This window comes from Scyliorhinus canicula, chromosome 3 (assembly GCF_902713615.1).
Source record: "Scyliorhinus canicula chromosome 3, sScyCan1.1, whole genome shotgun sequence".
In the NCBI taxonomy this organism is placed as follows: Eukaryota; Metazoa; Chordata; class Chondrichthyes; order Carcharhiniformes; family Scyliorhinidae; genus Scyliorhinus; species Scyliorhinus canicula.
This window is the reverse complement of record NC_052148.1, coordinates 142,344,508-142,416,596: the sequence shown is the minus strand read 5'-3', so window position 1 is coordinate 142,416,596 and position 72,089 is coordinate 142,344,508.

Sequence of the window (72,089 nt, the reverse complement as noted above, 5' to 3'; positions counted from 1 at the left end):
CTCTCTCACTGTTCCAGGGCCCTCAAGGGGTACCTCGGATTTTTCTCCTACTACGCCCAGTGGGTCCCCCAGTATGCGGACAAAGCCCGCCCACTATTTAAGACTACACTCTTCCCACTGTCAGCCGAGGCCTGCCAGGCCTTCAACTGCATTAAGGAGGACATCGCTAAAGCCGCCATGCGGCGGTGGATGAATCTGTCCCATTTCAGGTGGAGAGCGACGCCTCAGAGTTTGCACTTGCGGCCACTCTGAACCAGGCAGGTAGGCCAGTAGCGTTCTTTTCCCAAACCCTCTCCGCTTCGGAACTTCGACACTCCTCAGTCGAAAAGGAAGCCCAAGCCATTGTGGAAGCCGTACGGCACTGAAGGCACTACCTCGCTGGTAGGAGGTTTACCCGGTTGCCTTTATGTTCGATAACTCGCAGCGGGGCAAAATTAAAAATGACAAAATCTTGAGGTGGAGGATCGAACTCTCCATCTATAATTATGATATCGTATACCGTCCGGGGAAGCTCAACGAGCCCCCAGATGCCCTGTCCCGCGGCATATGCGCCAGCGCGCAAGACGACCGATTACAGGCTATCCACAATGACCTCTGCCACCCAGGGGTCACCCGGCTCGCCCACTACATCAAGGCCCGCAATCTGTCTTTCTCCACCGAGGAGGGTAAAGCTGTCACCAGGAATTGCCCGATCTGCGCGGAGTGTAAACCACACTTCAATAGACCAGACAAGGCCCACCTGGTAAAGGCATCCCGGCCCTTTGAACGACTGAGTATTGATTTCAAAGGGCCCCTCCCCTCGGCTAACCGTAACATCTATTTTCTCAATATCATAGATGAATTCTCTCGCTTCCCGTTTGCCATTCCGTGCCCCGATATGACCTCCCATACAGTTATCAGAGCCTTGCATAGTGTCTTCACCTTGTTCGGTTTCCCCAGCTACGTCCACAGTGACAGGGGTTCGTCCTTCATGAGCGACGAGCTGTGTCAGTACCTGCTCGACAAGGGCATCACCTCGAGCAGGACTACCAGCTATAACCCCAGGGGGAACGGGCAGGTGGAGAGGGAGAACGCGACTGTCTGGAAGACCGTCCTACTGACCCTACGGTCCAGGACCCACTGGCAGGAGGTCCTCCCGACGCGCTCCATGCAATTCGGTTCCTCCTGTGTACGGCCACAAATCAGACTCCTAACGAGTGATTATTTGTTTTCCCTAGGGGCACTACCACGGGGGCCTCACTTCCATCCTGGTTGAGGACACCGGGCCCTGTCCTCCTTCGGAAGCACATCTGGACACATAAAACAGACCCGCTGGTAGAGAGGGTACTACCCCTGCATTCAAACCCCCACTACGCATTTATTGAGCACCTCGACGGCCGACAGGACACCGTTTCCATCCGGGACCTGGCACCTGCAGGATCTACCACTACTACTAACATTGCCGCCGAGGTACCCCTCACACTACACCCTACCTGAGCCCCCACGCCCTGCGCCCCCTTTCACCCGTCACACCGGTCAGGAATGAAGCTCTGGAAGAACCACCCCCGGAGTCCACCCTCGGATTCGCACCGAACATCTGTCCACAGCCATCTGAAGCGCTGCAACTCCGGTGCTCCGTCGGTCCCAACGCACCATTCGAGCACCGGACCGACTCGACTTATAGACCCGTCACCCCCGCCGAACTTGATATTTTTAACAGGGGGTGAATGTGGTGAATGTATAACATATAAATCCACACTGTATATCACTGTGTCCCTGTGGGCTCCATCTGTGAGCCGTTGTGCGGCTCTGCCCACAGGGGGAGATGAGGAGCATGAACAGGACTCCGTCCTTGGCTTCACCCACAACCGGAAGTATAAAGTGCTGTCATCTTGCGAGCCTGCCTTCAGTTCAGCTAGTCGCAGGCAGGCTCAGTTGTAAGTCGATTAAAGCCACAGTTTACTTCAACTCGTGTCTCTGAGTGAATTGATGGTCGCAACACAGGGTAACAGGTAACTCTATAAGATAAAGGAGTTGTCAAAAAGCAGCCCTTGAATACCATGTGGATAATAAATGGAGGAATGCCATGGAAATAAAAAGATTGATCAGAGGAGGAGGAACTAACAGCTTAACTTGGCCGCTCTGGTGAGATTGTTAAATTTTGTTTTGTGCTGCAAACAAGTCCTGCATTCAAGAAGTTGTCTCTCACCTCCACCTCTTTCCACAGAGTGCATGCCACATCTTTGACAAGTCTGCAGTTCCTGACCCAAACAGTCAATCCTTTCTGTTTCACTGGGTGACACCTATTAATTCTGATATTTAATATTCCTAATATATGAATTTCCTAGTATCAGTTACTGTTCTTTTTATCTTTACCACAGTTCTTGTTGTACCTTTTCCTTTAATTAGCAGTAGGTTTTATGTATTGCTGCTGCCCCAGGTCTCTGTCAATCTAGGCATTTACAGTGTGGGTCAGCTAGACATCATAATGAGCAGAAGTCTTACCCTCTCTCACCTCCAGGAGCACAATAAGGCTGTCAGAATTTCAGAATTTATTTTCAAAAAATTTCAAAGATGAGGTGGTACTGGGAAGCACTGCTGCCTCACAGTGCTGGGGACCCGGTTTCAATTCCAGCCTCGGGTGACTATCTGTGTCGAGTTTGCACTTTCTCCTCATGTCTGTGTTGGTTTCCTCCAGTTTCCTCCCACAGTCCAAAGATGTTCAGGTTAGGTGGATTAGCCATGCAAAATTGTCCCATTAGTGTCCAAAGATGTGCAGGTTGGGTGGGGTTGTGGAAATAGGACAGGGGTGTGGGCTGAGGTATGGTGCTCTTTTGGGGGTGGGTGCAAACTCAATGGCTTAATGGCCTCCGTCTTTACTGTAGAGTTTCTATGGATTCTATTATCATCCTTTAATGCCATGAATGGCAGGGTTTCATGAATCTATCTCAGGGAATAGAAGATCCAATAGAATTATTTTGTATCCAGTTATCAATTAATACAACCAACTAAAAACCATAAACTTTCACTTTAATTACAAGTCTTTCCAAATATTTTCTGAAAACACATTTATAATGATACCAATCAATAACCATCAGCAGCTACACTGTTGTATTCCCAAAGAGTTTTAATAAAAATGTGTTAGAGACGACCACAATGATTTGATTTTATTGTCTGTGTTCCTAATAAATTTGCTTCAATTGACATCTTTATTAAATGGTCCAATAATATCCTCACCATAAATGCCAATTTAATGGGCCATATAGTTTTCTTGAATCATGCATCAGGCAGTTTCTAATGATTAAAATTGTGGTGACACTATTTCGTCCTTTGACTATTGTGCCCAGTTATTTGTGAAAAAAGCACAACTTAGTCATATGCTGATTGCATACCAATGGATCTTCCACTGTTTTGCTCAGGGCAAATTAGATATTGTACTACTCATGAGAACATGAGCCTCAAATGATGTAGTGAAAAACAATGCGGATCAACTAAAACCAAGACATTGGATTGATGTTAGTAAACAGACCATCAGGTCAATCCACATTTAATTGTTTGGTGAGAGAATGGCGCAGGATGATGTCAATTATTGTTCTACAGTCAGCAAGTCAGAATCCAGAATGAGGTTTAAGGTTATTTTTACCACGCATTCCAAGGCTTGTGTTAAGAACATCTTTTCAGATTGTTTTTCTTTGTACGTAAGGGAGACAGAAATCTATTCCCTATCCAGCTCTATGCCTGGTAGGAATGCTGCAAACTAGGTTGCAGCATTTTCCGTAATTTTTCTTGAGATCTAGATTATGTCTGAAAGCCTGCCAACTTCAGGTTGTCCCACATCGGAGGCCTGGATTTCTTTATTCATTTACACATGACAGGTGTCTCCTTATTGCCAGTTCAGCTGAGCACCGAAACAGAAGGAGTCGTGCAAGTGAAGCCCACATATTAGTCCTCACTGTGGCAACTTTATTGAGAAGAGGACCTTACCACCTTCCCCCCAGAGTGAACAGCATCTGACAGGTTGAGCTCTTCAGATTGGTAGGGTGGCGGAAGTTGGGGGGGGTTTCATCAAAAAGCAAGAAACCATACGACCTTGCGAGCAAGGTGATTGGATTAGGAGTGAGCCAAAATTTTGATTTCCCGATGGTGGATTGAGATGCAGAGAAAGATTGGGGGGTGGGTGGGGGGGGGGGGGGGTTTGAGGAGGGAATCTGCTACTGCAATGATAAACATCTCCACATCATGTAATGATAAAGGCATGGCTGGGGGCTAGGTGAGGTCAGCAGCTGAACATTGGGCCACCTTGGTGGTTGCAGTGCAGGAAGAGTTTCAATGACGTAATCAGGTCAGGAAAGGTGAGTACATTTGCACAATCAGCCTCATTATTCGATACGTCAACACCAAACTCCAACTAATCAAACTTAGTCCATCACATCGTTCCTCACAAACATTTACCTGGAATGTCCACCTATTCTCTTACTATGCTCGTCCTACAATTCCCATCAATTTATCCATTGCTGACAATCATAGAACATAGAACAGTACAGCACAGAACAGGCCCTTCGGCCCTCAATGTTGTGCCGAGCCATGATCACCCTACTCAACCGACGTATCCACCCTATACCCGTAACCCAACAACCCCTCCCATTACCTTACTTTTATTAGGACACTACGGGCAATTTAACATGGCCAATCCACCTAACCCGCACATCTTTGGACTGTGGGAGGAAACCGGAGCACCCGGAGGAAACCCACACACACAGGGGGAGGACGTGCAGACTCCACACAGACAGTGACCCAGCCGGGAATCGAACCTGGGACCCTGGAGCTGTGAAGCATTTATGCTAACCACATATGCTAACCATGCTACCCTGCTGCCCCATGCTACCCTGCTGCCCCTGCTACCCTGCTGCCCCAGGTTCCTGATTCTTTAACAATTTCATACTTCTCCCTCATAACCAAATGCACGGCATTCATCAGGTAAACATGTGAATTGCAGCCACTCGTAGCTCTGTTTCTTTACACATTGTTGGAGAGCAGGAAGTACGAGGACAAGCAGTGGGTGAGGGTCGTGCCCCACAGACTTTTCTGTTGGCAGATGCAGAGTTGGAAGCGCTGAATATCAGTGGCATTCCATGCTTTACCAATGAAGATGGAGAGATTGGGACTTTCCCAGCCATCTAGTGACACAATTAATTGTTAGCAATCTATCTATTCAGTCCTATTGAGTTGATTACAGCAGTGAGTGAAATATCATTTGAAATATAAGGAACTGATTCATCCTAAAGAATTATCATCACAAGACTTGCGCTTAACACGATCCAGTGTACAACCTTTTAATGGGCCCAGTTTGGAAGTTAGTTAGGATTTCACCTGCTGAGTCACAGTTCACAAGTGAGCCGGGGCAGTGCGGTCAAGGATAATTTGCAGTGAGTCTGGAACAGTGGGCTCAGCCCTCTTCAGGCTCCTCTCAGCTGCAGCCAACAGGAAAACCTGCAGAGTGTTGACAGGCCATCCACGCACATTGTGCACAACAGCAAAGAGATCGGAATCCAGCTCCAGCATGAGTGGCTTGGTGCTGTAGTGCACCTGGCCAGGATGTCTTCTTCCATGGGAAGAGTGGAGTGGCCAAACCAGTGGAACAACAATTGTGGCGATCAGATCAATCCATGCTGGCCTTGACCATCCTCGTGCGGACTTTGGATGCCAAGCATTTTCTGAACCTGGGTCTTCGAGGATCGCACTGATCTGCACCAAGCTCTTCTCCAGGCTGGTAGGGATGATGATGCAACATGAGATGGATATTTACCCAGTGCCCCCACTTCTTACCTGTTGACCCTTCCCACCAGTCACTCAAAAACAGTTTCTTCCCCACTGTGACCAGACTCCGAAACGACCCTCTTATGGACTGACCTGATTCACACTACACCCCTGTATGCTTCACCCAATGCCGGTTTTATCTAGTTACATTGTGTACCTGGTGTTGCCCAATTATTTATTTTCTTTATTACCTTTTATTTTCAAGTACTTAATGATCTGTTGAGCTGCTTGCAGAAAAATACTCTTCACTGTACCTTGGTACACGTGACTATAAACAAATCCAATCCAATCCAGTGTGGGGCATACACAAGTTCCCTCAGCAAACCCTTTCCTCAGTGTAAGGTGGTGAAGCAGATGTGATCACTGACTGTTGATCGATATCGTTTGTCTGTCTTTTACTAAGCTCCTGGAATTACCATTCAACTTTCTCACATTTTGTTTCAATGCTGCATTTCGTGGTGGGGGAAGACTTCTGTTTGTGTGGTTATAATAATAATAATAATAAACTTTATTGTCACAAGTAGGCTTACATTAACACTGCAATGAAGTTACTGTGAAAAGCCCCTAGTCGCCACATTCCAGCGCTTGTTTGGGTACACTGAGCGAGAATTCAGAATGTGCAAATTACCTAACAGCACGTCTTTCGGGACTAGTGGGAGGAAACCGGAGCACTTGGAGGAAACCTACACAGACCACGGGGAGAACGTGCAGACACCGCTCAGACAGTGACCGGAGCTGGGAATCGAACTTGGGACCCTGGTGCTGTGAGGCAACGGTGCTACCACTGTGCTACCGTAAACTAAATGCTGGGTGACATATTGCTGCAATGCACACACTTAATGGCCCAAATAACAGAGGGTATTAAGGACACTCAGCAAACACTGAAGTTAAACATGGAAGTTGGTTAGTTAGAGCTGACTTCCAGAAGCACTGACATTTCTGGCCCCTCCCACCTGCACTTAACATAAGGGATTTTCAAATAGTGTTCATTATATATATATATATTTATATGTATGAAACATCTGGTTTGGTCGGTTAGCACCTGGGACAGTTGTCAGTGCCAAAACTATTTTGTGCTTGGGCAAAATTGGCATTGTAGTGCTCGGGGTGGATGGTAAATTGTGAACAAATGCAAATCAGTGGAATGTATTTTGATGCATTGGAATTCTACACTTGGAATACGGGCCCACACGTCTCCATGTTATACAACTGCAATTCATCTTCAATATGTTTACCCTGGCAAAGATACTGTCAATGATCAACGTATATCTAGTTGAGAGTTTAATTTCATTGGGATTTTCATATTTACACCACAATTGTGTACGCACTGTTTTTCTTTTGTATGTTTGAAGCATCTATTGGTAGTAGTATTTTTATTCCGAAAGTATTGATTGTTTCCAACAAGCAGTAATGTATTGGCAGGAAAACCTACCCGCCACATGTGATTGGCCTGGAACTTCCGGTCCACTGATTTAGGTTGCCTCCCGCTTGTCATGCTCCATTTCCATACGGTATTTTCGTGTTGCTGTCCTTCAATGACTGCTCCATATGTTTATTGCACTATCAATTACGACGAGACGAAAGTAGAGAGTAATCGAGGCTTTATCAAGCGGAGATGTGTAGCCTCCTGCAGCTGCTGCCGAAATGGCTACAGCTCGGAGAGCACACACATTTATACTCTGCCAGCAGGCAAGGATCTACCCCGTACCTGTAGTACAGGAGCCTTACTGTATTACCTCTCATACTTGATATATACAACAGTGGTGACTACCACATTCACCCCCTGTTAAAAGAAGAGTCCAGCGGGGGTGGTGGAAGACTATTTACATGCATAGGTTAACATTTTAGGGATAGTTCACAAATTCAGCCAATCGGGTGCGTTGATCCTCCGTTGTGAGCGCCGCAGTCCCGGTGGCGATGCAGGCATCGGCTCGGTCGCCGGAGACTGCAGGAGCGTGTCGGCCTCATCTTCATCCCCCGATTGGGACCAAGGGGAGGACGGATCGTCCTGGAGTGGGGGTTGTGGTGAGGTGCGCTGGGGGGAGGAAGAGTGGCGCCGGGGCAGAGGGGGGAGGGGGTGGGGACCCTGCTGGTGCCAGGTCCCTGAGGGAGACTGTGTCTTGGCGGCCGTCGGGGTACGCCACGTAGGCGTACTGCAGGTTTGCATGGAGTAGCTGTACCTCTCGACCAACGGGTCTGCTTTGTGGAGCAGTACATGCTTGCAGAGGAGAACGGGACCTGGAGCTGCTAGCCATGTTGGGAGCGAAACCCCGGAGGTGGACTTCCTGGGGAAGGCAAAGAGACGTTCATGGGGGGCTGCATTAGTCGCAATGCAAAGTCGCGATCGAATCGGGTGGAGGGCATCGGGGAGGACCTCCTGCCAGCGGGAGGCCAGGAGATTCTTGGACCTTAGGGACAGCTGGACGACCTTCCAGACCGTCCCATTCTCCAGCTACACCTGTCCGTTTCCCAGGAGGTTGGAGCTGGTCATCCTGCTCGAGGCAATGCCCTTGCTGAGCAGGTACTGACGCAGCTCATCGCTGATAAATGAGGATCCCCGGTCACTGTGGATGTAGGCGGAGAAATCGAACAGAGGGAAGATGGTGTTGAGGGCTTTGATGACGGTGGCACACGTCATATCAGGGCATGGGACGGCGAAGGAGAATCTGGAGTATTCGTCGACTACGTCAAGGAAGTATGTGTTTTGGTTGGTGGAGAGGAGGGGCCCTTTGAAATCAATGCTGAGGCGTTCAAAAGGACAAGAGGCCTTCACTAGATGCGCGCGGTCTGGCTGGTAGAAGTGTGGTTTGCATTTTGCGCAGACCGGGCAGTCTCTGGTGATAAACCTGACCTCCACAATGGAGTAGGGCAGATTGCGGGCCTTTATGAAGTGAAAGAACCGGGTGACCCCTGGGTGACAGAGAGCGTTGTTTAGGGTCCGGAGTCGTTCCACTTGGGCTCTGGTACATGTACCTCGGGATAGGGCATCGGGAGGCTCGTGGAGCTTACTGGGGCGATACAAAATCTTGTAATTGTAGGTGGAGAGCTCGATCCTCCACCTCAAGATTTTATCATTTTTGATCTTGCCCCACTGTGTGTTATTGAAAATGAAGGCAACCGACCGTTGGTCAGTGAGGAGAGTGAATCTCCTGCCGGCCAGGTAATGCCTCCAATGTTGCACAGCTTCTACGATGGCTTGGGCCTCCTTCTCGACGGAGGTGTGCTGAATTTCAGAGGCATGGAGGGTGCGTGAAAAGAATGCCACGGGCCTGCCAGCCTGGTTGAGGGTGGCGGCCAGAGCGACGTCCGATGCATCCCTCTCGACTGGGTAGGGGAGCGTCTCGTCGACCGCGTGCATCACGACCTTGGCGATGTCGGCCTTGATGCAGTTGAAGGTCTGGTGAGCATCGACTGTCAGGGTGAAAATGGTGGAGTGAATGAGTGGGCGGGCCTTGTCCACATAGTTAGGGACCCACTGGGCGTAATACGAGAAGAACCCGAGGCATCATTTCAGGGCCTTGGGGCAGTGGGGAGGGGTAGTTCCATGAGGGGGCGCATGTGATCGCAGTCGGGCCCTAGAACTCCGTTTTGCACCACATAGCCGAGGATGGCTAAGTGGTTGGTGCTGAACACGCACTTCTCCTTGTTGTAAGTTAGATTGAGGAGTTTGGCAGTGTGGAGGAATTTGGAAAGGTGAGCATCGTAGTCCTGCTGGTCGTGGCCACAGATGGTGACATTATCCAGGTATGGGAAGGTGGCCCGCAGTCCGTACCGGTCAACCATTCGGTCCATCTCCCTTTGGAAGACCGAGACCCCCATTATTGATGCCGAAGGGAACTCTAAGGAAGTGGTAAAGGCGGCCGTCCGCTTCAAACGCGGTGTACGGGCAGTCCGTCTTGCGAATGGGAAGCTGGTGGTAGGCAGATTTCAGGTCCACTGTCGAGAAGACACGGTACTGTGCAATCTGATTGACCACATCAGATATGCGTGGGAGGGGGTACATGTCGAGCTGCACGTACCGATTGATGGTCTGACTGTAGTCAATGACGATCCTGTTTTTCTCCCCAGTTTTCACAACTACCACTTGGGCTCTCCAGGGGCTGTTGCTGGTCTCGATGATGCCTTCCCGCAGCAGCCGCTCGACCTCAGACCTGATGAAGGTCCTGTCCTGGGCACTGTACCGTCTGCTCCTGGTGGCGACGGGTTTGCAATCCGGGGTGAGGTTCGCAAACAGAGAAGGTGGGTCGACCTTTAGGGTCGCGAGGCCGCACACAGTAAGGGGTGGTAGGGGCCTGCCAAATTTCAGAGTTAGACTTTGGAGGTTGCACTGGAAGTCCAGGCCGAGTAGCAAGGCAGCGCAGAGGTTGGGGAGGACGTAGAGCCGGAAGTCACTAAACACTATGCCCTGGATGGTGAGGGTGGCGGTGCAGTACCCCCGGATCCTCACGGAGTGGGATCCGGAGGCCAGGGAGATTCTCTGGTCAAAGGGGTGTACCGCGAGGGAGCAGCGCCTTGCCGTATCGGGAAGGATGAAGCTCTCTTTCCACCCGGAGTAAATAAGGCATGATGTCTTGTGCCCATCGACCTTTACCGTCGTCGACGCGGTTGTGAGGTTGTGCGGCCGTGACTGGTCGATCATGATGGAGGCGATCTGTAGCTGGTGTTGGAAAGAAAGCCCCTGGCTGGTCGGCGGAGGTTGCAGGCGATGAGTGGCCTGATGAGGTGCCCGACGAGCAGGGGTCCTGAGGCTGGGAAGATGGCGGCGCCCATGGGGCGAACGTGGCGGGCAGTGGTAAAGATGGCGGCGCCCATGGGCCGCACGAGGCCTGATGGGGGAAAATGGCAGCGCCCACAGGTCGCACGTGGGGGGTGCAGGAACAATGGGCCTGGTTACAGCGGCGATCAAGTGGGCCTGGCACACAGCAGTGAAATGTCCTTTCGTTCCACAGGTCTTGCAGAATGCGCTCCGCGCCTGGCTGCGCTGCTGTGTCTGTCCGCAGAAGCAGCACTTGGGTCCCCAGGGGTTGGCTGGCTGCCCCGCGGCGCAGGCTTGGGGTAGGCTGGGGGCGGTCGTTGGTGGGGTCCACGATGAGGTGTTCGCTGGTGGGGTCCACGATGTCCAGGAGGGGGGTGCCGTGCGGTTGGGGGCGTACGCCTATACATTACGGGAGGCGACCCTTAGTGAGATCGCGGGTTTCTTGGTCGCCACGAGGTCGAAGGTAGCCCCTTCTAAGAGGCGCTGGCGGATGTACGCCGGCCCTATGCCCATAACGGAAGAGGCTCTAATTAGGAGTTCGGAATGTTCAATGGCCGAAATGGCCTGCATATCGCAGTGCCTCGCCAGGGCATGCAGGGCATGCCAGAAATCTTCCACCGATTCACTGGGGAGTTGATGCCACGTGGACAGGAGGTGCCTGGCATAGAGCTTGTTGGTCTGCTGGGTGTAGTTCTCTTTCAGTGGCGCCATGGCCTCAGTGTAGGTAGGCGCATCCCGGATGAGGGGAAAGATATCGGAGCTCAGCCGCGTATACATGATCTGGAGCTTTTGTGCCTCTCAGGGTGGTTCTGTCGCAGATCCGATGTAGGCTTCAAAGCAAGCTAGCCAACGTGCGAAGGCCGACTTGGCGTTGTCTGCTTGAGGGTGCAGCTGCAGGCGATCAGGCTTGATGCAGAGGTCCATCGTTTTAAAATCACTGCTGAATAAATTGATGCACAATCAATTACGACGAGACGAGAGTAGAGTGTAAACGAGGCTTTATTAAGCAGAGATGTGTTGCCTCCTGCAGCTGCTGCCGAAATGGCTGCAACTCGAAGAGCACACACATTTATACTCCACCTACTGGGCGGAGCCAGCAGGCAGGGATCTACCTCCGTACCTGTAGTACAAGAGCCTTACCGTATTACCTCTCATATATTACGTGGTGACTCCCACAATGTTCTGCCCCATCCTTCTTTCCGGGTGAACAACCTTGTTCTGTGGGTGTGAAGTGCTCCTCATTTCAAACAACACTGCCTCCCCTGTACTTGACCATCCGCCAATCTGACAAGGACATTGCTCAGCGCTCATCCAAGTTCTTTCAATCGGGGAGGTTTATCATTTATTTTACAAGATGTTTGAGTCCCAGGTAATTTTCCTGCCACCGTGGTGGGAGTCTTGGGAATTAATTGTCAGTTTTTCTATCTGCTGACACGTCATGTTTTCTGGGTGTTTTCATGAGTCTCTTCAATCCCATGTATTGATTATTTTTTGTTTTAAGGTCCCGGAACCCAACACAGAACGGAACAACAGGAGCAATGGCTTTATCTGATAAATGTGGTCTGCAATGCCTATGGACAAATGATCCAGGTCTGGTTTATTTCAATTAATGAGTTTGTACTGAAAGTGTACCGAACAAAATGGGAGTTAAGAAGGGGCCTGTACCAGCAGTGTTGATTCTCGAGGTACTAGCCCCATGAAAGTAAGATTGGCCAGAGAAAAGCAGACCGGCTATTTTAAAACGCACTTACCACTTCACTGAGGTTTAAGATTTCAATGAAGCCCCTACTGTCTGCGACAAGACTATTTCGGAGTTCGCCAGCGACACTCAGTCGAAGTGACTGTGGCCATCATGTCGAGTCAGCACACTCGATCACTCCATTGGGCTGGAGCTCGTGGCAGCCTTTTCACAGAGGGTTCTGCTGGAGCAGCACAGTGTAGCTTGCATGTCATGGTAAATGGCACTCACTCCATCATTGTCGGAATCTCTGCTCCGAAACAATGCAATAAACCACAGATTGGCGCATTTCATATGGCAGCCTATTCAGGCACTGTGAAACAATTTATTACATTTGCCCCCATTTTAATTTTTAAAAGGTTTCTCAAACAGGGATCAGTGCAAATAACACCAGTATTCTACGAGGATTTTCCAGAATTACATTCTTATTTGCAATCTAAATGTGGGTTCATCAATGTCAAAAATTACACAGGGCGGGTCAGAAGTAAGCGTTTGCTTTTATCATAATTATGTCTTGCCTATTTACAGTGATAGGAAACGATATAATGTCATAGGATAGATGATTTAATAAGGTTTAATTTAAGCAGTTTTGACACATTTTTTAAAAAATCCAATAGAATTCACCATTCGGCATTTCTGAAGCAATAAATAATTTAAACACAATCATTTGGCTTGGAAGAATATGCAAATTCCTCACAGAAAACAAGGAATAAATAATGAATAGGTCGGTAAAAAGAAGGGATTTCCAAGTCAGCTAACACTGCCGAAAGAATTAGCGAATATATCAATAAATGTGAGTTCTTTATTCAATAGAGACGAATCTGAAGCTATTAAATTATATCCTGTCCACACAAATCTGGCCTCAATTTTGCGTCAGAATCAACCGTCTCCGCAGAAAGTGCCTTCGGTGAACAGCATTGACTACAGACACAGAGATGGGAAACTCCTGGCTGATAGAAGTGTAGCGATGGCAGCAAGCACCAACATATAAATAAAAAGCTGAGGGAATAATTTTATGATAATTTTTCCTTTGCCACTTTTCTTGTTACAGGGACATAATTAATGTTAGAGCAGCTCTGGGCCTTTGAGCGCTGCATTAACTAAAGCATAAACCAGTTAAATTTTTGACTTACAGAGAGTTACTCTGTTGGAATTTGACTATTAAATTAATTCCATCTGTATTCAGCAATCGTGGCACCCTTACAATTGCTTCTCTGTTTAGATGTCCATTATGCAGTATTTTAACACATAAATTCTTTGTAGAAAATTAAAGCAAATATAGTAACCAGATGTGTTAATGAGCTGAGCAAGTCACCAAAGTGACACAACAGGGTTTGCATGCAAATTAATTTAAAATGAAAAAAAAAAGTATCAGATGTTTAATTATAGCAGTTGCCTGGTTTGAGAGGTTCAAGTTATCGTTTCCAACAATTTCTGCTCATTAGTATATAGTCCTAATCTACCACTTAGGCCTTTATGTCCTTGCTCTAGAGACTTCCTTGAATATAAAACAGGTAATGTCACTCAGCTAATTTGAACCATAATATATATGGTGGCACTTTGAAACACAAAATAAGGATTTCTTAGGTAATTATTTCTTTGATATTAATTATTCAATCTGCACTGGTGGAGCTGGTGCAAAGCCAGCATTCATGGCTCAGTGATGCTACAATGATACCAGAAATCACTTCCTGTTGTGGGAAGATGCACGATCACCCCTGAGTAGGGTTGCCCGGCTTCCATGTTTACCCTGGAGTATCCAGGAATTAATAATTCGTCATCTCCTGGATTCTGTTACAAACAACTCAGGAGAAAAGTTACAGGAATATTGGAAATAAATGTTTGCTTCTTTCAATTCCTTTGAACACTTTGTTTGTCATTGAAATATGGGAGAGGGAGAGAAAAGGGCAGTTTGAATGGATGGATCAGCCTGAAATCATCAGATGAAACTTCCAGGAATACATCCGACCAGAGGTGGCAACACTAACTCTAATAGGTGGGTTTATTTTCCTCTCATTTTTACCAATGCTACAATGCAAACTTTTCAAATATATCTATTTCCAAAAATGTTTTTCGGACCCGAGTGCCCCTTTTTCATATTCTGATGAACACCAAAGCTAGCATGTAGTATTCCTTACATGTGCTTGGGGCCATATTCATTACGCTGTGCTTTCTACTAGTATGCTGGCAATCTGAAATGCCATCGCTACTGAAGCAGGGAGAAAGTGAACAGCCCATTTCGGATTTCCAGCATAGATAATATTTTGCTTTGGTAAGTAAACAACCTATATTAGTGAAATGCTGCTGATGCTGCAGTCATGGAAGTTATGAATCCTGGTTTCAACATAATTACATAAATGCACTTTTGCATTATATTCTTAATGTCACTTAAGTATGAAATACAATATTGCACTTAATGTATTTTCTGTGTCTCACCGATCAGAAGTGCATTATTGCAACCTCAATCCAAGCATTTTCATTTGCTTTATTACTGATCCTTTCTCAATCATAATGTCAGGGTTCAGGGTTTACACTGAAGATTCCACACTGTTCAGCTGCATAGTGAAGCAATCTAGCCTACAGCAGGACGTAGATAACATCCAGGCTTGGACTGACAAGGGGCAGGTAAATATTTGTAACACATAAGTGCCACGGGATGATTACCTCAAACATGGGAAACAACAACCATGTCCTTCAACTCCACCTGCCAATTCCTTCCAAGCAGCTGACCAGCAGGATTGGATTGAGGTCCAACATTTAAAATCTGCTGTGCCTCCGCATGGGATTGCTATTGCTCTCACGGTTTCTACGAGGAGTTAAAATTGGCCATGAATCTTTTAATTTCATTGCCTTGGAGCTGCCTATTCCCTTCCAACTCCAGATGCCAGTCTCTAATTAACTTCCATCCTCAGGAACCTGTCCTAGTCTGTTCCATGAGCCGTTCTCTCACTCTCACTTCCCCAAAGCCCTTCCTACTTTCTGATCCACACATATTGCAGACTGCTGATGAAATATCTCTGCTTCACTCCACCCTATCTGCAAATTCGCCAGTCACCTAGCTCATGATAGCTGCCAATGAGTCACATGCCTTTGCTTTACAAAAAGTAAATGGCACAGGTTGAAAAAAATCATTGAAAGAATATCTGTAAAAGGCATAAAGAAAATATGCAAGATATACAAGCGAGGAAGCAAAAACACAGAAGTGTGTAAAACTGAAAAAGAATAAGAAGATAGTGAAACACCGAATCAATGATAGAAGAATGTAAGAGTCTAAACACTGTGGGTGAGTCAAATAACCTGAAAAAAAAGTTGAGTGACAATTGCAGCTAGAGAAAGAGAGAAGCATATGGGGTTAGATTTTTGATCTCTATCATCTGGGCATTAAGCAATAATTAAGCAGGCCATAGTAAGAGAACCTGATAAGAGGGTAGCAATTGTGGTTACAGAAAATGTCATTTTTTCCACCAATTTCAATGGTAGAGAAATCAGATGGATTCAGTTACTATGATGCAAACCTCCTTTACAGATATTTCCTTCCTGCTGTTTGAAAGATAATGCAAATAACCAAAGGAAATATCTACAGCTCAGTTTGTTTATTTATAAAATATAGGAGCAGAATTAGGCCATTCAGCCCATCAAGTCTGCTCTGCCATTCTATCATGGCTGATATGTTCCTCATCTGTTACCTACAATATACAGACCAAGAGTTGGATTGCAAAATTAGCCAGAGCATCTCCTTCCTAGAACACATGACCTAGGAGTGGGAGTAGGCAATTTAGCCTTCCGAGCCTAATACCCTCAATGTGATCATGGCTTATCCCATCCTGGCCGAACTCCACTGTCCTGCCAATTCTCCATAACCCTTCAACCTATTACCAATTAGAAATCTGTTTAACTCCTTAAATTTGCTCACTGTCCCTGCATCCACCGTGCACTGGGTAGCGAATTCCACAAATTCACAACCCTTTGGGAGAAGTAGTTTCTCCTCAAATCTGTTTTAAATTTGCTACCTCTTATTCTAAGATTCTGACCTATCATTTTAGAATGCCCCACAAGGGGAAGCATCAGCTCCACGTCTACTTTATCCATACATTTTAGCATTTTGTATACCTCAATTTAATCTCCCCCCAATTTTCTAAACTCAAGAGATTATAAACCTAAACTGTTCAATCTCTCCTCATACAACAAATCCTTCATCTCTGGAATCCTCGAGTGAACTTCCTCTGAACTACCTCCAATGCCACTACATCTTTCCTCAAATAAGGGGACCGAAATAATGCATAATACTCCAGGTGTGGCCTTGTATAGTTGCAACAACAATTCCTTACTTTCATACTCAATTCCTTTTGCTATAAATGCCAACATTCCATTTACTTTCCTTATTATCTGCTGCATCTGCATGTTCATTTACTGTGAGTCATGCACGAGGACACCCAGATCCTTCTGCAATGGAGCAGTCCGAAGTCTCTCCCCATTTAGATAACAAGTTGCGTTTCCATTTTTTGACTAAAATGTATGACCTCACACTTATCCACATTAAACTCCATCACCACGCGTTGGCCCTCTCTCCTAACCTATCTATATCCACTTGAAATGTTCTTATTTCCTCATTGCAACTTACTGTCCCACCTATGTTTGTGTCAGCTGCAAATTTGGCTATAGAACATCCTATCGCTCTATCCAAATCGTTAATATAGATTGCAAATAGGGGTCCAAGGAGCCAAGCTTGTGGGACCCTGTTGGTTACATCTTGCCATCCAGAAAAAGACCCATTTATCCCAACTACCTGTCTCCTGTCTGTCAGCTAGTCTTCTATCCAAACAAGTAAGTTAACCCGAAGCACAAGTGATCTCACCTTATGAATTAGCCTTCTCTGCGGCATCTTATCAAGCGCCTTCCGGAAGTCCAGATATAGTACATCTACAGGATCCCCATGTTGCTTCGAAGAACTATAGCAAACATGATTTCCCTTCATAAAACCTCACGGGGCAGCACGGTAGCATTGTGGATAGCACAATCGCTTCACAGCTCCAGGGTTGCAGGTTCGATTCCGGTTTGGGTCACTGTCTGTGCGGAGTCTGCACATCCTCCCCGTGTCTGCGTGGGTTTCCTCCGGGTGCTCCGGTTTCCTCCTACAGTCCAAAGATGTGCAGGTTAGGTGAATTGGCCATGATAAATTGCCCTTAGTGTCCAAAATTGCCCTTAGTGTTGGGTGGGGTTACGGGGTTATGGGGTTACTGGGTTATGGGGATAGGGTGGAGTTGTTGACCTTGGGTAGGGTGCTCTTTCCAAGAGCCAGTGCAGACTCGATGGGCTGAATGGCCTCCTTCTGCTCTGTAAATTCTATGAAAATGATGCTGACTCTGTGGATAGCGTTTTGACTTTCCAGATGCCCAGATATTACATCCTCGATAATTGAGTCTAACAATTTCCAAACAACAGTTGTTAAACTAACTGGTCTGTTATTCCCCACATTCCGCCTCCCTCTCTTTTTGAATAAGTTAGCATTTTTTCAATCCACTGGAAATTTTCCTGTGCCCAGGGAATTTTGGAATATTATAACCAATAGATCTACTATCTCTACTGCCACTTGCTTTAAAGCTCTAAGATGTAGGCCACCAGACCCTAGGGACTTGTCTGCCATCAATCCCAAGAGTTCGTTGAGTACCGTTTCCCTATTAATGTTGATGTTCCAAGTTCCACCCTTTCTATTACCTCTGAATTGTCCATTCCTATAGGAATGGTACTAGTGCCCTTCATCGTGAAAACTGAGGCAAAGTATTGATTTGGCATCTTTGCCATTTCTGTGTTCCCCACTATTAACTCACTAGTTTCATCTTCCAAGGGGCCAACATTCACCTTAGCGGCTCACTTCACTTTTATTTACCTGGAGAAACTTTTACTATCTTTTTTGATATTCTGCGCTAGTTTTTTTCATAATTGAACGTAGCTCTTTTTATTAATTTTTCGCATCCCTTTGTTGATGTTTGAAAGTTTCCCAGCTTCCAGCCTGCCACTGGCCTTTGCAATATGATATACCTCAGTTTTCTTTTCTTTATAATGTCCTTGATCTCTTTGTTTAGCTATGGATGTTTTTTTTTTCCCCTCTTACCATCTTTCTTCCTCTCTGGTATATATTTTAGTTATGAGGAATTGAGTATCTCCTTAAACAACTGCCACTGCTAATCAGCTGTCCTACCTGTTAGCCTTCCTGCCCAGTCGACTCGGGCCAAATCTGTCCTCATGCCAATATCTGATTTCCTTTGTTTAATTCCAGAATACCAGTGTGGGACTCCACATTCTCGGCCCCAAACTGAATCTTGAATTCTATCACACTATGGTCACTACTCCTGAGTGGATCCTTAACTCTGAGGTCATTAACTAATCCCTCATTACAAAATACCAATCAACAGTAGCCTCATCCCTGGTTGGTCCCAACATACTGTTCCAGAAAACAATCTCTAATACATTCAATGATGTTTGTGAACAATGACTGGAGGTTAAATATGTGCATAATAGGGCAGCACGGTGGCGCAGTGGTAGCACTGCAGTCTCACGGCACTGAGGTCCCAGGTTCGATCCCGGCTCTGGGTCACTGTCCATGTGGAGTTTGCACATTCTCCCCGTGTTTGCGTGGGTTTCGCCCCCACAACCCAAAGATGTGCAAGGTAGGTGGATTGAACACGCTAAGTTGCCTCTTAATTGGAAAAAATTAATTGGGTACTCTGAATTTTTTTTAAATCTGCATATTGTATATACTTACATGTGTAGGCATATTGTTGAAATTTTGAACATTTGGCATGAATTTTAAGAAGTTAAGTACTTAAGTAATCTCAAAACATGAAATAAGTACATAATTTAAACACGGTTCTGTTAAGACTACCTCAATTGGCAATCCCATTAGGATTTGAAAAGTTAAGCAGTAAGTCAAATTATCTATAAAAAAGGTTAAATATAAAATAGCGCAAGGTAATTGCTTATCATCTTAATTAATTAGAAACTTACAACTCAATGGTAAATGTGCAAATGTAGCAAAAAATAAACTTTGAATCATGATCCAATAAGATAATCAGTTTCTTCTTCTGTATCAACTGAAATTCTGTACAATATAATGTTAGGTATTTAGAATGCTGAACTTATATTTCATGTAATATTCTTATATTTACTTTTATATTTGCTTTCATATACTTATATTTTATTTAAGCTTTCTTTCCAAAAATCAAGTATTTTTTAATGCTACAAAATAATTACAGTTCTAATCGTTAGCTGAATTTTGGATCCATTATTTCCTTCATTGCAAAAGAAACTTCAGAGGGAAATGGTGACATTTGTTTTAACAAAGGTAGTGCTGGAATAAAGAACAAAAATTCTGCAATTTTTAACCATTGTATTATGATCCCAGACCTAAACAGTGATTAAGATACTGTACCAAAACCCCAATGTTATATTTTATTTTTGCAAGATTGTGAGGAAAGGATACCTCACTACAGGAGTATTCACAAAGAGATACATATTTGGTATATTAAATTAAATGTTATTACTAATACAGTATTAAAAACTTTCACATCACACCCGAAATAGCTCACAATTATCTCTTAAACAATACTACTCAATGCTGTAAATACAACACCCTTAATTGCTCCCTTTATTCCCACTTAAACAACAAGAAAATAAACCATCTCAGCTCTCAATCCACCTTAAATACCAATGGCACAAGAGAATACTTGCTTTACAGAGTTATACTTTGGGAAAGGGATCTCTTGACACTGATTCACAGAACAATCTGACTCTGGTACAAAACTCAGATACAGAACAACATTTCTTACACATTCAGAAGATATCCACTATGACTTTGCTGCCAGTACTACCAACCAACTTATTTTGTAGCATTAAGAAAAGAACTATGGGCATTTATGTGCTCACCTCCTCTGATCATTTTGTTGCACTTATGGAGTTGCAGTTAAGAGCCTTTCACAAAACAATTTGGAAAAGATTAAAGCAGGGGTTGAATTTGAGTGGGGTTGGCATTAATGGAACCAAAATCATGAAGGTCACGGACAGCATGGTGGTGCAGTGAGTAGCACAGCTGCCTCACGGCACCGAGGTCCCAGGTTCGATCCTGGCTCTTGGTCACTGTCCATGTAGAGTTTGCACATTCTCCCCATGTTTGCGTGTGTTTCGCCCAAAGATGTGCAGAGGAGGTGGGTATTCTAAATTTTTTTTTTTTTAAATCATGAAGGTCATGGAAGATGTGTGACTGCCCAATTCAGCAGAAATATATCCATTATCATTTTACTTCAAGGTTTTGCATCTCCCTTGCACATGAGTAGTGAGCATGATTTTATGGCAAGATTTCATCTGGCTATTTGAAAGACAAATGTTTAGAGGAAACTTGGAAGAGTTAGGACCAATGGAAGGGAGATAGAAAAAAATAGAGGAAGTCTGGAAATGCAAAGTCTGTACCCTGATCCAATAAGATACCCCTCACCCCCCACCTCACCCCCTACGGCAACCGATTTGTGGTTCGCTCACTGGGATTGTAACAACTACAATTATCAATTTTTGTAGCTCTCTCAGGACCTTTCTGCATTGTAGATAAATATTACATTCGGGCGCATCAATGTTATAAACCTCCCACTGTTTACACTCTGCAGACTATTTTTCTCATCTACATATCTCCAACATTTGCCATTTCCATGTAGGATTCTCTTGGTTAATGGACAGAGAAGACTTTGCTGCACCTTGTTTGGGCTTTTCCTAACCTATGAAAAGCAGCTAGACAATAGGCCAATCTATGTATTGCAGCAGCATCATGATTCTTCTTGCCACCCTAGTTAGCAGGCTGGCACATGACAAAGGCAGAAGGATATTTACATCATGCCAGACTACCATTACAGCACAGAAGGAGGCCATTCGGACAATTGAACTCATGCTAAGTCATGTTATTAATTTATTACATTCTACTCATTTTTCAGGAACAGACTTTTTATAATAAGAGACAATCTCATGAGCGGTAGACATCTTGGGAAGAAAGCAGAGGATAGGAGGCATTCTCCAAGATGAATGTTCATGCAATCATCTGTCTCATTTATTGTACTGCACTCCTTTACTCACTGGCCCCCTTATTTGGTTGCTCGAGGTTAATCACCTCGGACTCAAGATATCCCTACAAGAGTTCCTCAGGGAAATGTCCAAAACCCAACCATCTTCAGCTGCCTCATACTCGACCTTTCCATGATCATGAGGTTAGAACTGAAATGTTTTATAGAATCATAGAATTTACAGTGCAGAAGGAGATATCATTTGTCACTGAAATGTTAGCAGGTATGTCGTGAATTTGCTACAACATTACATTGGTGGGCAAATTACTTTAAGCCAAAGTGGTTTTCAGCTGTGTAATTTTTCTTCTATAGTGCAGCAGACAGATTTCCACGTGCTTGGAAGCATATATAACAACGGCTTTTCCCATCATAGATTAAAAGCACAGTGCATGTTGCAGAAAAAAATATTCTTAAGTAAACTGTTTGAATCAAATTGGCAGCAGTTAGATGCAAAACATGATTTGAACGATATAACCAAATAAGAACTTAAACAATCTAAACATTGTCTGGTGGGTCAAGTTCATTATGGAGCCAAAATGTAATCCTTCGGCACTTTGGCCTAAATTTTCACATAGAGGCTTTGGTCTGAGTGAAAATGCTGGCAGAGAACAGAATCTAGATGTCTTCCCTCTCCGCACCACCCCATTCCCACCCAACACAGCCTCCGCCATTTTCACAGGGGATGGGCATTTTATAAAGAGGACAATTGTAGTTCACTGAGGCTGCCCATATAGGTCAGCAGCTACCTCCACCCAAGTGTGATTTTAGATTTCTACATCTAAAATGTGCAGATTAAACAGGCAGGTACAGGTCTGAACCTTATAGATTTGTTTGGATAGCCAAGAAACCTTTTGGAGAGTTAAGGCACCCTTTGGGACAAGTCAGATGCCCGAGGGGATTATTAAAAATAGACATGATTGTGCATAAAAATTGCACAACTTATTGAAACTGTTCTAGCTATCAAACAACTGTCAACCTGTGAAATCAATCTGATGCCATCAAACAATTTAACACTGCTGGGCTTTAAATATAAAATAATAATAATCTTTATTAGTGTCGCAAGTAGGCTTACATTAGCACTGCAATGAAGTTACTGTGAAAATCTCCTAGTTGCCACATTTTGGCACCATTTTGGGTACAGTGAGGGGAGAATTCAGAATGTCCAATTCACCTAACAAACACGTTTTTCGGGACTTGTGGGAGGAAACTGGAGCACTCGGAGGAAATACACACAGACATGGGGAGAACATGCAAAATCCAACCCCAGTCCCTGGCGCTGTGAAGCAGCAATGCTAACTACTGTGCTACTATGCCACCCCAAGTTTTGGAGTTTAAAAAAATCCGTGCCTACTAACATTAGCCTGAAAGGTATTATGTTAAATTTGTGCACTATAACTGATTTTGCAACCTAACATTATCACAGTGGGGTGCCTGTTAGGTGAGCCGTTTGATTTACAGCTCTAAGAGCCTATAGAATAAAAAGCTTTGTTTTCATAAGAGCTTAGTTGAAGGAATATCAATATATTGAATGCTTTAAAAAAATTATTGAGTGGTTTTTTTTATGTATTTATGCAAGAAATTGAACTTAATTTTATGTCAGCATGATTCTTAAGGTTTGCCCATGGTGGATACTTGGTCAGTTGACATGGAGTGGGTAAGGACAAATTGTGGTAGGTGGGAGTTCTGCGTTTGCATGAATTGCCAAGGGGACACATGGCTTTTAAGGAGCCAAGGATAAGTGTGCGCATGGATTTTCAGAAGGGTAATGAGGGGCTATGGAGTGTGGGTAGAGTGGGTAGAAGTTACACTGTTTAACCTTTCCACTGTGTACTCAGTGCTATAAAATCTTTGATAATGGATTCTAGAATTTCCCCCACTACTGCCATCAGGTTTCCTTGTATATAATTCCTTATTTTCTCCCTATCTCCTTTTTTAAATAGTAGAGTTGCATTCGCTACCCTCACATCTGTAGGATGTAAGGAACCTACATTTGCCTTCACTAATCATTTTCTCTTCACACACCTATAGAAACATTTACAGTCAATTTTGATGTTCCGTGCAAGCTTATTCTCTTACTCTATTTTTCCCACCTTGATCAATCCCTTGTTCCGTCCTTGCTGAATTTTAATCTGCTCCAAATTCTCAGACCTGTTGATTTTCTTGGCCAATTTGTATGTTTCTTCCTTGGATTGAATACTATCTCTAATGTCCCTTGGAAGTCATGGATTGGCCACCTTTCCTGTTTTACTTTTGTACCAGGCAGGAATAAACAATTGTTCTAGTTCCCTCTTGTGCTCCTTGAATGTTTGCCATTGTCTATCCACTGTCATCCCTTTATGTAATGTTTCCCACTGATCATTTCCAACTCACGCCTCATATCATCGTAGTTCCCTTTATTAAGATTGAGGACCCTAGTCTCAGAATCAACTACTTCACTCTCCACCTTGATGAAAAATTTCATCCTCAATGGGTCTCACACAACTAGATTGCCAAAGATTACGTTCTCATTATACAGTACCTAGTCTATGGTAGTCTGTTCTTTAATTGGTTCCTCAGCCTATTTGTTCAGAAAACCATCCTGTTTACACTCTAGGAATGCCTCCTCTATGGCATTGTGACTAATTTGATTTGCCCAACCTGTATGCAGATTGAAATCACCCATAATTACAGATATTCCTTTGTTGCATGTGTCTCTAATTTCCTGTTTAATGCCATTCCCAACATCACCACTACAGTTTGGGGGTTTATATACAACCCCACTACCGTTCATGTTCCCTTGGTGTTTCTCAGCTCTACCATACAGATTTCACATGACTGCAGCTACTTTCCTTCCTCATTATTGCGATAATTTCCTCTTTAAACAGCACAGCAACTCCACCACCTTTTCTTTTTTGTCTGTCCTTCCTAAATACTGAATACCCCTTGGATGTTCAATTCGCATTCCTAATCACCCTGCAGCCATGTTTCCATAATCCCAATTATGTCATACCTTTTAATTCTATTTGTGCGATTAATTAATCCACTTCATTGCGAATGCTCCACGTGTTAAGGAACAAAAGCTTTAAGCTTGTCTTTTTAACACTACTCGCCCTGCTCACAAGACCTTTCACTATGTTTAAAACTAGACCTTGGTTTTTCTGCCGATCAATTGTTATTCCCCTTTCTAACTTTTGTTTTTGGCCTTGTTTCCTCTTCCTCTCACTCCTTGCTTAGCTTCCCAACCCCCTGCCTTTTTAGTTTAAACCCTCCCCAGCCACTAGCTGATATTCCCTGTTGGACATCAGTCCCAGTCTAACCAGGTGTAACCCATCCAGTTTGTACTGGTCCCACCTCCATCAGAACCGGTCCCAATGCCCCAGGAGTCTGAAACGGCCCTCCTCACACTATCTCTTCAGCCACATATTCATCCAATATATCCTGCTATTTCTACTTTGTCCAGCACGTGACACTATTAGTAATTCTGACATCACTACCTTTGTGGTCCAACTTCTCAAATTCCTTCCTAACTCCCTATATTCTGCTTTTGGGATCTCATCCTTTTTTTTTAACCTATGTTGTTTGTACCAGTGACCATTGACTGTTCACCCTCCCCCTACAGAATGTCCTGTAACTGCTCCATGATAACCTTGACCGAGCGCCATTGAGGCAAAATAGCATTCTGGAGTCTCGTTTGTGGCCACAGAAACATCTATCTATTCCCCTTACAATTGAGTCCCCTATAACTATTGCATTCCCACACTTTTTATTCCTCCCCTCTGCAGTAGAACCAATCACGGTGCAACAAATTTGGCTGTTGCTGCTTTCCCCCGAGAGGTCAATCCCCTCAACAGTATTGCAAGCTGTATATCTATTTTGTAGTGGAATGTCCACAGGAGATTTCTGAACTGCCTGCCTAACTCTCTTGCTCTGCCTGGTGGTCACCCAGTGCTTCCTGTCCATGTGGTCTGAGCTTGCAGTGTAACCACCTCTCTATAAATGATATCCATGACACTCCGCCTTGCAGGTGTTCTGCAGTGTTCCCAGCTGCCGCTCCAGCTCCATAACTCAGGCTTCCAGGAGCAGTAGCTGGAGAAACGTCCTGGCCCTGTGCACTGGAAATGTTGCCAGCTTCCCACATTGAGCATGAGGAGCAAACCACAGCTTTCACACATGCCATGACTTATACCTTTAAATAAAAGTTTTGGAAGATGCTTGATTTCAGATAATGTCCAATTCTCTGTGGCCTTTCCTTCCTGGTCACCGCACTACCAGAAGGACGTAGAGGCTTTCAGTGAGTACAGAAAAGGTTTCCCAGGATGTTACCTGGTGTTGTGAGACTTCTTACTATCTTTACCAAGAGATTAATCAAACCATTTCCGCCTGATATGCAATGACATTACTATCGCTGGAGCCCCTACTATCAATATCCTGGAGGTTAACATTGGCCAGAATCACAATTTCAACTGTGTTTGCAAATGGAATTGTCCCTGTGAAATTATTCCAAAATTACCTATTGAAGAGTTGGCTAGTGGAGACAGTAATGTGGTGACAACCGTATTGCAATAGTTGATCGTACTGATCTTAACCAACTTCAGAAAATTACAATGAATGCATATTGCCAATAACAAGCAATTGAAGGAAAACCTGATACACGTAGAAAACCAATTTTCACATATGAAAGTGAAGTTTGCCAATGAAAAAGGAGAAGTGGTAAGAACTATTGAGAATCACTTACGGAAAGCAGGACACTTGACTGAGGACTTTAAATGTCTAAATGATAAATTTGTCAGAGGAAATTTGGTAAAGGTTGATCTTCAGTTGAAACAGGGTGAGCTTCAAGCATCAGATGGCTCTATGAAATGGAGTAGCAAATTCCTTGAACAGGAAAAGGAATTAGAATAGTTGGTTCAATGCAGAATTAAAAACCAAAACTAACAAAATGTTGGAACTTGGTCATGAAAAGAGCAATGAAATTCTTGAACTTCAAAGCAAACTAGAGGAAATGAAAGAGAAGATGTGTGGTATGGAGAGTCACAGTTCTGCTTGATGAATTGTGGTCCAGTTGTTCAAAGAACTGTTTTGCAAGTAACATTACTGATGTATGACCGTACAGCACAGAAACAACTAAAGTGCTTGCAGTATTGGAAATTAAGAATTGTCTCCAAAATATAGTGAAATTGTAAAATGCCAGGTCAATAACTAGAGATATTAATGACCCATAACTTCTGTGATCCCAAGCGTCAGATTTGAGGGGGTGGGGGGGGGACCAAAGATGTGCTGAGATTCCCTTTGGGAAGTTTACAGATAAGGATTTATGTGGCAATTGTACAGAAGCACAAACTTCTCTATCAACTGCGTTGGGCTGTGAACCATCCGACAAAGTGATTTAAATCACTACCTTCAAATGATTCTGCCAGCTTTACACAAACAGTTACTCTGAAAGAGTTAGAAGAAATAAAGCCACTTATAACTTCAGTACAGCTATTTTAGACACCCAAACCGAGCCCAACAAAGGATACCTCCCACACTATGGAACCCTACCTCCGACTAATCATCCTCCCAGGGTATTCCCAACCCCTCCTGTCTCCTCATCCCATGAGCCACACAGGCCTCTCCCCCTCCAAATCTTGGGTCTGTCTCTAACTCCCCCTAACTCACGCACCCCCCTACCCCGCTCCTACTGGAACCTTCCTAACTTGACACCCCTGCAATGCGACCCCCATTGACTCAAACCGCCTTCACTTGACCCCCAGAGTTGTGCCCCCGAACCCAACGCAACCCCTCCTGAACCCGATCCAAACCCTGTGACTCAACTCCCACAAACCGGTCCAATCCCTCCCGAACCAGACCCAACCCAACTCCCCCCTGAACTCGACTCGAACCCAACCTCTGCAACCATCCCTGATCACGACCATCCCCAGAATGACCACCCCACTTCCCTGACCCAACATATACCTCAATCACTGAACCTGCTAGCCTTGTCACATTTATTGAGTTTGTTTCGCTCAAATCTTTGTAATGGTACAATATGATATATATAATTGCACAATGAGACAAAAAAATAAGCTATTTGGTTGGATATTTACAATATTAGGATTATGTGTGGTGGATGTTATGCCATTGTAAGAAGACTGTCACTTTCTTTCAAGCAGTGGGTCTTTGAAAATAGAGATAATTTGAAGGCAATTGTGGGTGTTAGGCATAAGCTAGAGCTTTAAGTTTAACTTTAATTTAAATTTTGTGTTTCTATGTTAAGAAAGGGGAAACCTGGGTTTTGGTTTCACTTTTGAGTGGTGCCTGCAGGTCTATGGGGTTGTTTGTATACCTGAATTTTAATGAGGTTTAATGACTCTTGGAAGGAAGTTAGAAAAAAACACAAAGATGGGAAAATGCTGTGTGTGTTGCCTGGCAACAAGAGGCCCGCAGATACAGGGAGAAACATGAAACAGTTTTAGTTCAGTTGGAAGCAGATGCCAGGAGGAGCTGGAGAAAGCAGATTTTCCCCACAAAAAATAGGAGGAAGTACCAGAAACCATGGCATAGAACATAGAACATAGAACATTACAGCGCAGTACAGGCCCTTCAGCCCTCGATGTTGCGCCGACCTGTGAAACCACTCTAAAGCCCATCTACACTATTCCCTTATCATCCATGTCTATCCAATGACCATTTAAATTCCCTTAATTTTTTGGAGTCCACTACTGTTGCAGGCAAGTCATTCCACGCCCTTACTACTCTCTGAGTAAAGAACCTACCTCTGACATCTGTCCTATATCTATCTCCCCTCAATTTAAAGCTATGTCCCCACGTGCGAGACATTACCATCCGAGGAAAAAGGCTCTCACTATCCACCCTATCTAATCCTCTGATCATCTTTATGCCTCAATTAAGTCACCTCTTAACCATCTTCTCTCTAATGAAAACAGCCTCAAGTCCCTCAGCCTTCCCTCATAAGATCTTCCCTCCATACCAGGCAACATTCTGGTAAATCTCCTCTGCACCCTTTCCAATGCTTCCACATCCTTCCTATAATGCGGCAACCAGATTGCACGCAATACTCCAAATGCGGCTGCACCAGAGTTTTGTACAGCTGCAACATGACCTCATGGCTCCGAAACTCAATCCCTCTCCCAATAAAAGCTAACACACCGTACACCTTCTTAACAACCCTCTCAACCTGGATGGCAACTTTCAGGGATCTATGTACATGGACACCGAGATCTCTCTGCTCATCCACATTTCCAAGAATCTTGCCATTAGCCCAGTACTCTGTCTTCCTGTTATTCCTTCCAAAATGAATCACCTCACACTTTTCTGCATTAAACTCCATTTGCCACCTCTCAGCCCAGCTCTGCAGCTTAGCTATGTCCTTCTGTAACTTGTAACATCCTTCCGCACCATCCACAACTCCACCGACTTTAGTGTCATCTGCAAATTTACTCACCCATCCTTCTACTCCCTCCTCCAGGTCATTTATAAAAATGGCAAACAGCAGTGGCCCCAAAACAGATCCTTGTGGTACACCACCAGTAACTGGACTCCAGTCTGAACATTTCCCATCAACCACCACGCTTTGTCTTCTTCCAGCTAGCCAATTTGTGATCCAAACTGCTAAATCACCCTGAATCCCATGCCTCCGTATTTTCTGCCTATAGCCTACCATGGGGAACCTTATCAAACGCTTTACTGAAATCCATATCATAGATTATCATAGAATTTACAGTGCAGAAGGAGGCCGTTCGGCCCATCGAGTCTGCACCGGCTCTTGGAAAGAGCACCCTACCCAAGGTCAACACCTCCACCCTATCCCCATAACCCAGTAACCCCATTCAACACTAAGGGCAATTTTGGACACTAAGGGCAATTTATCATGGCCAATCCACCTACCCTGCACATCTTTGGACTGTGGGAGGAAACCGGAGCACCTGGTGTAAACCCACGCACACATGGGGAGGATGTGCAGACTCCGCACAGACAGTGACCCAAGCCAGAATCGAACCTGGGACCCTGGAGCTGTGAAGCAATTGTGCTATCCACAATGCTACCGTGCTGCCCCATATACACCACATCAACTCCTGAACACTCATCCATCTGTTTGGTCACCTTCTCAAAGGACTCAATAAGGTTTGTGAGGCACGGCCTATCCTTCACAAAACCGTGTTAATTATCTCTAATCAAATTATTCCTTTCCAGATGATTATACATCCTATCTCTTTTAAACCTTTCCTAGACTTTGCCCACAACAGAAGTAAGGCTCACTGGTCTATAGTTACCGGGGTTGTCTCTACTCCCCTTCTTGAACAAGGGAACAATATATGCTATCCTCCAGTCTTCTGGCACTATTCCTGTAGACAAAGATGACATAAAGATCAAAGCCAAAGGCTCAGCAATCTCCTCCCTGGCTTCCCAGAGAATCCTAGGATAAATCCCATCCGGCCCAGGGGACTTATCTATTTTCACTCTTTCCAGAATTGCTATCACCTCCTCCTTGTCTAGTAGCCTGTATCTCAATATTCTCCTCGACAACATTGTCTTTTTCCTGTGTGAATACTGACCAACAATATTCATTTAGCACCTCTCCTAGCTCCTCGGACTCCACGCACAACTTCCCACTACTGTCCTTGACTGGCCCTTCTCTTACCCGAGTCATTCTTTTATTCCTGACATATCTAAAGAAAGCTTTAGGGTTATCCTTGATCCTACCTGCCAATGACTTCTCATGTTCCCTCCTGGCTCTTCTTAGCTCTCTCTTTAGGACCTTCCTAGCTAACTTGAAACTCTCGAGCGCCTTAACTGAACCTTCACGTCTCATCTTTACATAAGCTTGGTACATCTTGGTACAAAGAAGAAAGGCCCAGGAAAGCATTTGAATTAAAGAACAAGAACAGGAACCTGGGCATGTTCCTGTTCAGTGAAGTTAAAGTAAGAACCAGAGGAAAAGGCTTTGAATTAAGGAGAGAAAGCAACAGGAAGCAGAATCAAAGTAAATTGGGCTTGGGAACAGCCAGAAGATCCAACGAGGCAGTCAGAGTTTGGTGCATCTTTGCTATAGGCCTATGAAAAAGTAGTGCACTGTTGGTATGGCAGTGCATCTGAAAGTGTCTGTGGAAGACGATGTAAGGGTCCTTCCTGTTTGTTCTTGTTTATTTTCTAATTTCCCCTTTCTTTTACTGTTGCAGTTACATTTTTGATCCGTGGTTAATTTATGGGCATGTGTTCATAAGGAAAGTGGCCTGTACCTTCAATTCAGAAGCCTGTGATGGTTTGGAAGAGAGTCGTGGACTGACCAGCACCAATGACAGATATTGGCTGGCCCCAGTAATGTCACGGTCTGATTGATGTGGTTGGTGGCCAATGAATTGACCCAGAAGGCTGTGAACTGCCCATTAACAGGTGGTGATTGGATATTAGCCTTCTGGAATGTTTCTCAAAGCCAGGAGATTCCATTTTAGTTTCACTTCTGGTTCTGCAGTCTGGGTGGAGGATTTCAACTAATTCTCTCCCAAAAGATCTTTCTAAACTCTCTCCAAAAATCCACTTTGAGGGCTGATTTTCTTTCCAACAAGACTGGGCGTCATTGTCTTGAGACTAAAAAGGTTTGAAGTCAGACCATGAGCTAGAAACAAGATTTGTTGTAAGATAAAGTACCTCAGGAAAGAAATAGGCCTGACTGTGAACCTTCTAGTTGAATGCCCAGTTTAAATGGACACACCTGGTGACTAGTTATTGAAGAGCCAAGGGCCAAAGATTTCAGGTATTTTTCTCACAATTATTAGTTAATTCACTTGTGTTGTGACTCCGGGACGAGTGGGGCTGGTATTGACCATGTACTTTCCCAGGGTGCCGTAACAGCGAATGCATGTGGCAAGGGAGAGGAACATCAGGAGAGGTTGAAATCCTGAAGGTGGATCCTTATTGATGATGCCCAACGAAAACTCAGTTTGGGAGGGAATTGAAGGTGAGCTTTGCAAGTCTGGGGATTGGAAACCGTTGTGTGACAGACATCATTTCTGTGAGGCCGGTAGGCTTAGAATGTGACAAGCACCAGCGGGTAGTTGATGACAAATCCATAGATGTTCTGTGACTTAGTTTCAGTGTGGTGTGTCTGACAACAGGCCGGCTATTGATTTAAATGGACAGTCCTTCTTGTGAACAGTAGAGTATAAGTTAGACTTTGTAATTTGCATTATACTTACTAAACTGTATATATCTGTAAAGGTCTTCTTCGGCGATCACTCCCTAGAGTGGCAACATGGTAGCACAAGTGGATGGCACTGTGGCTTCACAGCGCCAGGGTCCCAGGTTCAATTCCCCACTGGGTCACTGTCTGTGCGGAGTCTGCACGTTCTCCCCGTGTCTGCGTGGGTTTCCTCCGGGTGCTCCGGGTTCCTCTCACAGTCCAAAGACATGGTGGTTTGGCCATGATAAATTGCCCATGCCCTCATCTGTTCCTGTATCACAGTTGAGGAGTTATTTTAAGTGTTCTCGCCAACGAAGGCCGATGTTTTTTTTGTCTCTTAAGAGGGTTCTGCATAGTTGGAGTGAAAGTGTAGTGTAATAGAGTAAATCTTTTCTTGTTTCACAAATGTTTATTCATTTGTTTAAGGTTCATCAGTAGACTCATGTGACTGTTCTGTAGCTTTCCTTTGTGATTCCAAACAAAAAATAAGTGTGGATCAAACAAAGAAAAGTCAGGATCTACCAAGCCAGGTTCCACCTTGGGTTCGGACATCTCCAGTAGTAACATCAGTTGAGATCACAACAACTGGACCAGCCACATAAATAATGTGGTTATCAGAGCAAGTCAGAGGCTAGGAGTTCTATGGAGAGTAGCTCACCTGCTGACTCTCCATAGCCTGTGCACCATCTTCAAAACACAAGACAGGAGTGTGATGTAATGCTCTCCATTCACCTAAATAAGTGTAGCTCCAAAGACACTTATGAAGCTCACACGATCCAGGTCAAAGCAGTCCACTTAATTGGCTATCCATTCACCACCTTCAGCATTCACTCCCTCCACCACCGGTATACCGTGGCTGTAGTACATACTATCAACTAGATGCACTGTGACAACTCACTAAGTCTCCTTTGGCAGCATGTTTCAAACACATTCTATCACCCAGAAGCACATGGATAGCACACACATGGAAACATCATCATCTGCAAGTTTCCCTCCAAGTCACACACCGTCCTGACTTAGAAATATATTGCCACTCCATCACAGTCACTGGGTTAAATCCTGAAACTTTCATCCAAACAACATTGTGCGTGTTACTACACTTCGTGGATGCAGAGTTTCTAGAAGGCAACACACCACCACTTTCTCAAGGGCTTTGAGGAATGGGCAATAGAACTGCTGGCTTAGGCAGTGTGCGTGAGTTTCCTTTGGGTGCTCTGGTTTCCTCCCATAGTCCAAAGATGTGTAGGTTAGGTTGATTGGCCATGCTAAATTGCCCTTAGTATCCAAAAAAGGTTAAGTGGGGTTACGGGGATAGGGTGGAGGTGTGTGGTTGGGGAGGGTGCAGTTTCCAAGGGCTGGTACAACTCGATGGGCCGAATAGCCTCCTTCAGCACTGTAAATTCTATCAATTGAGATTGAGATTGAAGTCTCAGAGCGTGAGAAGCCGTTAGTTGCAGAGACTAAGGGAGGATTGCAGTGATGAAAACTTTGTGAGAATTTGTTTTTCATATTGCAAGCGCTGTAAAGAATGAGGACTTTGAATTAGAGGTGAATGGGCAAGGAACAAGGCGAGATGCTCAAAGGAGTAGAAGGTGCCAGAGTAGTAGGGGGTCAGGGCAATCTGTAATCCAGCGATAAGTGCCACACCACCACTACCACCGAAACGGTGTTGACTGGGCACATGGTGGAAGACATAGCCAAAAAGGGAGGCTTCATGAAGCAGAAAGGTGTTATCGCCCCTCAGACACATTTCTGTCAAGCCCATTAGTGGCTGCATCATTATAAAAGTCACACTTGTCAAGTTTTGGTCAGAAGGAACATTACTTCAATATGCATTCTGGACATTGTGTGATATAACCCACATTAAAGGGGAAGCTATTTCAATGATGCCTGGAAGATCTTTTAGACATGTGACAAATAGGAATAGAGGAATGCAAAAGTGTTATTAGAAGCCATTATTTGTTTTGAACTCAGGGGACAGTCAAAAATCCAACAATTATAGAAGGCAAGCTTGATTACTTTGGATCTGCAGGAAACCAAACGGTATGAGTGATGGAACCATCAATTCACCAGCCACGTCTTTCCGATATGAATCTAGGCTTTAATCGACTTACTGCAGAGCCAGCCTGTTACCCGTTGATGAACTCTTAGTGAACTCAGGCTGACTCTGGACAAGGGTATTTATACAGCAGCACTAGGGGGAAGAGTCATGGGCGGAGCCGGGGTGGAGCCCAGTACAAGTTCCTGAGTACTCCCAGAGCTACTCCTCCTAGTGGTAGGATAGCGCTACTGCGCTTACAAAGACAGTGTGAATTATCATATATATATATATATTACATTCACCACAATGAGTCAATTGTATCACCATGATACTTATTATTTTGTGGAGGGGCAGATTTGGGCATTGAGAGTTGAAGAAGTGTGGTGGTTGCTGGCTGAGGTGGGTGGTATCAGAAAACAGGCAAGAAGTAGGTACTCATTGAGTTCCCATTCACAGACTCCATTTTGCCAACAATTCTTTCCAGGGCCAGCACCGCATTACATCTATCATTCCGCTGCAGAACTACTTGATGGAGATCAGTGACATCTTGTGTGGTCACAGATTAGAGAGTGTCATCCTGTTTAAAGCAGAAGGCATGTTGGTATTCAAGGTCTACACAGTCATGATATGCCCATGAAGGAGAGGCATGGAGGACCAGTGGTTAGCACTGCAGCTTCACTGCGGCAGAGACCCGGGTTCGATTCCAATCTCAGGTGGCTGTGTGGAGTTTGCATTTTCTACCCTGTCAGCGTGGGTTTCTTCCGGATGCTCTGGCTTCCTCCCACAATTCAAAGCTGTGTCGATTAGGTGGATTGAACATGCTAAATTGCCCCTTAGTGACCAAAACCTATCTTGCAGGAGAAGCGACCTTCAGATTTCCGGTGGGAGCAGTGGCCAGGGGTCTGTGGGGAAGGTAAGTTTCCAGATTTATTTAAAAACTTACCTTGCAGGAGAAGCGGCCTTCAGATTTTCGGCAGAAGCAGTGGCCAGGGGTCTGTAGGGTAGGTAAATTTCCCTATTTAAAAACTTACCTTGCTGGAGAAGCGGCCTTGTTAGTACCTGAATATAAATTGGGCGGTTGCTAAACCCGAGACTCTACACTTGTAGTGTCCCCACCCTTCCACCTCCTCTAACCTAAGGGGTTGAGTAAATATCAGGTAAGCTCTTCCTTTCTTTTTTTTGTTTTATCTAGAGGAGATGGCAGGGAAGGCAGTGCAATGTTCCTCCTGCAGAATGTTTGAGGTGAGGGACGGCGTCAGTGTCCCTGCTGATTTCACCTGTGGGAAGTGCACCCATCTCCAGCTCCTCAGAAACTGTGTTAGGGAACTGGAGCTGGAGTTGGGTGAACTTTGGATCATTCGGGAGGCAGAGGTGGTCATAGGTAGAAGCTTCAGAGATGTAGTTACTCTGAAGAATGAAGATAGATGGGTGACGGTGAGAGGGGCTGGGAGGAAGCAGTCAGTACAGGGATCCCCTGTGGTCGTTCCCCTTAGTACAAGTATACTGCTTTGGATACTGGTGGGAGGATGACTTACCAGGGGTAAGCCATGGAGTACACGTCTCTGGCGCAGAGTCTGTCCCTGTTTCTCAGAATGGAAGGGGAGAGAGGAGTAGTCAATGGAGACTCCATAGTTATGGGGATAGATAGGAGATTCTGTGGGAACAAGAGAGACTCGCGGTTGGTGTGTTTCCTCTCAGGTGCCAGGGTCTGTGATGTTTCGGATTGTGTTTTCGGGATCCTTAGGGGGAAGGGGAGCAGCCCCAAGTCATGGTCCACATAGGCACCAACGACATAGGCAGGAAAAGGGATAGGGATGTGAGGCAGGAATTCAGAGAGCTAGGGTGGAAAGTTAGATCTAGAACAGAGTTATGACAATGATAATCGCTTATTGTCACGAGTAGGCTTCAATGAAGTTACTGTGAAAAGCCCCTAGTCGCCACATTCCGGCGCCTGTTCGGGGAGGCTGGTACGGGAATTGAACCCGCGCTGCTAGCCTGCCTTGGTCTGCTTTCAAAGCCAGCGATTTAGCTCAGTGTGCTAAACCAGCCCCTATTATCTCTGGGTTGTTACCTGTGCCACGTGCTAGCGAGACGAGGAATAGGGAGAGAAAGCAGTTGAACACGTGGCTACAGGGATTGTGCAGGAGGGAGTGTTTCAGATACCTGGATAATTGGGGATCATTCTGGGAGAGGTGGGACGTCTACAAATGGGATGGTCAACACTTGGACCAGAGGAGTACCAAAATCCTGGGGGGGACATTTGCTAATGCTCTTCGTGAGCGTTTAAACTAATTCAGCAGGGGGTTTGGAACCTGAACCTGTAGTGAGGTCATGAGTAAGGTTTCAAAGTTGCAGGAATGTACTGGCAGGCAGGAAGGTGGTTTAAAGTGTGTCTACTTCAACGCCAGGAGCATCCGGAATAAGGTGGGTGAACTTGCGGCATGGGTTGGTACCTGGGACTTCGATGTTGTGGCCATTTCGGAGACATGGATAGAGCAGGGACAGGAATGGTTGTTGCAGGTGCCAGGGTTTAGATATTTCAGTAAGCTCAGGGAAGGTGGTAAAAGAGGGGGAGGGGTGGCATTGTTAGTCAAGGACAGTATTACGGTGGCAGAAAGGACTTTTGATGAGGACTCGTCTACTGAGGCAGTATGGGGTGAGGTTAGAAACAGGAAAGGAGAGGTCACCCTGTTGGGAGTTTTCTATAGGCCTCCAAAAATATCCAGAGAGGTAGAGGAAAGGATTGCAAAGATGATTCTGGATAGGAGCAAAAGTAACAGGGTAGTTGTTATGGGGGACTTTAACTTTCCAAATATTGACTGGAAACGTTATAGTTTGAGTACGTTAGATGGGTCCGTTTTTGTCCATTGTGTGCAGGAGGGTTTCCTGACACAGTATGTAGATAGATCAATGAGAGGCGAGGCCACATTGGATTTGGTACTGGGTAATGAACCAGGACAGGTGTTAGATTTGGAGGTAGGTGAGCACTTTGGTGATAGTGACCACAATTCGTTTATGTTTACTTTAGCGATGGAAAGGGATAGGCATATACCGCAGGGCAAGAGTTATAGTTGGGGGAAAGGCAATTATGATGCAATGAGGCAAGACTTAGGATGCATAGGAATGGGAGGGAAACTGCAGGGGATGGGCACTATTGAAATGTGGAGCTTGTTCAAGGAACAGCTACTGCGTGTCCTTGATAAGTATGTACCTGTCAGGCAGGGAGGAAGTGGTCGAGCGAGGGAACGGTGGTTTACTAAACTAGTTGAATCACTTGTCAAGAAGAAGAAGGAGGCTTATATAAAGATGAGATGTGAAGGTTCAGGTAGGGCGCTCGAGAGTTACAAGTTAGCTAGGAAGGACCTAAAGAGAGAGCTAAGAAGAGCCAGGAGGGGACATGAGAAGTCTTTGGCAGGTAGGATCAAGGATAACCCTAAAGCTTTCTATAGATATGTCAGGAATAAAAGAATGACTAGGCTAAGAGTAGGGCCAGTCAAGGACAGTAGTGGGAAGTTGTGCATGGAGTCCGAGGAGATAGGAGAGGTGCTAAATGAATATTTTTTGTCAGTATTCACACAGGAAAAAGACAATGTTGTCGAGGAGAACACTGAGATACAGGCGACTAGACTAGAAGGGCTTGAGGTTCATAAGGAGGAGATGTTAGCAATTCTGGAAAGTGTGAAAATAGATAAGTCCCCTGGGCCGGATGGCATTTATCCTAGGATACTTTGGGAAGCTAGGGAGGAAATTGCTGAGCCTTTGGCTTTGATCTTTATGTCATCATTGTCTACAGGAATAGTGCCAGAAGACTGGAGGATAGCAAATGTTGTCCCCTTGGTCAAGAAGGGGAGTAGAGGCATCCCGATAACTATAGACCAGTGAGCCTTACTTCTGTTGTGGGCAAAGTCTTGGAAAGGTTTAAAAGAGATAGGATTTATAATCATCTGGAAAGGAATAACTTGATTAGTGATAGTCAACATGGTTTTATGAAGGGTAGGTCTTGCCTAACAAATCTTATTGAGTTATTTGAGAAGGTGACCAAACAGGTGGACGAGGGTAAAGCAGTTGATGTGGTGCATATGGATTTCAGTAAAGCATTTGATAAGGTTTCCTATGGTAGGCTATTGCAGAAAATATGCAGGCATGGGATTCAGAGTGATTTAGCAGTTTGGATCAGAAATTGGCTAGCTGGAAGAAGACAAAGGGTGGTGGTTGATTGGACATGTTCAGCCTGGAGTTCAGTTACTAGTGGTGTACCACAAGGATCTGTTTTGGGGCCACTGCTGTTTGCCATTTTTGTAAATGACCTGGAGGAGGGCGTAGAAGGATGGGTGAGTAAATTTGCAGATGACACTAAAGTCGATGGAGTTGTGGACAGTGCAGAAGGATGTTGCAAGTTACAGAGGGACATAGATAAGCTGCAGAAGGAACAACAGGAAGACAGAGTACTGGGCTAATGGTAAGATTCTTGGTAGTGTGGATGAGCAGAGAGATCTCGGTGTACATGTACATAGATCCCTAAAAGTTGCCACCCAGATTGATAAGGCTGTTAAGGCGAACAGTGTGTTAGCTTTTATTGGTAGAGGGATTCAGTTTCTGAGCCATGAGGTCATGTTGCAGCTGTACAAAACTCTGGTGCGGCCGCATTTGGAGTATTGCGTGCAGTTCTGGTCACCGCATTATAGGAAGGATGTGAAAGCATTGGAAAGGGTGCAGAGATGATTTACCAGGATGTTGCCTGGTATGAAGGGAAGATCTTATGAGGGAAGGCTCAGGGACCTAAGGCTGTTTTCGTTAGAGAGAAGAAGGTTAAGAGGTGACTTAATTGAGGCATACAAGATGATCAGAGGATTAGATAGGGTGGACAGTGAGAGCCTTTTTCCTCGGATGGTGATGTCTAACACGAGGAGCCATAGCTTTAAATTGAGGGGAGATAGATATAGGACAGATGTCAGAGGTAGGTTCTTTATTCAGAGAGTAGGAAGGGCATGGAATGCCCTGCCTGCAACAGTAGTGGACTCGCAAACATTAAGGGCATTTAAATGGTCATTGGATAAACCTATGAATGATAAGGGAATAGTGTAGATGGACTTTAGAGTGGTTTCACATCGAGGGCCGAAGGGCCTGTACTGCGCTGTAATGTTCTAGTTCTAAGGTTAGGTCGGGTTACAGGGTTGCAGGGTTAGGGTGGGGAATTGGGCCTTTCGAAGGGTCATTGCAGACTTGATTGGCCGAATGGCCTCCTTCAGCATTGGAGGGATTCGATGATTCTATTCTGCATGGACTACGTTGGATGAAATACTTGAAGCCCCACTGAGGGAGCCACTTTCCATGATAGCCAGTCTTACAGTTCACTGCATCACCAACCTACTAGTGATCAAGGTGGATTCCTGCATCCTTTCTGCTTTTGAGCAATGTGTGCAGCACATGTCTATTTGCAGTTAGCTCTATTGCTGACTTGACTCGAGCATTCTCCTTCTTAGTGAAATTTTCAGGGGTTCACCAGTTGTTTGGCAGAGTTGGACTTCAGGAGGATTTCTCACTCTTTCCCTGCAAGGACTGTCTGTTGTTAATCCTCTCGAAGTTAGGTTAGGTGGATTGGCCATGCTAAATTGCTGCTTAATGTACAAAAGGTTAAGTGCAGTTACAGGGTGAGAGCGAGAGGGTGGGGTAATGGGCCTAGGTAGGGCTCTTTCCGAGGGTCAGTGCAGACTCGATGGGCCGAACGGCCTCCTTCTGGACAGTAGAGATTCTGTGAGCTGGGTTCTCTGGCCGTGCCTACCCGGCAACCAGATATTTCCGCCCAAGGTCAATGCACCTTTAAATGGTTCACGTCTTGCCTCTGGCAATCTTGCGGCAAGCGGGGCAGAAGAATCCAGCCCCATGTGTGATTCTATTCTAATGAGGCTTGATTCGCTCAGAGTTAAAGTGAAGTTCGCATATGTATGTCAAAGACATTTTTAACCTGCCATCAACTATCTGCAAGTTTCCTGTCTCTCCATCTCAGTTGAAAGAGATGCAGATGTGCCAATTACCTTGATGATGTCCTCCACTGCATCAATAAACTAAACTATTTGCAGAGTGCAGAATGCCAACTCTAGTCCTCTCCTTCGCAGCAAAATGACAAACCCGTGGGTGACTGAAGTTCAGTCATTCACCCGATAATGCAATGTTCACTGTGAAGGTGACTATGAGACAGAGACATCACATCGCATGAGGGTTGGGGTGAGTGTCAACAATAGATAGATAAGTAGGGATGGGATGATGTGCTCAGAAGCTCAAGTCACAGAGATGAAGGCTAGCTTGCAAATGTACTTATACTTCTTAACCTTGTTACATTTCCTCCACTGTCTCCAAGACTGAATTCAGCACAATGCTGCTCATCTCCTCAGCAACCTCCAACCACATCACCTTGCTGAGAGCCACAGCTTCCTTCTTCCCATTGCTCTTGACCTTGTGTAGCAGTAATTCCAAGGGTGCATCATTAAATCTGGGGGATTTCCTCGTTTTCTCTGCACTGTGAAAGCCTTTGGGAGCAGACAATAAATTTCAGGCATGGATATGCCGAATGCAGTGGATTTAGAACAATGTATTAAACAACAAAAGTTATCGTTAACAAACAAAGGAAATCAATATTCTAGTTCAGATATCTCGGGCGAGATTCTCCGCTAATGCGGAGAATTGTAAAGGCTGCCGTGGGACAGGCCGTGACCCACGGCGACCTTCACGGCCACTTCCGGGGCCGATTCTCCCCCCCGGGCGGGGCTAGGAGCGCGCCCACGTGCGTCACGGCGGCTCAGCCTTGACGACCATCGTCAAGGCCGCACGTCAAGCAACACGCCAGCTGACGCGGCCGATGACGTCAGCCGCGCATGCGCAGGTTGTGCAACGCCAACCCCTGCATGCGCAGTTGGCGTCTTTCTCCTCAGCCGCCCGGCAAGACGTGAACGATACCCACTGTGGATTGCAAAGATGCAAAAACCGGATATCAAAATGTATTGCCTCAATCAAGCAGAAATCAGAAAACACAACACATTAATTTGATGTCCATGTATTTCCATACTTCTGCTCAGAAGCCCTCAAAACACAAACATCAGGGCATTCAGATTGAAATTTCAGCATGGCGTAGTTAACTTCAGAGATATTCGAATCATTTCAAACACTTTATTGCAGTATAAAATTAGAACTTTGACGAGCAATGGATTGAGATATCACCATAATTTTTTTCAGTTATCAGATCTGACATCTCTGGCCTTTATTTCCCATCCCAAGGTTCTTTGAAAAGGTAGTGGTGAGTGGTGAGACACCACAGTGTTGTCAGGGAGTGAGTTCCAGGATTTTGACCCAGCGACAGTGAAGTAACGGCGGCATATTTCCAAGTCAGAATGGTGGGTGACTTGGAAGGAAATTACCAGGTGATGGTATTCCCATGTGTCTGCTGCCCTTCTAGATAGTAATAGTTGTGGGTTTGTAGAGTGCTACCTTAGGAACCTTGCTGAGTCCCTGCGGTGCATCTTGTAGATGGTACACACTGCTGCCACTGTTTATTGGTGGTGGAGGAGGTAAATGTTTGTGGATGGGTTGGCAATCAAATGGGTTGCTTTGTCCTTGATGGTGTTGAGCTTCTTGAGTGTTGTTGAAGCTGCACTCATCCAGGAAAATTGGATTGAATTTGTTTATTGTCACGTGTACCGAGGGTCAGTGAAAAGTATTGTTCTGCAGACAGCTAGGCAGTTCATTCCGTACATGAAAAGAAAATACAAATGGCAAACATAAAATACAATTAATTACATAGACACAGGCATTGGGTGAAGCATACGAGTGTAGTACTACTCAGTAGAGAAGATTTGTGAAGAGATCAGATCAATCCATAAGAGGGTAGTTTAGGAGTCAGACTTCCAGGGCGGGATTCTCCGACCCCCCCGTGAATCCCGCCCCTGCCGGCTGCCGAATTCTCCGGCGCCAGCGTGGGCGGGAATTGTGCCGCACTAGTCAGCAACCGCTGGTAGCTGCGCCCCCGGCTGATGCACCCGCGCATGCACGGACCCGAGCTGGCCGGCGGAGTCCCTTCGGCCCCGGATGGCGTGGCGCAAAAGGCATTCCACGCCGGATGGCGGGGCGCAAACCACTTCGTCGCTAGCCTAGCCTGTGGTTCACGCCACTCCGTCCCGCCGGGTACGGGAGAGTTTGGGCCTCTTCAACTTCTAGGTCGGGTCATTGGAGAAGTCCTGCCAGGTTGGATTGGGTAGGGCCATCTAATCCAGTCCACAGGCCTCTGAGGATCTTCAAACCTGCAAGAGAGCATATAAGAGAAAAGTTAGTGATAGTATTAGTTTTAGAATTAAGTCTTAAGAGAATTAAGTTATAGGAGATGTAAGAAGAGGATCTGTGTAAGGGAGCTCACAGAGAGTTGCCACGTTCCGGCACCATCTTGCTTTCAATGCTCCAATTCTAAATGAGAGTATTCCATAACACTCCTGACGTGTGCTTTGTCAATAGTGGACAGGCTTTGGGGAGTCAGGAGGTGAGTTACTCGCCACAAAATTCCTAGTCTCTGGCCTGCTCTTGTAGTTATAGTATTAATAGGGCTAGTGTTTTTATGGCACAATAAAAAGTTCACTTCATTTTCTGGTCAATGGTAACCCCCAGGTTATTGATAATGTGAGATTCAGTGATAATAATACCATTCAATTCTTCTCTTGTTGGAAATTGTCATTGCCGGACACTTCCCACTTGTTAGCCCAAGTCTGGATATTGTCCAGATTTTGCTGCATTTGGACATGGATTATTTCAGTGTCTGAGGAGTCATGAATAGTCCTGAACATTGTGCAGACATCATGGAACATCCCCACTTCTGAACTTATGATGGAAGGAAGGTCATTGACAAAATAACTGAAGATGGTTGAGCCTAGGATTTTGGAAAGGTTCTGGTGGATTGGAAACACGCTAATGCGACACGCCTATCCAAAAAGGGAGAGAGGCAAAAAGTAGGAAACTATAGACCAGTTAGCTTGAACTCTATGGTAGGGAAGTTGCAGGGATCAATCATTAAGGAGGAGACTTTTTTTAACAAAAGAATCAGCGGGTGAAAGGATTGGCACTGCACAATCTTTTGTATTGTAATAAGGCGGCTAATGTAGAGAAGATTCGGCAATGGTGGAAAGAGTAAGAAGTGGAATGGGTACAAGGAGAGGAAGCATTGTATAAGGGGGCTAGCTTGAAGGCTTTAGCTGCTGCCCCAATCCCATCTACCTCGGGGAGGTTTACGAAAGTGCGGTGGTGACATCGTCCTTAAAAATCTGGAGCCAATTGAGACGACATTTTGTTTTGGGTAACATGTCGGTCCTAGTCGCAATTTATGGAAACCATCGATTCATCATCACAAGATTGAATAGAACTTTTAAACAGTTGCCTAAAGAGCAATTGAGACAAGTAAAAGACTTATTTTTAGAAGGTAAATTTGGGAACTTTGAAGAATTGAGGATGAAACACAAAATGCAGAAGGAGGTGAAGTTTAAATACCTTCGATTATGATATTTAGTGAAAAGGGAGTTGTACTCTTTCCCTCGACTACCAGAAAACAACCTGCTTGATCAATTGCTCTTGACAGATGAGTTGGGGGATGGTAAAATTACTAACATTTATAGATGGCTGATGGACACAAAGAAAATACCGATTGAAGAAATAAAACAGAAGTAGAAGGAAGAGTTGGATATGGAATTGGATGGGGATTATGGAGTGAGATTATGCATAGGGTTAACACTACATCTTCATGTGATAGGTTGAGCTGAATACAATTTCAAGATAGCACATAGGGCCCTATGACCCAGGAAAGAATGAGCAGATCCTTCAGAGAGGTAGAAGATAAACGTGAGAAGTGTAAAGGAGGGCCAACTAACCATGTCCACTTAGGGTAGTTCTAGGAGTGTTCACGGAACTCAAATATTAATCTAATTTGTACAGTATTCTATTTGTTCTTTCCATGTGTTCATCAATAAATCATCATTTTAGTTAAGTCACCAAATGTACTGTGTGCACCATTGCAATGGTAAGATTACAGAACACAACATAAGTGATGCTTGACAAACTTACTTGAGCTCGTTGAGGATGTAGCCAGGAAGGTCGACAAAGGGGAACCTTTGGATGTGGTATATCAAGGCTTCCAGAAGGTGTTTGACAAGGTGCGGCATAAAAGGTGAGATCATGGGGAATTGTGGGTAGAGTACTAAATTGGATTGAGGATTAGTTGACTGACAAAAAGCAGAGGGTTGGGAGTAAATGAGTCCTTCTCTGGCTGGTGGACTGTAAATAGTGGGGTGCCACAGTGGTCAGTCCCCGGACCTCAACTGTTTACAATCTATATAAATGATCTGCAAGCAGGGACAGAGTGTAACACAGCAACATTTCTCGATGTTTTATTACCTTTGGTGGTAATATGTCAGTGTTCTTTGTCTTTTCATCCAGAATGGTCCTTGGAGTTGATGACAAAGAAACCATCAATCATGAGATTGAAACAAAACTAAATTATTGGATCATGATTAATTAAATAAAGTTCGCACACATTACAAAGCTATAATTAATAATGAAGTAATGTTGAATCTGTCTAGCAGTAATCAATAATCTAGAAATCACTAATGATATCCTCGTGTTAACACTCTAATCTAATCTACACCACGTTCTCCTTTGTTAACTCTAACTAACTACCCAGCATTCCCTGAGGTCTGATTTATATATGTTGAGAACTGGTGGTGCCCTCTAGTGTTTGAATTACAGAGATGGGATAATTAACCCTTCACTTGCTTGCCAATATACAAACCATTACAGATGATACTAAAATAGGTGGGAAAGCAGGCAGCGAAGAGGAGATACAGATTTTACAAATGGATATAGATAGGCGTGGAGATTGGGCCAGATTGATTCTGGGGATGAAAGGGTTGACGAATAAGGAGAGATTGAACAGTTTGGACTTACATTCGCTGGAGTTTAGAAAGATGAGAGGGGATCTGATCGAGGTATATAAAATACTAAAGGGATTGATAAAGGAAACGTAGACCAAATGTTCCCCCTTGTGGGACAATCAAGAATGAGAGGTCATAGCTCTATGTTGAGAGGTGGTAGATTTAAAACTGAGATGAGGAGGAACTACTTCTTGCAGACGGTGGTGAATTTGTGGAACTCGCTGCCCAATAGAGCGGTGGGGCGGAATTCTCCGCAGGGGGCCGAATTCGTGAAGGCCGTCGTGAACTCGGCCGAGGTTCACGACGGCCTCGGAGCCCGCTCCCTGCACCTAATTCACCCCCACCTGGGGGGCTAGGAGCGGGCCTCCGTCTTTCTTGGCAGCGACCTCGTCACGCCGAGAATGTAAAGTCTCCGGCAACCTGCGCATGCGCGGATGACTTCATCACGCAGATGGCACGAACCCGCGCATGCGCGGTGGCCGTCTTTCTCCTCACCCGCCCGGCAAGACGTGGAGGCTTGATCTTGCCGGGCGGCGGAGGGGAAAGAGTGCGTCCGTTTTGGACGCTGGCCCGACGATCGGTGGGCACCGATTGCGGGCCTGTCCCCTCCCGAGCACAGTCGTGGTGCTCCCATCCCAATCGGGCCCCTAGATGCCCCAAACGGGCATGAAGGGCCTGCCGCTCGGCCCATCGGGCTTGGAGAATCGCCGTTCGCCGTAAAAAACGGCGAGCGGCGATTTTTCCGAGCCGGTGGGGGGGGGGGGGGGGGGGGGGGGGGGGGGGGGGGGGGGGGGGCACCAGGGGGGTGTAAAAAATGTCGGGGGGCCTTCCCACGATTCTCCCAGGCCGCGTGGGGAGCGGAGAATCGTGCCTGTGGAGTCTGAATCATTAAATGGTTTCAAGAAGGAGATAGATATATTTCTGATTAAAATTGGGTTGAAGGGATATGGGGAACAGGCAGGGTGTGGATTTGAGATGAGCAACAGATCAGCCATGATCTGATTGAATGTCAGAGCAGACACAAAGGACTGAATTGCCTACTTTTGCTCCTAATACCTATGTACCGATGTCCCTCTGAAGTGGTCTAACTAGCCATTCAGTTGATGGGCAATAAATGCTGGCCTAGCCTGCGACACCCACATCCTATGAATGGATTTGTTTTTAAACTCCTGTTTAGGCATGCCTGGTGTTGCTCTTGGTATATCCTCCTACACTCTTCATTGAACCAGGGTTGCCCACAGTGATGTAAAAGAGTAAATTTATATTAAAAAACAAGCTCACGATTTTGCAGGTTGTTGACACTGTCAGAGAAAATGAAGCCTTCGTTAGACAGAGGAATATATTCAGGATTAAATGTGTAATTATAAAAGTGAATTGCCAATCTTCTTTAGTTAACAGCTAATGGGCGGGATTCTCCGACCCCCTGCCGGGTCGGAGAATCGCTGGTGGTCGGTGTGAATCCCGCCTCCGTCATCCTCCGAATTCTCTGCCCCCCCAAAAAATGCCCCGGTGTGCCTCAGAGAATGGCAGGGATGGCGCGACTCAATGGGCCCTGGGGCCGCCCGAATTCTCGGGGCTCAATGTGCCGAAGTCCCGTCTGTTTAACGAGGGTCCCGTCAGCGTAAATCAAGGTAGGTCCCTACCGGCGGGACTCAGCTCTGTGGGCAGCCTCCGGGGTTCGGGAGTGGGAGGGGGTGCGGTGGGATCTGGCCCCGGGAGATGCCCCCACGGTGGCCTGGCCCGTGATCGGGGCCCACCAATCCGCGTGCAGGCCTCTGCCGTGGAGGCACTCTATTGTTCTGCATCGACGGCTGTAGCCGTCCACCATTGCCGGTGCGGAAACAAAGTCCTCTGCGCATGCGCGGGGATGATGCCTGCACACTCTGGCGCTGCTCTGCATGCGCCAACTCGCGCATTCGGCGAGGCCCTTCGGTGCCGGTTGGCGTGGCACCAAGCCCCTTCCCCGCCGGCCGGCGGGGCACAAACCACTCCGGGGTGGGCCTAGCCCCTGAAGGTGCGGAGGATTCCATACCTTTGGGGCGGCCCGACGCCAGAGTGTTTCACGCCACTCCGTCCTACTGGAGTTGTCGCCCGGCCAATTATGGAAGAATCCTGCCCAATGTAGAAGAGAGTGGTTTGGTGGTCATGTCACTGGATTAGTAATCCTGAGGCCAACGTTAATGCTCTGGGGCATGGGTTCAAATCCCACCATGGCTGCAGGTGGAATTGCTTAAAACAAATCAATCTGGAACCTGCCAACGATTGTTGCAAAACCCATCTGGTTCAGCCATGCCCTTTCAGGACCTGGCCTACATGTGACACCAGTTCGCAGAAATGTGGTTGACTCTGAAATGGCCAAGTGAGGCTTCTCTCCTTTCGAGGGCAATGAGGGATGGGCAACAACTGCTGTTAGTCATGCCTACATCGTGTGAAAGAATTATAAAAATATTAGAATAGATCGGAACAGTTATATAATTAGTAGAGAAAGAACAATGTATATTGCAATATTATTCAAGAAGAGTTATGAACTATGTTTTACGTGCAAGTATACGTAAGTATCCATTACTCAACACTGCACTGCAATATTGTGCACTGAATGCACAATGTATCATCCTTCCGAACAGCATAAAATGTGTGAGAAATATATGTCAGCTCCAACATTTCTGTCTAAAACTGATTATTTCAAATTTCTGGGAACTACAAGACTTAAATATCCTGCACCATCATTGTACCAAAACAGTGGAAGTCCCCAAACAGCAACATTGTGGAGACACTTTCATCCCTTCAACTCCAGCAGTTCCAGAGGAAGGCTCAGCAGAACCTGCTCGGGGGTAACCAGGGTGTGCAATAAATGTTACCCTTGCCAGCAACACACATATCCAGCAAACAAATGAAAAACATAACCAGTTATTACGAAAGTGAAATTTTATGGAAAGCATCAATCTGCGCTAATAGGTTTCGTAGAAAAGTTGTAAAAACAAATCATGCAACAAAACCAAAAGCTATGTATTAATGATTTTCAGCATTATGTGTTCTGAAAATGTACAGTTTAATGGTCTGATATATTTCAAAGACGAGAAGATTGATGAAAGGTAACTTGCGCGGTGCTATTTTTATTTTTTTAACGTGATGTGGGTGTTGCTTGCTCGGTCAGCATTTTTTGACCACGCCAAATTACTTTGAGAAGGTAGTGGTGAGCTGCCTTCTTGAACCGCTGCAGCACCAGAGGTGTAGATACCCACAGTTCTATTACAGAGGGAGTTCCAGGATTTTGACCTAGTGACAGTGCAAGAATGGTGATATATTTCCAAATAAGGATGGTGAATGACTTGGAGGGGAACTTCCAGGTGGTGGTGTTCCCAAGTATCTGCTGGTCTTATCCTTCTAGATGGTAGTTGCCATGGTTTGGAAGGTGCTGCCGAATGGAGCTTGGTGAGTTCCTGCAGTGCATTTTGAAAAGGTACACATAGCTACCACCATGCAACGGTGGTGGAGGGAGTGAAAGTTTGTGGAAGGGGGGCCAGTCGGTTGGGCTGCTTTGTCCTGGATGGTATCAAGCTTCTTGAGTGTTGATGGAGCTGTGCTCATCCAGGCAAGTGGGGAGTATTCCATTACACTCCTGACTTGTGTCTTGTAGATATTGGATAGGTTTTGGGGAGTCAGGAGGTGAGTCATTTACCTCATGGTTTCCAGCTTCTTACCTGTACTGGTAGCCACAGTATTCATATGGCTAGTCCAGTTCTGTTTCTGGTCAATGGTAATCCCCAGGATGTTGACAGTAGGGGATTCAGCAATGGTGTTACCATTGAATGCCAAGGGGTAATGATTAGAACCTTTCTCATTGGAGATGGTCTTTACCTGGCAGTTGTGTGACTCAAATGTTACTTGCCACTTGCCAGCTTAAACCTGGACCAACTGCATTTGAACATGGACTGCTTCTGCAGCTGAGGAGTCATAAATGGTGCTGAAGATTGCGCACTCATCAGTGAACATCCCCCCTCTGACCTTGTGATGGAGGAAAGGTCACTGATTAAACAGCTAAAGACGGTTGGTTTGAGTTTCCCTGAGGAACTCCTGCAGTGATGTCCGGGAACTGAGATGATTGACCTCCAACAACCACAACTGTCTTCCTTTATGGCAGGTATGATATCATGTGGAGTGGACTAAATTGGCTGGAGACTGGCATATGTGATACTGGGACCTTTGGAGGAAGCCAAAAGGGATCATCCACTCAGCAATTCTGGCTGAAGATGGTTGAAAATGCTTCACACATAATTTCCGCTAATGTCCTTGGCTCCCCTATCATTGAGGATGGGGATATTTGTGGAGCATCATCCTCTAGTGTGTTGTCTAATTGTTCACCACCATTCACAACTGGATGTGGCAGGACTGCAGAACTTGGATCTGGTATGTCGTTTGTGGAATTGCTTAGCTCTATCCCTTGCCACTTATGCTGTTTGGCATGCAAGTAGTCCTGTGTTGTAGCTTCATTAAGTTGACACCTCATTTGTATGTCTGGTTCTGCTCCTGGCATGCCCTCCTGCATTCTTCATTGAACCAGAATTAATTAGCTGATTTTGTGGTAATGCTAGAGTGGGAGATATGCCAGACAATTGGGTTACAGATTGTGACTGCTGCTGATGGCCCACAACACCTTCTGGATGTCCAGTGTTGAGTTGTAAGATCTGTTTGAAATCTATCCCATTTAGCATGGTGGAAATGTCACTTAATATGATCCTTAATGTGAAGATGAGACTTTGTCTCCACAAGGTCTCTGTGGTGGTCACTCCTACCGATACTGTCATGGACAGCTGTATCTGAGACAGGCAGCTTGGTGAGAATGAGATCAAGCATGCTTTTTCCTCTTGTAGGTTTGGTCACCAACTGCTGCAGACCCAGTCTACCAGCTATTCTTTCGAACTCGGCCAGCTAGGTGTGTACTGGTGCTACTGTTGGACATTGAAGTCCCTCCGCAGAGTATATTCTACGCCCTTGTCACCTACAGTGCTCTGTCCAAGTGGTGTTCAGTATTCGAGCTGAGGGAGGTAGTACATGGCATTCAGCAGGCAATTTCTTTGCCCATGTTTAATGCCATGAGAACTTATGGGGTCCAGAGTCATTGTTGATGACTCCCTGGCCAACCCTACATTGTGCCGCAACCTCTACTGGATCTATTCTGTTGGTGGGACAGGACATACCCAAGGATGTTGATGGTGGTGTCTGGGGCAGTATCTGTAAATAATGCACCCATGATTTTGACTATTCGATGAGGTCGCTCTCCCAGCTTTGACCAATGTAAGGAGGATTTTGAAGGGTCAACAGGGCTGAATGCGCTGTTGTCATTCCCAGTGTCAAGTTCAATTCCGGTTGTTCCATCCGGTTCAGAATCAGAGTATTATAGGGCAGCAAGAAGACCCTTCAACTCATCGTGTTTGCGCCGGCCATCAAGGACCTACCTATTCCAATCCCATTTTCCAGGACTTGGTCCATAACCGTCTATGCCATGGCATTCCAATGTGCACATCTAAATGCTTCTCTAAAGTAGCACAGGGCTAAATCGCTGGCTTTGAAAGCAGACCAAGCAGGCCAGCAGCACGGTTCGATTCCCGTAACAGCCTTCCCGAACAGGCGCCGGAATGTGGCGACTAGGGGCTTTTCACAGTAACTTCATTAGAAGCCTACTTGTGACAATAAGCGATTTTCATTTCATAAAGGTTTAGTTCCTTTTTTGTGAGCAGTCTTATCATCGTATTTTACAGTGCAGAAGGAGGCCATTCGGCCCATCGAGTCTGCACCGGCTCTTGGAAAGAGCACACTACCCAAGGTCAACACCTCCCCCTATCCCAATAACCCAGTAACTCCACCCAACACTAAGGGCAATTTTGGACACTAAGGGCAATTTATCATGGCCAATCCACCTAACCTGCACATCTTTGGACTGTGGGAGGAAACCGGAGCACCCGGAGGAAACCCACGCACACACGGGGAGGATGTGCAGACTCCGCACAGACAGTGACCCAAGCCGGAATCGAACCTGGGACCCTGGAGCTGTGAAGCCATTGTGCTATCCACAATGCTACCGTGCAGCCCCGCCCCGTCTTGATACGATTGAATCAAAGTCTGGAGTGACACAGCAGATTTCCTTCGCTAAAGGGCATTAATGAACCAGATGGGTTTTTAAGATCATCATGAGACTTTTCATTCTAGATTTTTACTGAATTCAAATTTCACCACCTGCTTTGATGGGATTCGAATCTGAGAGTCTCTGAATTACTGATCTAGTCACAAAACAACTACGCCACTGTCTCCCTGTGACCAGAAGTCACATGGTGCATGGCCTGAAGTGAGTGAGCAGAAAATGGTTATTCTCTCGGCACTAAGTACAGAAAATAACACCCTGACACCAGTCCTCCATCCCCTGTTGCACTGAAATTACTGCCTTATCAACAGGGAAATGAGGACTGACTGTACCTGCATTAGGATAGTAACTCAAATGACATGAGAGGGAGTATATTTTTGGTTCATTTTGTGCTTTGTGTATTACTAATTCTGAAGGGCATACAGAAGAAATGGACTTCATAATTGACCCAGGGAGTGGTATGGGGACCCCATATGGTATGTGTGGTATGGGTATGTGTGCTGCTTTTACACAGTGGTGAGAATGTTTTAACCAAAGTTGCCATTTCTTCCGCTACTTCTAGCTGCTGGTCCCTGTTAGGGATGTAGATTTCCACTGGGGTAATTCAAGTGGTGTAAATATATAGAGGTCAGGAGGTGTGAAGTGTTCTTTGAGTGAGTTTGACCTGGCCAGTGTCTGTAACGGGATCAGGAGAATCCATTCCACGGGCGCGATTCTCCGCTCCTGCGGAAAATCGTGAAGGCCGCCGTGTCCAGGCAAAGACGAGCACCTGCCACCACCACCACCGCACCCAGGGCCACACGACAGTCAGGTCACAGTCACAGTCATCTTCCCAAACAGATTCTGTGGATCAGGAGGCGCAGAGGACGGTGACAGAGGGAGAGGGAGAAATGGGCCGCGAACGCCCTGCGGCCGATGACCCCGACGACATTTGTACGGACGAGGACCTCGAGCTTGCGGCACTGCGATCTCCCACACCATCCACCATCCCAGAGACACTCACCTCGGTTGGGCAATTCAGTGATGAGGCTCCTGGGTCACGGTCTGGTTCGCACAACACAGCTGAGCAGGTACAGCAGGTGGAGATCGGAGCAGCCGAGGGCCTGGACTGTCGGAGGGCAGACCAGGCCCAGCATCCAGCTGGCTCCCAGACGTTTCCTGGGTCCCTGGATTTACTTGACCCACCCGCACAGCCGATGCATCTCGAAACCCAGGGACACAATGACGTGATGAGGGCCGTCTTCCAGCAGCTGCAAACGCAGTTAGAGGAGTCGAACCGCGTCCAGGAGCAGGGAGTGGTGCCGCTCATGGCAGCCACCCAGGCCGACACCGCACGGGTGGCATCCGCGTTCGAGGCAATGGGTGAAACGGTTTCAGCCATGGGTCAGTTATGCAAGGCATTGGGCTTCATTTGTATGCGTCATCCTTGGCCCTGGACAGGGCTGCCCTCTCACAGGCAGCAATGCACCAGAGCCAACATGACATTGCCGGCGCGCTGCGGGCCTTGGCCGAGTCTTACCAGGCCATGGCCCAGTCGCAGCACGCCATGGCACAGTCCCAGCAGGAAATGGCACATTCCCACCAGTCAGTTGCGGAGAGCATCAACCACCTGACACACGTGCTGGATGGCGTCGCGCACTGACAAGTTGAGGTCGCACAGTCCCTGGCGGGAATGTCTCACTCCCTGGACTCCGTCTCTGCGAACCTTCGGACCCTGGTTGATACCGTTGCAGGCCTCCAGGACTGGCAGCGCCAGGTGTCGGTGGGGCGACGGGGCACCTCCCCGCTCGCACCTCCGTCCAAAAGTGAGGCCCGGGGGCCACCAGGCTCCCCGAGGGAGGAGGAGGTTTCGGGGCCCGCCCCATTAACTCCATCACGGGATGTCCCGGGACGCTCGGCCTCCCCCTGTCCCATCCCTGGTGCATCGGGTGGGCAGCGGGCAGAGCAGGGTGGCACCACGTCATCCGAAACGCCCGCAGAGCAGCCTGGCCCATCAAGGCCGGGTCGCCCCAGGAAACGAGTGCCGACGGGGAGACATGTCGAAGGGGGCGATTCGCAGCAGTCCTCCTCCACTCCTGCTGTATCATCTGGGGAATCACTTAGACGTAGTGGTAGGGTCCGTAAGGCAACAAAGAGGGACACAAAGTAAGTTGGCACGGGTGAAGGGCACAGATTAGTTGTAGGGGCTAGGGCATCTGTAAACTATGTTAACCATTAAACTCACTATTGCACCTAACTTGTAAGACTGTGATTTTTTTAGTTGCCACAGGGATTGTGATGGTGGCCGAGTGTCACTGGGGTTGACAAGCGGTGAAACTTCGGTGCCGGGTGTGCAGTCCTCCACCCTCCCCCCCCCCCACCCCCTCCCACAGCTACCCCACGCGGGCACGTGATGGAGTGTCCCTGACGAACTCAGCAGCCACCGAGGTGGATGGTTCAGCTATTGCCATGAGTCAGAGTTTGTCTAACGATTCTGAGTTCTCAGCTCATCGCAGAGCGGGCCGTCATCATGAAATGAAATGAAATGAAAATGAAATGAAAATTGCTTATTGTCACGAGTAGGCTTCAATGACGTTACTGTGAAAAGCCCATAGTCGCCACATTCTGGCACCTCTCCGGGGAGGCTGGTACGGGAATCGAACTGTGCTGCTGGCCTGCTTGGTCTGCTTTAAAAGGCAGCGATTTAGCCCAGTGAGCTAAACCAGCCCCTATTCAACATGGCACTGATCACACCCGCTGACACAGCCATCAATGTCGTGTATTACCGTTGTGCCGCAGTGGTAAGGGTGATGTAGAACTGGAGCAGTGTACGCAGAGCGGGGGTGCGGGGGGGGGGGGGGGGGGGGGGGGTGGTGGTGGCAGTTGTGTGTTGACCGTCTGCGCGACTGGCGATGCAGGTGGTAGTGTTGGTGTTCAGCGGTGCCGTCGCGCGCGACGCGAGAATCTGGCTGCCACCAAAGCGTTGCGTGCCCGCCCTCCTCGTAGGGTCCGTTGTGCAGCCTCCTGGGCATCACCAGCAGCCGGGTCCAGCCTGCGTGCTGCGTCCGCCACTCCACCAACCTCCTCCTCCTCCTCCTCCTTCAACCAGCCCCTCAGCCGGGGGGGCCGTCCCTCAAACATTGCAGGGAAGTACGACTGCGCCAGAATGTAGGCGTCATGCACACTCCCTGGGAACCTTGCGCACACGTGCATGATCCTCATGTGCGGGTCGCATACCACCTCGATATTCATGGAGTATGTCCCCCTCCTGTTTGTGAAGACCTCCCTGACCCCTGCAGGCGGGCGCATGGGGACGTGAACACAATCGATGACCCCCTGCACCATCGGTATCCCGGCCACGCTGGCAAATCCACGAGCTTGCGAATGTTGACTTGCTCGGTCCTCGGGAAAGGTGATGTAGTGGTCCGCGATGGTATAGAGGGCATCGGTCACATCCCGGATGCACCTGTGCACCGATGACTGGGAGATCCCAGAGAGGTCCCTGCTCGGAGACTGGAAGGAGCCGGTCGCATAGAAGTTAAGAGCGACCGTCACCTTGACGGCAACTGGGATTGCGTGTCCTCCTCCCGTTCCACGTGGCGCGAGGTGCGCCACGAAGTGACAGATATGTGTCACCGTCTCTCTACTCAACCGGAATCTCCTCCTGCACGTGATGTCCGGCATTGTCTGCAAAGAGATCCGGGCACGGTACACCCTCGGCCTTGGTCGTCGCCTCTGGCGCCGTGGCTGCACCCTCACTCTCTCCTCCTCCTCCTCCTCCCCCCCCCCCCCCCCCCCCCCCCCAATGCTGCTCAACAACTGGCAACTCGTCGGCCATTCCCTCTGCTGCTGCAGCTGACCCTGCATCCACTGCGGGTGGTGGCTGTGGACGCTGCTCCATCTCCAACTGCAGTGCAGCAGCCCCAACCACTACGCTGAACATAGCCATTCTGTTCGCATACATTTTGCTAACCTACAGAAGGGTGGTGGGGGGCAGAGAAACGACATGTTGGATGGAGATTATTGGACACCTCGGGAGCCGCGTGCCACGGGATACCTGTGTGTCTCGCGGCCAGCCTAACCCTTGGTCACTTTCTGCATCCAACGGGCAGTTAACTACGTCCTCCTCACCGGTGTGTCAGTGTCCTGTGGCCATACGCCACAGGGCAACCAGCGGCCGTGTCCTCGTGACCGTCATGCCATGGCAGGGCGGCTGACATTTTGTAACCGGGGTGGACGAGTCACTCCCTCCCTCCCTCTCCTTACCCCCCTCACCCCCCTCTCCCCCTCTCCTCCCCTCCTCACCCTCCCTCTCCCCCCCTCCCTCTCCCTCCCTCTCACCCTCTCCCTCCCTCTTTCCCTCCCTCTCCCTCTCTCCCTCCCTCTCTCCCTCTCCCTTCCTCTCCCTCCCTCTCTCCCTCTTTCCCTCCCTCTCCCTCTCTCCCTCCCTCTCTCCCCCCTCTCCCCCTCCCCTCCTCTCCCTCTCCCTCCCCTCTCCCCCCCTCCCCCCTCTTCCTCCCTCCCCCTCCCCCTCCCTCTCCCCCTCCCTCTCCCTCTCTCCCTCCCTCTCTCCCTCTCCCTTCCTCTCCCTCCCTCTCTCCCTCACCTTCCCTCTCCCTCTCTCCCTCCCTCTCTCCCCCCTCTCCCCCTCCCCTCCTCTCCCCCTCCCCTCCTCTCCCTCTCCCTCCCCTCTCCCCCCTCCCCCCTCTTCCTCCCTCCCCCTCCCTCTCTCCCTCTCCCTCCCTCTCTCCCTCCCTTCCCCCCCCCCCCTGCCTCCCCCCCCCCCCCCCTCACTGTTCGCTGCCTTCTCGAGGATGCCTTCCCCGGTCTGCCCAGACTCCGACTCCCAGCTCACCTCCTCGCTCCTCTCATCAGCGTGCACGACTGGCTGACGACTTTAAAAAGCAGGTGTGATAGCCGGCGTCATAACCTGGCGTCTCGATGTCGGGACTTCAGCCCATCCGGGCCGGAGAATAACGGGGGGCCGGATAGTTGGCTGTTTGGCCGTATTGGGGCTTTTGACGAGGTTATCTGCGGGAAAACCGATGTAAAAAATTTTCTCGTTTCGGAGAATAGCGGGAGCGCGTCGGACCGGCGTCGCTTGAAAAACCGGCGCGGCCCGCTATTCTCCGAACTGGCGTGAGGTCGGAGAATCACGCCCGCACGTTTTTCACTTGTTTCTCATTTACATGTTTTTTTCATTTAGTGGGCTGAAGCCACTGCCAGTTCACTCCACCAACGTTGGAGTGATTTTCCCATAGATAGTCACACATTTTACTACATAAATAGGATTAAATATTTGACTGATACTAAATTTTCTGTTTTTTGATTTTGTTCACGAGCTGTCACAATGTAATGCTGTTTTCCTATCAGCTGCTTTATTTCAAATTTTCAAACCATCGTGTCTACTACCTCAAGCTTATCTTCATAATAATATGTCACATCACTCCAAAGCAGCAAAATTCATAACTGCTGTTTCCAATAAAATCCTCATTTTTTTAAATGAAAATCTCTTGCACCAGCTCAGATATTTTCCAATATTATACGCCTGGCATCAAATTATCTATTTGATGTTCTTGAAATTTTTTTCTATGCCAGCCCAGGTTTTTGTATATATTATATCGATAACATCAAAGTAAAATTTTGCAATACTTTAATATTTTAGTATTAGTATCGGTGGTATTAGCATTTATAGAAAACAGACTTGAACCTTAATTTTTAAATAAAAATGTGAAGCTAGTTTATCCTAATTCAATTTATCCCTCCTAGGTTTCAGATTTTTTTTTGTCTCAGCATCCTTTAACCCTGCTGTTTAGAAGGACAAAGATGACTTCTTAAAATTCTGCAGATGTTCTCAGGAAATGTCACTCATTTGGCAGATCTCCCGATTCACAGCACAGCTTGATCCCTTTGCACAGCCCTGTGCAAAGCTAGGCCTGACATCAGGGAGCTCATTTCATGACAGGCATAAATTTAACTAAAGCACAAACTTGCAGACCTCTGTATTAAGTTTCTAAAGTCTGCCATAAGGCAGAATGTACAGCAATTTTTGAAGCGTATGATTCCTTCACAATAAACTGCTTGAAATTGAATTCCCAGTCCCAACGCCAACTCACAGCGCAAAAACATTTTGTGCTACCTTTTGGAGTTATGCCACCTAAAGAAAAAACTTCCCAACTTTAGTTGTAATATAATTTAACCACATTCAATCCGCGGCCTTATTCAGCTATTGACATTGGTTTGAGTAAATGAGCTGAACTAGACTTTACTATACCTGCATCTTTAATTTATATTTCGGTGTAACTTGACAGAAACACTCACAATGACTGTCTTTCACTGGAATCAAACCTAGGGACAGTGAAATGTGTTGTGACATTCAAATACATTATCTAAATATCCTGGACATATTTTCCATCTTTTTGTAATCCTTTTGCAAAATCCGTTTACAATTCATCTAATGGAAACATACAGAATTCTTAAGGGACGGGAGAGGGTAAATGGAGACAGAAAGAAAAGATGTTTCTCTGGTTGGTGGGGAGGTGAGGGGGAAGGGGGATGGGGGGAGGTCTAGAACCAGAGGACACAGTCTCAGAATAAGAGGCTAGCCACTTAGGAATGAGACAAGGAGGAATTTCTTCAACCAGAGGGCAGTAAATCTTTGGAATTCTCTAATCCCAAGGATCATGGAAACTAAACTATTGAGTATGTTCAAGACAGAGATTTATAGATTTCTAAATGCTAGTCATAACAAGAGACATTGGGGTAGTGCAGGAAAATGGCGTTGAGGTAGATGATCAGTGACAATCTAGTTGAATGACAGAGCATGGGCCTGAGGGGTTGACTGGCCTATTCCTGCTCCCACATTTCTATGATCTGGAGCTGAAGCCGATCACAAATAGAAACACCTGAACTAAAATATAGTGACAGATTATTCATCTACTTCAGTAAATGTTAGAAGGCTGCATCTTTGAAATCACAAATTCCAACTGACAGTGCACCTTTGGCCAAACCATCTTCTTTCTCACACTTTGAGGCTCAGTTCTTTAAAATTGATTTAAACTGTGCCTAACAAGAAAATATGTTTGTCGCCACTTACAAAGAACACACAGTTATGGCCACATGGTGATACATTGGCTTGACTATACACTCAATTTCTATTTATAATATCACTGTGAGCTCCGTGCTACTCCCATGGGGATAAACAAAAGGTTTGGAATTGAACTGACACTTTAAGGGGCATCTATTATCAATAAGTTTTATTGACAATTCTCAGTATATCCTGCTGATTTCCACATACACAAATCTGCTGGTCTTTTTACTGAAAGAGCACTTCTGAAATTAATCGAATCGTTTTAAAAAAAAACAAAAGAAATTACACATTCTTATGATTGTAACATTCTCGAAAAAAATATTTTAAAATGTGCCAGTACTGGACTAAATAATAAAGTCATAACATGACTCAAGGAAGCCATTCAACCCATCAACCCAGGTTGACTCTCTGTTGAGCAATCTAGACAGTCCCATTCCTCAGCTCTATCCCGACAGCTCTGCAAGTTTATTTCCCTCAGGTGCCCAGCAAATTTCCTTTTGAAATATTTCATTGTTTCTATTTCCACCATCCTCATAAAACAGTGGGTTCCAAGTCATTACCACTTGTTGCGTAAAAACAAAATCTTCCTCACATGTCTCAATACTCTATTGTCTAAAGCCTTAAACCTGTGTCCCCCTGAAGGTGGTGGTTGTGCACAGGCAAAGCCATCTGGAGGGTCACCTGCAACAAGGAAGGTAAGTAAATTATATAATTTAAAAAAAAAATATTTTTAATAGCTTTTTCAAAATTGTTCTTATACATAAATTATAATACATATTTAACTCACATTTAACAATTCCTTTCGCAACCTGAAAACAATTAATTAATTAACTAACCACCCCTCCCTTTTTAGCTGCTGACTGAGGTTAATTCCCTAAAGTGAGCTATGAATGGACACCATGGGCACGATTCTCCGCCCCCCACGTCGAGGGGGGGGGGGGGGGGGGGGGAGAATAGCGGGAGAGCCTCCCGACATTTTTCACGCCCTCTGGCTATTCTCCCCCCCCCCCCCCCCCCCCCCAGCCCCGCCCGCCGGCAAGCGGCGATTCTCCACGGCCGATAGGCCGAGCGGCCGGGCCTTCACGCCCGTTTCAACACGGCAGCAAACACACCTGGTTGTGGCATCCAGGGGCTGGTTTAGCTCACTGGGCTAAATCGCTGGCTTTTAAAGCAGACCAAGCAGGCCAGCAGCACGGTTCGATCCCGTACCAGCCTCCCCGGACAGGCGCCGGAATGTGGCGACCAGGGGCTTTTCACAGTAACTTCATTGAAGCCTACTCGTGACAATAAGCGATTTTCATTTCATTTCATTTTTTCAAGATGCCCGTTTGGGGCATCTGGGGGCCCGATTGGCACGGTAGTACCACGGCCGTGCGTCCGTAACGGACGCACTCTTTTCCCTCCGCCGCCCCGCAAGATCAAGAGGCGGAGGGGAAAGAGTGTGTCTCTTAGAGACACCGGCCCGACGATCGGTGGGCACAGATCGTGGGCCAGTACTCTCCCGAGCACGGCCATGGTGCTCGATCCCCTCTCCGCCCCCCACAGGCCCCAAACTTACCTTTTGCGCGATGTTCACGCCGGCAGCGACCAGCTGGACTCGCCCGGCACCCCCGCGATTCTACCATCCGGCATGGGGTGGGGGGGGGAGAATTGTGCCCCATCTCTTGTGAAACCTCCCCTCATTCCCTCTTGAACTAAACTTAACCCCCTCTAGGCTCAGAAACCCCATTAAATCTCTCAGCCACAATGAGGCACAGGGTGGAGAAACTGACGTCTAACCCAATGGGATCCGCCTCCGCGCCACCAGTGAGGCAAAGGCTCAGACATCTACCCCCACCCCTGTCTGGAGCTCTGGCAAGTGCAACACCCCAAATTTGGCTCCCAGGGGACTGGGTTCTCTGTCTAACTGTAACACTGCCGATATGGTGCGGAAGAAGGTGTTCCAGAATTTCCTAAGTTTCAGGCACGACCAAAACATTTGTAAATGATTGACGGCCCCCTTCCGTATCTGTCACAAATATTCTCAACCCCTTCAAACATGCAACTCATTTTCAACCTCATCGAATCTGTTCTGTGAACTACCTTCAATTGTATAAGTGCCAACCTCGCGCATGAGGTCGATGATTTATCCTCCATGTTCTGTACCAAAGCCCTTCCTCCAACATCTCCCCTAATTCCTCCTTCCCTAACCCTATCCAGAGATTCTAATCTTGCTTCCATAATTTTATTTCTAAATAGCAGTGGTAACTCTCCCTTATATCCCCCAAACCATCAAAATTTCCTCCATATAAGGGGGTAACATTGGGAACATAGGGATGATCTCCTTTACGAAATCCCATATCTGTGTCTTTCTAAGGACCTCCCTCTTTGGGAGCTTGTTTTTCTCACTAAACTCTTCAAATGTAGAAAAACAACCTTCAAAAAACAAGTCTTTTAACGTGATCACACCTTTCTCCTCCCAGTTTTGAGACCGAGCATCTATTCTTGCAAGTTTAAATGAATGGTTTTCTCGGACTGGCGTTAGTTTCGACCCTGCCTCTTATTTACAATGTTTGTGAAACTACTTCCATATCTTCAGTGTTGACACTATGACTGGGCTCTTTGAGTATTTCCCTGGCATCAGTGGGAGTGGCACTGTGGCCGGCGCACACAGCCCCGACCCTCTATGTGCCGCTTTCTCCATCTGCACCCATACTAAAGTAAAGTTTCCTACCCCAGCATCGAACCTTCTCGGCATTCCCCCCCCCCCCCCCCCCCCCCAAGTAATAGTCCCTACAATTCAGCAGTGCTAGGCTGCCCAATTGGCACTCCCTCTGAAGCAATCCAAGGGACCCCACCAGCGCATATAAACGAACAGATCAATTGTTCCAACTCCATAAAAATAGCTTTAGAAAGAAAGACTGGGAGACACTGAAATAAAAATAAAAACCATGGCAGAACATTCAGTTTTACGACTTGCAAGCGATAGGGGCAGACTGTCCACCTTTGTAAGTCTTCTCTAACCCTTGCTGTTCGACTTGTAAAATTTAACGGATCTGAGCTCAGCCTAGAGCTACTTGTGCCCCCCAGTATCTAAAGTGGCCAGTTACTTGTCGAAATGGCACATCTTCCAAGCTTTGTCCTTCCCTCGGGGTTGAAATTGAAAAGCACTCACTTTTCCCAAAATTTAACTTATAGCCTGAGAAGGTTCCAAACCTTTTTCGTAATTCCATAATGCTTACAATCGTAGGTATCGGGTCAGAAATATAGAAAAGCAGCAGCATATGGTGATATCCTGAGTTCTCCCCCATCCCACCCCATTATCCACTTCTATTTATTTGAGCTCCTCGGTGCAATGGCTAAGCATTCTATATCAGCGCAATGGCCAAGCATTCTATCTCAGCGCAATGGCCAAGCATTCTATCTCAGCGCAATGGCTAAGCATTCTATATCAGCGCGATGGCCAAGCATTCTATCTCAGCGCGATGGCCAAGCATTCTATATCAGCGCGATGGCCAAGCATTCTATCTCAGCGTGATGGCCAAGCATTCTATATCAGCGCAATGGCCAAGCATTCTATATCAGCGCGATGGCCAAGCATTCTATATCAGTGCAATGGCCAAGCATTCTATATCAGCGCGATGGCCAAGCATTCTATCTCAGCGCGATGGCCAAGCATTCTATATCAGCGCGATGGCTAAGCATTCTATATCAGCACGATGGCCAAGCATTCTATATCAGCGCAATGGCCAAGCATTCTATCTCAGCACGATGGCCAAGCATTCTATATCAGCGCAATGGCCAAGCATTCTATCTCAGCGCGATGGCCAAGCATTCTATATCAGCGCGATGGCCAAGCATTCTATATCAGTGCAATCGCCAAGCATTCTATATCAGCGCAATGGCCAAGCATTCTATATCAGCGCGATGGCCAAGCATTCTATATCAGTGCAATGGCCAAGCATTCTATATCAGTGCAATGGCCAAGCATTCTATATCAGCGCAATGGCCAAGCATTCTATATCAGCACGATGGCCAAGCATTCTATATCAGCGCGATGGCCAAGCATTCTATATCAGCACGATGGCCAAGCATTCTATATCAGCACGATGGCCAAGCATTCTATATCAGCGCGATGGCCAAGCATTCTATCTCAGCACGATGGCCAAGCATTCTATATCAGCACGATGGCCAAGCATTCTATATCAGCGCAATGGCCAAGCATTCTATATCAGCACGATGGCCAAGCATTCTATATCAGCGCGATGGCCAAGCATTCTATATCAGCGCAATGGCCAAGCATTCTATATCAGCGCAATGGCCAAGCATTCTATCTCAGCGCAATGGCCAAGCATTCTATATCAGCACGATGGCCAAGCATTCTATATCAGCGCAATGGCCAAGCATTCTATATCAGCACGATGGCCAAGCATTCTATATCAGCGCGATGGCCAAGCATTCTATCTCAGCACGATGGCCAAGCATTCTATCTCAGCACGATGGCCAAGCATTCTATCTCAGCGCAATGGCCATGCATTCTATCTCAGCGCAATGGCTAAGCATTCTATATCAGCACAATGGCCAAGCATTCCATCTCAGCGCAATGGCCAAGCATTCTATCTCAGCGCAATGGCCAAGCATTCTATCTCAGCGCAATGGCCAAGCATTCTATATCAGCGCGATGGCCAAGCATTCTATATCAGCGCAATGGCCAAGCATTCTATATCAGCGCAATGGCCAAGCATTCTATCTCAGCACAATGGCCAAGCATTCTATCTCAGCGCAATGGCCAAGCATTCTATCTCAGCGCAATGGCCAAGCATTCTATCTCAGCGCAATGGCCAAGCATTCTATATCAGCGCGATGGCCAAGCATTCTATCTCAGCGCAATGGCTAAGCATTCTATCTCAGCGCAATGGCCAAGCATTCTATATCAGCGCGATGGCCAAGCATTCTATCTCAGCGCAATGGCTAAGCATTCTATCTCAGCGCGATGGCCAAGCATTCTATCTCAGCGCAATGGCTAAGCATTCTATATCAGCGCGATGGCCAAGCATTCTATATCAGCGCAATGGCCAAGCATTCTATCTCAGCACAATGGCCAAGCATTCTATCTCAGCGCAATGGCCAAGCATTCTATCTCAGCGCAATGGCTAAGCATTCTATATCAGCGCGATGGCCAAGCATTCTATATCAGCGCAATGGCCAAGCATTCTATCTCAGCACAATGGCCAAGCATTCTATCTCAGCGCAATGGCCAAGCATTCTATCTCAGCGCAATGGCCAAGCATTCTATATCAGCACGATGGCCAAGCATTCTATCTCAGCGCGATGGCCAAGCATTCTATCTCAGCGCGATGGCCAAGCATTCTATATCAGCGCGATGGCCAAGCATTCTATATCAGCGCAATGGCCAAGCATTCTATCTCAGCGCGATGGCCAAGCATTCTATATCAGCGCAATGGCCAAGCATTCTATCTCAGCGCAATGGCCAAGCATTCTATATCAGCGCAATGGCCAAGCATTCTATCTCAGCGCGATGGCCAAGCATTCTATATCAGCACGATGGCCAAGCATTCTATATCAGCGCAATGGCCAAGCATTCTATATCAGCGCAATGGCCAAGCATTCTATCTCAGCGCAATGGCCAAGCATTCTATATCAGCGCAATGGCCAAGCATTCTATCTCAGCGCAATGGCCAAGCATTCTATCTCAGCGCAATGGCCAAGCATTCTATATCAGCGCAATGGCCAAGCATTCTATCTCAGCGCAATGGCCAAGCATTCTATATCAGCGCGATGGCCAAGCATTCTATATCAGCGCAATGGCCAAGCATTCTATATCAGCGCAATGGCCAAGCATTCTCTCTCAGCGCAATGGCCAAGCATTCTATATCAGCGCGATGGCCAAGCATTCTATATCAGCGCGATGGCCAAGCATTCTATATCAGCGTGATGGCCAAGCATTCTATATCAGCACGATGGCCAAGCATTCTATCTCAGCGCAATGGCCAAGCATTCTATCTCAGCGCAATGGCCAAGCATTCTATATCAGCACGATGGCCAAGCATTCTATATCAGCGCAATGGCCAAGCATTCTATCTCAGCGCGATGGCCAAGCATTCTATCTCAGCGCAATGGCCAAGCATTCTATATCAGCGCAATGGCCAAGCATTCTATATCAGCGCGATGGCCAAGCATTCTATATCAGCACGATGGCCAAGCATTCTATCTCAGCGCAATGGCCAAGCATTCTATCTCAGCGCAATGGCCAAGCAATCTATCTCAGCGCGATGGCCAAGCATTCTATCTCAGCGCAATGGCCAAGCATTCTATCTCAGCGCGATGGCCAAGCATTCTATATCAGCGCAATGGCCAAGCATTCTATCTCAGCGCAATGGCCAAGCATTCTATCTCAGCACGATGGCCAAGCATTCTATCTCAGCGCGATGGCCAAGCATTCTATATCAGCGCAATGGCTCAGCATTCTATATCAGCGCGATGGCCAAGCATTCTATCTCAGCGCAATGGCCAAGCATTCTATATCAGCGCAATGGCTAAGCATTCTATATCAGCGCGATGGCCAAGCATTCTATCTCAGCGCAATGGCCAAGCATTCTATATCAGCGCAATGGCCAAGCATTCTATCTCAGCGCAATGGCCAAGCATTCTATATCAGCGCAATGGCCAAGCATTCTATATCAGCACGATGGCCAAGCATTCTATCTCAGCGCGATGGCCAAGCATTCTATATCAGCACGATGGCCAAGCATTCTATCTCAGCGCAATGGCCAAGCATTGTATATCAGCGCGATGGCCAAGCATTCTATATCAGCGCAATGGCCAAGCATTCTATCTCAGCACAATGGCCAAGCATTCTATCTCAGCGCAATGGCCAAGCATTCTATATCAGCGCAATGGCTAAGCATTCTATCTCAGCACGATGGCCAAGCATTCTATCTCAGCGCAATGGCCAAGCATTCTATCTCAGCGCGATGGCCAAGCATTCTATCTCAGCGCAATGGCCAAGGATTCTATATCAGCGCGATGGCCAAGCATTCTATATCAGCGCAATGGCCAAGCATTCTATCTCAGCACGATGGCCAAGCATTCTATCTCAGCACGATGGCCAAGCATTCTATCTCAGCGCAATGGCCAAGCATTCTATATCAGCGCGATGGCCAAGCATTCTATCTCAGCGTGATGGCCAAGCATTCTATATCAGCGCAATGGCCAAGCATTCTATATCAGCGCAATGGCCAAGCATTCTATCTCAGCGCGATGGCCAAGCATTCTATATCAGCGCAATGGCCAAGCATTCTATCTCAGCGCGATGGCCAAGCATTCTATCTCAGCGCAATGGCCAAGCATTCTATATCAGCACGATGGCCAAGCATTCTATCTCAGCGCGATGGCCAAGCATTCTATATCAGCACGATGGCCAAGCATTCTATCTCAGCGCAATGGCCAAGCATTCTATATCAGCACGATGGCCAAGCATTCTATCTCAGCGCAATGGCCAAGCATTGTATTGCTAAAGTAAATAGTAGAGGGGACATGGGGTACCCCTCTGTAGCTGAAAGTACACCGAGCTCATTTTAGTCATTTGCACGGTCGCCCTCGGATCCGCATACAAATATTTGACCAAAGCAGCGAATTTAGGCCCAATTCCAAACTGTTCCAACACCGCAAACAAATATTTCCATTTGACTCTATCAAATGCCTTCTTTGCATCAATTCTAGTATCAGAGATGAGAAACCCCCAGTTGGGTTTGTGACTTGGAATGTAAAAGTACTGGGAGTTCCGTGAAGGGGACATGAGTCCTCTCACATCTGAAGAATTTGAAAGCCGACGTGGTGATGCTACAGGACACTCATTTAAGGGTAAATGATCAGCTACGGCTCAAAAAAGGATGGGTGAGTCAGATGCTCCACTGGGGTTTTAATAGCTGGGCCTGAGGGGTGGCAATATTGGTGAGAAAAAAGGTTAAATTTTAGATGGAATAAGTAACTGTAGACCAAGGGAGCAGGTACGTCATCGTCAAAGGTATGTTGATGGGAAGATCGGTTGCACTGGTCAGTGTGCATGCCCCGAACTGGGATGATATAGGAGTTATGAAAAAGCTGGTGACAACCATTCCAAATCTTGATACATATCAGTTGGTTTTGGATCGAGATTTAAACACTACACTGAACACGAAGTTAGATCATTCGAATCCACACACATTCGAATCGGGTTGTGATGAGCCATCAATTGGACGCGAGACGAGTTGCTGTACAAAAGTTAGGCTTTAATAAGCTAGAACTTAGCCCTGCGGTCGACTACAATAAATGGACGACCGCCGGGCATTCTGACTATTTATACCTTGGTATGGAGGCGTGGTTAACCCAGCCTCTCGACCAATCGGAGAGCCATCACATGACTGGTCTCAACCAATTGGTCGAGAGGCACATGACCGACCAGGGCCAATGGTAAGCCGGTGTTCTGCACCAATGGCAGACAGCTATGCAAATCATACCACCACATTCACCCCTTGCGGAGAAAGAAGCCGGGGGGGCATCAACGAGAGCCGGGGGCGCGGGGGGGGGGGGGGGGGGGGAGAACTGGTGGTATGAGTAGCAGCCGGGAGAACAAAAATTTTCTCTTCTTTTCTTTTATTACATTTTTGGCTTCCCACTGGCCCAGACAATTAGCAATAGTACACAAAGTCCCAACAAAGTCCATGGAGCTGTTGTAATTTAAATCGATTCGATCAGTCTTTTCGTGGCCCGTGACGTTCTGGCAGACCACCGCAGTGGAGGAGGTGACGTCGGTTCAGCCGATGGTGGTGGTTCCGCTGACGTCCTGGAGTCCAGGAGCGATGGTCCTTGAACAGTCTCCGTCACCCGAGCTGGCTGTGGAGACGCCATGGATGTGGAAGGGGTGGCCTGGGTGGGGCGCGGGGGGAAAGAAACAGGGGGGGGTCTGTGGTGAAGGGGGGGGAAGGCCGCACGCCGGCGAGTGCCAGGTCCCGGAGGGAGACCGTGTCCTGCCGACCGTCGGAGTACTCCACATACGCATACTGCGGGTTAGCGTGGAGTAACTGGACTTGTTCCACCAACGGGTCGGACTTGTGCACCCGCACATGCTTCCGGAGCAAGATGGGTCCGGGGGCGGCCAGCCACGTCGGGATAGGGGATCTGGAGGACGACTTCCGTGGCAGGGTGAACGAAGCTTTCCGTGCTCCCGGAGTCCAGTAGGCAGCCCGTCTCGTGGCCGTTGAGGTAGATCAGCGTTGTCATTTTGGCGAGCGTGCGTGGACGTGACTGGTCGAGCTGAATGGCCGCGAGCCGTGGAGAAAATCCATATTCGTCGTCGTCGTCCGAGTAGATGCTGGAAGAACCTTGCGTGCCAGTCCCGGAAGGTGGTGCCCAGGATCTGCACGTGGAGTCGGGATCCCAAGATGGCGGCGCCCAGGATCTGCATGTGGAGTCGGGGCCCCAAGATGGCGGCGCCCAGCATCCGCACGTGGGGTCGGCGCCCCAAGATGGCGGCGCCCAGGACCCTCATGTGGAGTCGGCGACCCAAGATGGCGGTGCCTGTGGGGTCCTCGTGGTTGAGGGGGGCGGTGTTAGCGGTGCAGGCGGGCCGACCGGAGCGGCTGGGAGCGGGGGCAGAGAGGCTCGCAGGCCATGCGCAGGGGCCCGGGGGCAGCGAGTGGAGAGTTGTGCGGTGCGCTGGAGGGGCCCGGAAGGGCCCGGAGGAGAGAGAGAAGCGCGCAGGCCGGGCGCAGGGGCCCGGGGGCAGGGGGGAGAGATTGGCGTGGCCTCCTGGAGGGGCCAGTGAGGGCCCGGAGGAGAGAGAGAGGCGCGCAGGCCGGGCGCAGGGTCCCGGGGGCGGGGGGCAGAGAGATCGGCGCGGCGTACTGGAGGGGCCTGGAAGGGCCCGGAGGAGAGAGAGAGGTGCGCAGGCCGGGCGCAGGGGGCCGGAGGCGGGGGGGGGAGAGATCGGTGCGGCGTAGTGGAGGGGCCAGCAAGGGGCCGGAGGGGGGGATCCCTGGTCGCTGCGCAGAACATTAGCGACCGTTTTGGCCTGGCAGACGGAGGCAAAGTGGCCCTTCTTCCCGCAGCTCTTACAGAGGGTGGAGCAGGCTGGGCAGCGTGGGGAGGGTGTTTCGTGAACCCACAAAAATAGCAGCGAGACCCCGTGGACTTGTCGGGGCGTCCCGCGGCGCAGGCCTGAGGGAGGCCGGGAGTGGCGGATGGCGGTGGGGAAGCATGCCAGGAGGCCCAGGTTGGTGCAGTGCGGCTGGGGACATAGGCGCGGGCGTTTAAATCGGCGACCTCCAGGGAGGTGGAGTGAGTCCGTGCCTCAGTTAAGCTGAGGTCGTCTTTCTCCAGCATCCGCTGGCGGATAGTGGGGGACTGCATCCCAGCCACGTAAGCATCTCTGATCAGCAGTTCCATGTGCTCCGTAGCTGAAACTGGGAGGCAGGAGCAATTCCTCCCCAGGATAGCGAGGACCTGGTAAAATTGGTCTAATGACTCACCGGGGAGCTGTTGTCTGGTGGCCAGCAGATGTCGGGCGAATACTCTGTTGACTGGTTTAAGAAATTGTCCATTCAGCTTAAACATGGCGGCATCGTAATCTTTCTCTTCCTTGTTCATCGTGTAGGCTGCTGTGCCCACGCTGGAGTGGAGGATGTGAAGCTTCAGTGCCATGGTGGGGGGGCTGGTTGCAGACTCCAGGTATCCTTCGAGACATGCCAGCCAATGTTGAAAAATTTCTGCAGCGTTCTGAGTTTGCGGGCTGATGCGGAGGCATTCGGGCTTGATCCGGAACTCCATCTTCAAAAATTTAGCTTATTAAATTGATGAGCCATCAATTGGACGTGAGACGAGTTGCTGTACAAAAGTTAGGCTTTAATAAGCTAGAACTTAGCCCTGCGGTCAACTACAATAAATGGACGACCGCCGGGCGTTCTGACTATTTATACCTCGGTATGGAGGCGTGGTTAACTCAGCCTCTTGACCAATCGGAGGGCCGTGACATGACTGGTCTCTACCAATCGGTCGAGAGGCACATGACCGACCAGGGCCAATGGCAAGCCGGTGTTCTGCACCAATGGCAGACAGCTATGCAAATCATACCACCACAGGTGGGGTGGCTGGCAGCATTTATGAAGGAGATCGGCGGTTTTTACACCTGGAGGGTGAGAAAAGACGAGTGGAGTTATTGATGAATATATTAATAATAATAATGGGGAGGTTGCCCCTCAATGATTTGGGAAACTCTAAAGGCAGTGGTGCGGAAGAAATGATCTCATTCATACAAGGCACAGATGGATAAAGAGGTAAGGGAGGAATAACAACAACTAGTGGACAAGGTTTTGAAGGTAGATGAGAAGTATGGGAGAAACCCACACCGGCGCTATTGATCTGCAGGAAGGAGCTTCAAATTAAGTTTAATTTGCTATTAACTAGGAAAGGGGGAAGGTAGTTAACACGGGTTTCAGTGGTGGTATATGAATGTGGGGACAAAGCTAACTTAGGCGTCAGGCGGCCTTGACGGAGATTATACAGGTCCAGAATGAAACTGGGAGGTTAGTCTCAGCACCAGAACAGGTAAATAAGGGGCGCGATTCTCCGCAAATGTGGTGAGTCGTAAAGGCGGCCGTGAAACTGGCCGTGTTTCACGGCAGCCTCCGCACCCCCTCCCGGGACCCGATTCTCCCCCTCGGGCGGGGCTAGCAGCGGGGCCCCGTGAACCACGGCATCATGGCCTTAGCGACCGTCGGTAAGTCCGCGCGCCAAGCGTCACATCGGCTGATGCGCATGATGACGTCCGCCGCGCATGCGCGGATTGGGCGGCTGCAACCCGCGCATGTGTCATCCCCCTCGGCCGCCCCGCGGACTGATCCTGCGGGGCGGCGGAGGGAGAAAGAGTGCGTCCGTTACAGACGCACTGCCGATCGCGGGCCTATGCCCCCCTTGGCACGGCCGTGGTACTGCCGTGCCAATCGGGGCCCTGGATGCCCAGAACGGGCATGTTGCGGCCGTTTTTATGACGGCAGCAAGCAGGTGTGTTAGCTGCCGTAAAAACGGCCGTAAAGGCCTGGGAACTCGGCCCATCGGCCTGGGGAGAATCGCTGTTCGCCGTAAAAAACGGCGAGCAGCGATTCGCGTCGTGGGGCGGCCGTGGGGGGGGGGGGGGGGAGGATGGCGCGAGGGCGTGAAAAATGTCGGGGGCGCCCTCCTGCTATTCTCCGACCCATCGTGGGCAGCGGAGAATTGCGCCCAAGGTGTTTGAGAAATTATATAGAGATTTGTATAGATCAGAGCTCCTAGGGAATGAGTGAAATTTCCTACAGGGTGTAGTGTTAATGAAGTTAGTCCATAAGAGGGTCATTTAGGAGTCTGGTGACAGTGGGGAAGAAGCTATTTTTGAGTCTGTTCGTGCGTGTTCTCAGACTTCTGTATATCCTGCACGATGGAAGAAGTTGGAAGAGTGAGTAAGCCAGGTGGGAGGGATCTTTGATTATGCTGCCCGCTTTGCCCAGGCAGCGGGAGGTGTAGATGGAGTCAATGGATGGGAGGCAGGTTTGTGTGATGGACTGGGCGGTATTCACGACTCTCTGAAGTTTCTTGTGGTCCTGGGCCGAGCAGTTGCCATACCAGGCTGTGATGCAGCTGTCATAATATACACCAGTATATCATGGTGCAGACACACACTGATGGACACACACAGGGACCAATCAACATGTACAAACACTGCAGCCAATCACCAGTTAGAATACACACACTATAAAGGCAGAGTGCACCACGGTTCCCGTTCATTCTGGGTGCTGCCTCTGAGTGTAACAAGAACTCATCCAGCCCAGCACAGACTTACAACACGTGCTGAGAGAATCAACTGGTACGGACAAGGCTTAGGTCTCTAGTTTAAGTTAGCATAATTTAGACCCACAGCCATCGTGTGTTAGTTAGTTATAAGTACTTAATAAAATTGAGTTGAACCTTCATCAGTGTTGGAAGTGTCTGTTCATCTCTCAGGTCTACACTAGCCAAAACTTCAGCATCAGATAGGATGCTTTCTATGGTGCATCTGTAAAAGTTGGTAAGGGTTAATGTGGACATGCCGAATTTCCTTAGTTTCCTGAGGAAGTATAGGCGCTGTTGTGCTTTCTTGGTGATAGCGTCGACGTGAGTGGACCAGGACAGATGTTTGGAGATGTGCGCCCCTAGGAATTTTAAACTGCTAACCATCTCCATCTCGACCCCAATGATGCTGACAGGGGTGTGTACAGTACTTTGCTTCCTGAAGTCGATGACCAGCTCTTTAGTTTTGCTGGCATTGAGGGAGAGATTGCTGTCGCTACATGACTCCATTAGGTTCTCTATCTCCCTCCTGTATTCTGACTCGTCGTTATTCGAGATCTGGCCCACTATGGTTGCATCATCAGCAAACTTGTAGATGGAGTTGAAACCAATTTTGCCACGCAGTCGTGTGTGTACAGGGAGCAGAGTAGGGGGCTAAGTGCGCAGCCTTGCGGGGCACCGGTATTGAGGACTATTGTGGAGGAGGTGTTGGTGTTCATTCTTACTGATTGTGGTCTGTTGGTCAGAAAATCGAGGATCCAGTTGCAGAGTGGAGAGCCAAGTCCTAGGTTTTGGAGCTTTGATATGAGCTTGGCTGGGATTATGGTGTTGAAGGCAGAGCTGTAGTCAATAAATAGGAGTCTGATGTAGGAGTCCTTGTTTTCGAGGTGCTTGAGGGATGAGTGTAGGGCCAGGAAAATGGCGTCTGATGTGGACCAGTTGCAACAGTATGCGAATTGCAGTGGATCAAGGCGTTCAAAGAGTACGGACGTGATGCGCTTTATGATCAACCTCTTGAAGCACTTCATTACGACTGACGTCAGGGCCACCGGACGGTAGTCATTGAGGCACGTTGCCTAATTCTTCTTTGGTATTATTAAATGTGGACGGTAAGGTATTGAAGAAGGTATTGGCTCTTAGATTAGAGAAGTGCCTGCTGCAGGTAACAGGGGAAAACCAGATGGGATTCGTAAAGTGGTAACAGTTAGCTTCAAATGTACACTTGCTAAACATGGTTTTGATTCCAGCAGAGGGGAAATAGCAGCAGGTGATAATGGCATTAAGTAAATTACATGATTATGAAGGCACGAGGAGTAGCCTTGCTCCTCCCTCCGACACATCAAATAAGCCAAATGTCACTGCTTCTTCCCTCCCCACCCATGCTATTCTTATTCACCGTACTTCATTATTCCCAACCTGTATCCCAGTGGCCCACTTAGCCTCTCCAAGCCGATCTCTCCCATTTTCACCTAGCTATAATCTCTGCAGAGTGAAT